The sequence below is a fragment of the Pinus tabuliformis genome, chromosome 4_2 (assembly GCF_031772625.1).
Source record: "Pinus tabuliformis cultivar Carrire ecotype Pingquan chromosome 4_2, CPIR1, whole genome shotgun sequence".
Lineage (NCBI taxonomy): Eukaryota > Viridiplantae > Streptophyta > Pinopsida > Pinales > Pinaceae > Pinus > Pinus tabuliformis.
This window is the reverse complement of record NC_142304.1, coordinates 482346438-482418526: the sequence shown is the minus strand read 5'-3', so window position 1 is coordinate 482418526 and position 72089 is coordinate 482346438. Positions and strand designations below refer to the sequence as shown.

At 38.9% G+C, this 72089-nt stretch overlaps 2 pseudogenes across 1 annotated transcript; one reads left to right on the top strand and one right to left on the bottom strand.

Annotated features, from left to right (window-relative positions):
• Positions 1–36717: 36717 nt before the first annotated feature.
• LOC149170048 (U-box domain-containing protein 17-like) lies at positions 36718–64984 on the top strand (annotated as a pseudogene). Its single transcript, XR_016259211.1, has 4 exons — positions 36718–37138; positions 38568–38958; positions 47278–47286; positions 64451–64984. The product of XR_016259211.1 is annotated as a U-box domain-containing protein 17-like (transcript).
• A 964-nt stretch (positions 64985–65948) lies between these two features.
• On the bottom strand, positions 65949–66942 carry LOC149170047 (ATP-dependent 6-phosphofructokinase 2 pseudogene; annotated as a pseudogene).
• Between the last annotated feature and the right edge of the window lie 5147 nt (positions 66943–72089).

Sequence of the window (72089 nt, the reverse complement as noted above, 5' to 3'; positions counted from 1 at the left end):
TTGATTTGTCTCTTCTCCTTGTTTTATTTCAATATTAATTACAGGTGGTGGTATATGTACAAGTGGTGTTTCAATCTCAATTGATGGCTGGTCCCTGTTTTCCTCAGGGGTGATGATACGTCCTGACCTCAATCTTAGCTGTTTACATTATTTTTGTTCAATCTCATAGTCTGAGCTTTCGACAATCTTCACCAGCTGAACCGGTCTGTTATTGGGATTTAGATTCGGTTGAGCTGGCAATTGAGGGCACAGAAGAGGTTGAGGATTTTGCTGTAATGGATAAGGAGCTAATAATGCAAGTTGAGGTTGAGGACCTGTCCCCATAGGAGTATTGGATATTCCCAAAGGTCATTGCCAATTTGTAGACCAGTTCAAATTTTGAGAAGTGGAGGCAGGCCACTGGGATGGATAGGGATTACCTTGCCAAATAGGAGTTAAAGGATAATTTTGTGAACCATTACTTGGAAAGGATTGAGTTGACCATGGTGTCATAGGGAATGGATGAGGTTGCTAATTTGAGTAAGGTGATTGGCCTTGCCATGCTGCCCCAGGGTTCTGTTGCTAATTAAACTGTGAAGAAGGAAAGAACTAGGATGCATCTTGTGACATACCTATACGTTTGGCATGCCACTGTCGATGTTGGTTCATTAGATATACTGGCTCTGTCTCTTCTTCTGCTTCCTTGAACACTGCTTTCAACCCTGGAAGTGATGGAAATTGTTCAGTGGCGTGATCCTTGGTACAAATAGCTCATGTTTGAACCATGTCTAATGGACACTCCTATTGGCTGTGCTTCTTTTGACAGCGGCGGAAAAACAGCCAAGTTTTGTTCTGCTAAGGCTTATTTATGTTTAGCCTGTAGGATGTCTAGCTGCGTCGTGAGGGTGCCCAAGATGTCTGTCCTGAAATCTTCTAGGAGGTTATCAATTTCCATTTGTGTTATGCCTCCACTGTGTGGTTTGTTTCCCTTGCTCATGGGATATCGGCTTCCTGCTCCTGTGCGTGTGCTTCCTCACGAACACCTAATACACAAGCAGACGATTTCATCATAATATTCTTGATAAATATCCCCTTTCCCCATTAATTTTATAGTTTCTATCCACTCTTCTTTCATTCCTTTAATTAAGATAGCTCTTAGGACTTCTTTTGGTAAGGTGGTGTGTGGAGATCTCTGCAAATTATAATGAAACCGTTCGACGTATTCTTCTAGAGTTTCATTATCCTTTGCAGCCATCTTAAAGCTTTCATATTTTAGCTCCCTAGTCTTTCCAAATTCATCATATTTTGTGAGGAAGGAAGTCTTCATATCATCCCAAGAATTAATAGTACGTCCACCCAGACCCATGAACCATCTTAAAGTTGCTCCTTTTAGAGTAGAAGGGAACAGTTTTAGCTTTTGATGGTTAGTGGTGTAGTTATACCCTCTGCAGAGAACATCAAATTGAACCAGGAAGGCATCAGGATTCTTTATGATCATCCCATGAAAATTTGGGATGCTCTGAAGAGGAATAGCCTTCATGGGGGCATTCACCACTTGGTCGACTATGGGGTATCCCAATGTCGAGGTTTGACCTTGAGGTGGTTGATTTTCCATTTGGTCAAAGATGTGCCAATATCCTTTAAGGATTTCAGGGGGTGCTTTTTGAGTAAGAGGAGGATTAGCAATTCGGGTTGGATTTGCAGCACTACCTAGATCCAAGATCATAGGAGATCCTTGATCCAATAGCTGAGGTCCTGCCTTAGTAGTTCCACTAGTTTCTCCCTCTCCTTCTCTTAAGTTACATGACTTTCCCTCTTGTAGAGGATCAGAATGTAAATTTGTTGTAAGCTAAAGACACTATTTAGATCCTCCAATTTGGCTTTGAATCTCAACGTAAGATGCAGATGGTGAGCCTGCTGCCTAAGGGATTACAATATGACTTTTTCCAGATACAAACCAGAATCCTACTGATGCTTGAGACTTTGTTTCCTTAAAATTTCGTCTATAAAGGTTGTTCTCCCAAGGTTCACCAATCCCTTTGATTTTGTGGATTTAGTTGGGGGGTTCTGATTTTTTTCTATCTTTCCATTCCTAGTCATTCATAAAAACCTATTCCTCTTTAACCTCTAAGATTTTGCTGAAAATCAGGCTGGTAAGCAAGAACTTTACTTGCTAGGTACGTAGGTTCTTACCTCTCATTTTTAAAATCCAATTCTTTTGCAGTGAGATAAGAAAACGAAATCACTTTGAAACACTCTCCCCGACAACGATGCCAAAATGTTGGTGCACTAAGATGTATTTTTACAAGCAATCTTAATTCCTACATTAATTTTCAACCCAAGGAAAGTTTGTTTATTTCAAAAGTGTTAGCACTATATATGCAATGAATTCATATGTTAACTAATAATAAATCATTGCAATTTCTAATTACTATCTCTTCAACCTCAATCCAAACAATTCTAAAAGTAGTAACTCTGAAAGAAATTCATAACATACTTTGAAATTCCACATAACCTATTATGAAAGCAAAGGAATCTGAATATAACTGTAAAGAATCACACTTGGTGGTCTTAAATGGAATTGAAACTAACTCACTCAATAATTAAAGAGAACTAAGACAATTGAATCAGCAAATGATAATTGAACAAAAATTGATAATAGAACAACAAATGATATCTAAACAACAAATAACTATATGAACATATTACAGAAAGCAATCAATTCTATCTTTGAAATCTATGATAACATTACTTGGAATGAATCAACGATCTAATGCTGGAACTAACATAACCAATTCAATCAAAAGCATTACTCATATATAACACATGGCTAAATCTGAATCTTGAATGAACAAAAAAAGCAAATCGGAATCGACAATCCTCATGGTAATCAAAATGATATTAACTTAACATTAACAAATAGTAAAGAATAAATAGAAAATATTATAGCACAGGCGAAGTAGTAGATCTTCTCTTGACTGGGCCCAGAGTCACCAGAAGTCTCCACTATGAGATACTCAGAATATAATTATGAATTAAACGCAGTCTTCTTCATTAAAACAAATAACAGAGTTACAACATCACCAAAGTAGCAGTATTATATGTCCAAAAGAATAATTATAAACTGTGAATTTATGAATTAGTCGTGCAATTTTCCTTTTGGCCTTATATATAACAATTAGAAAAGTAAATTGATAAAAGAAAATTGTCAGGGTCAGGGGATCCTAAGGATTTCACAATACTCGATCTGATTCCATCATAAAATAGCACCGGTCTGCTCGGTCTTCCGCTGTCCTGCCTTGATTCTGACAGAATCTTTTTCCTTTATGATATGTTGTTTTATGTCAATTGAACAACTATCGTCCAATTCGTATCTTTTGCACATAAAGATATTAAAAATCAGTTTTTCCTGCTTAGATTCGTCTAATTTGTTATTGATTACTTTTACCCAACTTTAGCTATTATTTCCTCTACTTTTATTCATAAACAAAGATAATCATGTGAGGATGAGTGCTCAATAAAGCTATTACCAAGGATACAACATACATTTTTCTTGACCCAACGGAATGCACTGAGAAAACTTGTATCCCTATCTGAAATAATGCTCCTTGGTATCTCAAAGTGTACCCAAACCTGTCCAAAGAACAAGTTTGCTGCTTCTTCTCCGCTGATGGTATTGGTACATGGCATCAAAACACATGTCTTGTTGAGCCTATCAACTACCACAAATAGGTAGTCATGTCCCTTCCTGGTTGTCGATAAACCTCCCACAAAGTCCATGGAACTGCTTTCCCAAGGACAAGTAAGTACAGGTAAGGGATGATATAGACCCTGTTTCCTATTGCTAGGCTTACTGGTACAACAAAACATGCATCCTCTTATGAACCTAGTTACTTGTTCTTACACCTTAGGCGAATACACATACCTTTGTAGGTTAGCCACGGTCTTCCCTACACCAAAGTGCCCTGCAACCTTGGAAGTGTGAGGCTATCTAATCAGCAACAATCACTCACCTTTAGGAACACATAGCTTATCCAGCATGTAGAGGAAGCAATCCTGGAGATGGTAGTCAACGGTGTTGTCATCATTGTGCACATGACTCTGAATCTGCAATTGTTGATACACTTCCTTGAATTCCTCATCTTTTTAATATGTCTCTCTATATTCATCATGGGTGAATGGCTCCATGTGCATAAGAGTCCCAAAAGTTGTAATGTTTGATGTAGGTGGCCTTGAAATCATAATGACCAACTTGTTTGTGCTACCGATCTTATACTTGATCACCAAATGAAACTGTTGTAAAAACCCCATCCACTTGTAATGTTTGGTCTGATGTAGCTTATTCTGGGCCTACAGGTAATGTAACGATTGGTGATCCATGTGGATTATTGTCTGCTTTCCAATAAGATAGTTCTTCCACTTCTTCACAGATTTCACCATGGCATAAATCTCCTTATTGTAAGTAGGGTAGTTAACAACTACCCAATGAAATACTTTAGAATGGTAGCAAACGAGCCTTCCTCCTTGCATCAAGACAAATCCCATAGGATACCCACTCGCATCTGTTTCCATGTCAAAGGTCTGTTGTAAGTTCGGTAATACCAGAATTGGTGCTTCATTGATCTTCTTCTTTAACTCATCGAAAGCATTTTTCTTCTCTTTTCCCCACTAGAAACTTTAGCCACTTGTTGTTATGGCGTGGAGCGGTGTTCTACCACTGAAAATTAGGCTATGAATTTCTTCAGGTACTGTGTTGATCCAATGAAACTCCTAACCTTATTAACATTAGTAGGAACCGTCCATTTCATGATGGCCTCCATCTTGGAAGGATCTATCTTGATTTCTCCTACACCAATCACATATCCTAAATACACCAAGGATTGTTGCGCAAACTCACACTTCTTCAGATTTGCTAGTAGCTAGTGCTTCTTCAATGTTTCATGCACTTGCGTCAAATGTGAAATATGCTCCTTCCAGGTAACACTATATACCAATATATGATCCAAATAGACAATAAAAAAGGAATCTATAAAATGGCGCAGTACATCATTCATTAATCTCATAAATGTAGCTGGTGCATTACATTGGCCTAATGGCATAACTAACCACTCATACAAACCTTGCCTGGTTTTGATGGCGGTGTTCCATGTATCTTCTTCTTTGACTCATTTCATCTTCGAAAGTACAATGTACTTAAGGGAAAGTTGAAGGATGAAATGCATGCATGAGAATGATGTGCATGAACATAGGGATGTTGATGATTTCCTTGTATTTGAACATGTATGTGTAATTAACTTGAAGGGTTGATTGCTTTGTTTTTAAGCATGCATGTAATGTTAATGATTAACTTCGAAAAAGTTGATTTGGTCTCCAAGATGGAGATAATGATGAAGTGTTTCATCTTTGAAAGAGAATCCTAAAGTTCTTTTTCTACATGCTTGACTTGAAGGGCGAATTGTTTTAAAGGCATGTTTTATTGGCTTGTTATCTAGTCAATCATTTGTATGCAGATGTAAGATATGGAGGTAATTCACAAGATGTGAAATCTGTTTCTTTTAATGAAGCAAGAATTTAGACCATCCAATTGTCATATGTAATCCTGTTGTTGTTAACAATTGTTGTTGAAAGTATGTCAAACAGGTACAAATGAAAATTTTGTGAAGCAGATATAACTTCACATTGGTTTGAGCCACCTTGGATCAATGATCAAGGTAGAGAAGTTCAAACTACCTTCTATGACCTTCTCAGCAGGAATTCTGCAGGAAGTCAAGGAGGAAGATAGTTCTTCCCAGGAGGACAAGCACATCCAGGAAGGGAGTGTTCAAAGGCTTTGGTTCAGAGGCACTATGCAAGGCAAGTGTATGGAGGCTAAAAGAAGAGGGTGAGGTACTCTCATTTACTATTCAGATTAGTATATTAGTCTTTTGGAGTCCAAAATATTTTTAGTGGGAAGGCGTGATCCAAAATGGATCTTGGATAAACCTCTAAGTCTAAAAGACTTCATATAGAGGTAAAAAGGTGCTAAATGGCCAAATCACTTGTAAATCTGAGTCGGATAAAGAAAAGGGTCAAAGGCAGAGTTTTATATAAATATCGCATCGGAAAGGTTCCAAAGGGAGGACTTAAACCGAAGGCTGAAGACTCCCCAATTTGCGATCTCTGACATATCGCATCGGTGGTAGACTACCATATGATATCAGAACCTGGGTGAGCTGATTTCCAATTGCAATGAAGCGGATCGGCGATCGGCGATAATTATTGCATCAGAGTAGTCCATGGAAAGTGGTATAGACCCCTGGCCATTGCGATTCAGATATGCAATGCATCGATAGCGTGATTAGTAATTGGTGATCGGCGATCGGGATCACACAATACAAAGGGGCCATGACATCGTGACTTGCGATATGCGCAGACTCGAAAGTTTATAGATGCTGGTTCATTTGTCTTTGAGATCCGTTAAGTTTGTTCAGTGGATTTTCATTGGATTTCTTTGTATTTCCATTGATTGGAGTTCTGTTTAGGTTTAGCCATACGCAATGTGATTTGCGATACGTCGATAAGCGATATAGCGATAATGCTGATAGCCGATGAGGCGCTGATTGGAGTGATCGGAGGTTAGTAAATTGGATCGTGATGATACAAAGGGGCCAATATGCCATGCGATGTGTGATTGCGATATGCAATCGAGCCACGGATCCGATAAGGATTATAAACATGATTTCATATTATTTGAAGTCTGGGCTTAAGGTCAATTATGTGTTTTGCATGTGTTTTCCTATGTATTTCCATTATTTGGATATTTCATCCAAAGGAAGGCAAAATGATCAGGTGTCCATGCCCACCAGTTCCTTTCCATTTGTAAACGGATTCTTGCAATGAAACAGTCGGTCTTCAATGATGGAGGTGACTGTAACTGATGTATTACAAAAAGCACAGGGAGCTCAATTGACAGGGCTGCTAAAGGTTGCTGAGATTCGCTTGGAGGTCTAGCGAACCACTGATAACATAGAGAGGCAGATTTATGCTCCAGAGAAGCACAGAGAAGCCAAAGAAGCTCAGAGATGCTTGAATGTTGAGTGTAAGCCCAGAGGAGGCAGTCTGCAGAGTCAGGGTGACTCAGAAGCAGAGGGTCGCTTGGAGGTTGAATGAAACCAGAAGCTCGTGAAAGTCGAGAAGCAACCAGAGGTTGGGGCGATGGCAAAGGGGTGATTTCCTAGAGAGCTGAGCGCAACAGAGTTGTAGAGAGAGAGCCGAGAGACAAGAGCCAAGAGGCAGAGTCGAGAGCTAAGAGCCGAGAGCCAGGAGCTGAGAGCCAAGAGCCAAGAGCCAGAGCCGAGAGCCAAAAGCTGAGAGCCAAGAGCCAGAGCCGAGAGCCGAGAGCCAAGAGCTGAGAGTTGAGAGCCGAGAGCCAGAGAGCCAAACAGCCAGGGATAAAGATGGCATTCTAAGCCCATTGGTTCAGTTGTAAACCTATGGAGTTGAGTGTGGAACTTGTAAAATAATTTAAGCCATAATCCCAAAGAGCCTAGTTGAGTTGACTAGAGCTCACAGAGACGTAGCCCGAGAGGTTTGGGTGAACTCCTAATTATATTGTTGTTATGCGTGTTGGTTAATATTTAAATTATTTTTTGTTATATGTTTCTATATTAGTTTAAGCAAATCAAATTAAATCACTTAACAGTTAAAGGAAAACAAAAAGCATACACCTATTTCGAGTTCTTTTAATTCCGTAAATTATCAGTCATAAGCATAGATCTTGGAAATTGTTTAAGCTTTGGAGTGAGAGAGGTTCTTGTAAGCTGACAAGAAGCCTTTAGGTCCCCATTTCAGATCAACAACCCAATATTTGGCAATGGGGAGTTTGGAAATAGTTGGATTTCGTGCTCCACTTCTCTCTTAGGGGGTAGCCCTTTAGGCTCTTGGAACATGTCCTTGTATGCCTGTAATAACTCCTCCAATTGTTGTTTTTGTCTCTTAGTACACCCCTGTAGACTCCTTTCCTCTTATTGACTCCTCTATAGATTGATTTTCTCTTAAAAATAATAAAACATACTTCTTTCTGGAAATGATCAATTTCTTGGCTTGGTTGGCAATTACGAGTGAATTTTCGACTTGCCTTTGTGCGCGTTGACGACGAATGATTTTCCATCCTTGATGAGCCGGTAATGGTTAAATATTCTCATGAATACCTCATCACACATGTACATGTATGGGGTCCCAAACACGAATCCAAAAACGTCAAGGGGAACCACATCCAGATCTAATTCATCAATAAAATCAGCACTAATAGGAAATCTAATTTACACTATTTTGTTACGTTCAACTCTGCATCCCTATGTACCCACCCCAATGGATATGGGTTTGGATAATCATGAACTTCCAACCCCAAATTCTTGACTAGATCTGTTGCAATGAGATTTTTCATTGATCCTCAGTCAAAAAAAGCATCAATCTTCATCTTCTTGACTTGTATATTTACATGGAAGAGTTTGGCCATTTCTTTCTCTTCCTATTGTTGAAGGCTACTCATATTCACCTCCTTCTCCACTAATGTACAGACGATCTTCTCATCCACATCTGAGTTGCTTTCAACTTGGTTGCTCGAATCAGTGGCCATGAGATTCTTCTTCTTATTATATTTCTTCTTGTTCTTTGGGTTTACCTTTGGATGCAACTTCCAACACTTATCCTCTGTATGGCCATCAATGTTGCAGTGGTTGCAGTAGTTGCTAAGATCTTTGCACTGGTGTGCTATGGCTGCTGTATTTTTATCTTTTCCCCATTTTTGCTTCTTCTTCACATCCTTAGAAGCGTCTTGTTGCTCCTTTTTCTTCAATCCACTTAATTGCACTCATTTCAGGCCTATGTTCTCCAGATACTCTTCCTATACACAAGCCTTGTCCACCATTTTGGGCTTGAGCAACATCACTTTCTCACGCATATGGCAGTGTAGACCCCCCAAATACTTGAGGAGTACATCTGGGTTCTTTGCATAGATACCCAACCTTATAACCATCTTTCTGAATTTTAATGTGTACTCCTGCATGATTTGGTCTGACTTTTGCCTGAAGTAATGCCACTAGATCCATTGGTCTTCCATGTAGCCAATGGGATAAAAATGTAGCTTAATGAGGGTTTTGAAATCCTCCCACTTAGTCACTGGAGGTTCTCCCTCCAACCTCAGGGTTTCTGTGTGGCTCTCCCACCAAGTCAGTGCATGGCCCTCTAATTTTAGCTGCGTGAATGAGATCTTCTGCCCTTCCTTGATTTGATGGACACTGAAATAAACTTTCAGTTGTTGCAACTAGTGGCTCAGCTTCAGAACATCGATATCACCATGGTATGGCTTTATATTGACATATTCTTCCACTTTAAACAGGGATTGGTTCACGAAACTTGAATTGGGTTAATCTTTTACGGGTTCTTTCTTCAGCTGGTTATATGCATCTTCTCGATCTCCTGATCCCCCTTCCGATTTATCCTCTACATTCGAATTGCCACCTTCTCCAAATATCACCATCTTATTTCTTAAGGCCACCATGAGGAGGTTGACATTATGATTTATATCTACAACTTGTTCTTCGAGCCATGAAAAACTCACTTCTATAGGATCACAAGGTTCATTTACAAATTTGTCGCCCATGATTAGGGTTTTATGATTTTCGGCCTCGCCGATCTAGATCCCTACAATCTCCATAAAATACCCAAAGAAACTCTCTCTGATACCAAATGATCCATAAAATCTCGTGGATATTCCATTGGACAGTTCGTCACAAAAGATCTGACAATATTATATTAAAAATATGATATTCTACATTATTACAGTTTTATTTAATTTCTAAATATGTAAAAATAACTATAATTAGTTCATGCATGTAAAAGTAAATCACGTCGAAAAGTAGAGAACAAAAAAATAAGCTCACACACACATAATACATAAGATATGCTCTCTAGGAAACCCTTTAGGAAGAAAAACCAGCTTGAAGGTGAGGCCGCTTCACTCTCTTTCTCACTCTTGAAATATGGTTTCCGATACAAAGAAGTGATGTTTGTGGCTCGTGGGCTACTACAGTGCACAGATCCTCTCTGTGTGCTCTACCTCCTATCTCTCCTGGTTATCTTTTCACAACTATGGAACAAAATTCTCTTGAAAGAATGGAATGCCTTTTCCTCCTAGTGGCTTGGTTATAACATAGCTCAATAACCTACTAGTGGTTAAGTTTGACTACATAAACTCTTAAATAGAGTTACAAAATAGACTATTGTAGAGTCTTTTACGTTAAAAAAACGTGGCTAGCCCCTTTTCCATGAATAATGGGGGCTGACACAACATCCTCCTGAACTATATGTGTGAAAATAGGAAGGTCAACTTCTGAGTGGCATAACTTTTGCATATGGACTCCAATTGACATGATTCTTGCGACATTGGAAAGTTCTCTGTGTGCAGAACAGCATGAAAAAGTGCAGAACGAAAGAGGTAAAGTTTTACCACCAAAAATCATCATTTGATGCCTCAAAATGCTCCCAGAAGGTTTCAGGCCCTCTTTCGCCAAACTAGGTCCTGTAAAAAAAATGGTCCCGTGAGCTGATTCGTCCACTTTTTCCACTCAATATGCATCGAGATGGATGATAAACAATATAATGATCCAATTTGGAAGTGCACCAGGAATAAGCATTCCAAGACGATCCAGAAAGTTTGGAGGAGGAAGAATCATTGTAGTTACCACAACGAGGATGGACACGAGAGAGCCATATGTCATAGACTCCATGCCCAGAAAGAACCTATGAAGAAACCAACTGGTGAAGATGTTCAACAAGCGAATCAACCACAGGGAGATGACCCATTCACTTTGTTGAGTGAGAGATGGTTTTATTAGATATAGTAGCTTATGGTATTATTGTAAATCATATGTTTCGAAATTATTGTAAAAGTGATGATGTGTATTCCATCACTTATGAAAGAAAAATAATGATTTTTTGACCTCTTTTTATTGATAGTTGAGGTATTTGTTTCTATTATGATGTACACTTGACCAAAGAATGTGTTGTATAAACTCTTGGAAAGTATACAGATGCTTGGGTCATGTAATTGAACATGTAGTTTGCAAAGATTGTATGACAGGTTTGTAGAGGATGCAGGTGTCGACTCATCACTTATAGCTCCGAAGAACAATGGTGAAAGAGAAAGAAGTGTGGTCTGTGAGAGAACTTGTTGTGCAGATAAGGGAACACAACAAATTAAGTACTATGTTCATGCTTTTGGAGGACCAAAATCTCCTGAGTAGGGAGGAATGATCCAGGTGGCTCTTGAAACACTCAGCGATCAAAAAGGGCTCACGAAAGGATAAAAAATCAAATTGTTTGGATTACCATGAAACCGGGATCAAATCAAAAATATCATCCCAATCTTTCCAATGACGCAAATGACACCTCAATTTCACATCATATGAAAAAGTTATCGCCATTCAATTTTTGGTAAATTCAGCCCCTTGGCTAAATTTAGTCGAGCGCCAACTAAATTGTGAAGCCTCACTAAATTTGGCTAAAATTAATGAGGCAACAATTTGGCACTTTGTGGGGACGATTTACGGTGGCTGGAACTAGCAAAATTTTCACCTACTTAATTTTTCTGGTGACCCCAAAATTTCGGCCAACTAATTTTGTCCATATTTAAAAAAAAAAAAAAAAAATTAACCAAAAATAAATAAAATTGGCCAACGACCCAACAAATTAACACTACCAACCATTCTGCCAAGAAGGCAGGCTTAAAAATTAATGCCACATTTTTTTTTAAACTCACATCTGGCACAAGGGAACAGGGGCATGGAACCCAATGCAGAGGTGGAACCCTGAGTGGGCATAAAAACTGAGGAGCGGAACTGTGACATAGGGGAATATGCAAAGAATCTAAAAGATTCCCTAATGTTCAAATTTTTACAGTTTCAGAACCAGACCGACTTTATACTCATTTTACTTAGTTTTCCATAAGGAGCACAATGATGAATTCATATTTTTCATATGAGTAGAAAATATTCAGTCAACTTGTAGATAAGAATCTTTGTGGAATCATGAGGAATCTAAAAGATTCCCTAAGGGTCAAATTTTGACAATTTCATAACCACGCCAACTTTATACTCATTTTACTTAGTTTTTCGCAAGGAGCGCAGTGGTGAAGTCATATTTGTAATCTGAGCAATAGATCTTCAGTCAACTTATAGAGAGAAATATTTGTGGAATCATGAGGAATCTAAAAGATTCTGTAAGGGCCAAATTTTGACAGTTTCAGAGCCAAACCAACTTTATACTCATTTTAATTAATCTTTCACAAAGAGTGTAGTGGTGAAGTCAGATTTGTCATATGAGCAGCAGATTTTGAGTCAACATGCAGAGAGGAATATTTGTGGAATCATGAGGAATCTAAAAGATTCTTGAATGGCCAAATTTTGATAGTTTTAGAACTAGGCCAAATTTTATACTCATTTTACTCTCTTTTTCGTAAGGAGCACAGTGGTGAAGACATATTTGTCATTTGAGTATAATAATTCTAGTCAACCATTGACAAGGAATCTTTGTGATTTCTAAAGGTCCAGATTTTGACCGAAGTAGAAAGGAGTCGAGTATACAATCATTTTCACGATTTTTCGCCAAGAATTCAATGGTGTAGTCCATTTATTCATTAGAGGTGTCTATTTTCAGGCCATACCCAGATGTGGAGGTATATTGTGCCTTTTGTACATGCATGTAATTTGATTTTTGCTGAAGATTAATGAAAGAGGCCTCCCCACATTGGCTAGAGCCCCGAGACGTACCCCACACTGGGTGAACTTCATTATCAACATGTTGTGTCTTTGCTTATCATGGTTGTTGTTTATTTCCACTACATTTATGTATGTGCATCTTATGGTTACATGCTCTTTAAAATGTGATTCTGTATGCTTCTTTGAAGTGAAAATATCTAGATCAAGTCAAGAATAAACTTGCTTCACATATGGAAATACAATAGCACCTTGACGAATCAAGATCAAAACAAATGGTAATATGATCTTCACGACCTAGGCGAGTCGCTCAACATAATCTCGAGTAATTTGTGTGTTTCCTTCTCTACTACATACCTAAATCTACAATGCGAGCCTTCCTTCTTCTTCAATCCTTTGAGTCTGAATCTAAATCTTGATCTTAAATTGTTTGATCCTCTACTAAAAGATCTGAAACTAGTTGAACTAGTAAATGTGCTAGTCAAATGGGTTGAAGTTGCCACTGGAGATAGAGAAAATAGTTAAGCATGCATTCCTTCCAAGGAAAGATAAAGAGAAAGAAATATTTAAATCACAATACACAAAGGTAGTTAGAAAAAGTAAGCATTCATAGATCTAGTTGCTTGAGTGAAAACATTATATCCAAATCCATCAGTGGCTGAGCGCATTTTAGTTAAAGTTCCAATTGTTTGAGTTCCCATTGTTTCGCCATCAACAACATAGGTCAAGGCAGTTTCCCCAATGATTGAAGTAGCATCTGAGTCAAATATACTAATTTCATATCTATTAACATCAATGACACACTGATATAGAATAACTCACCAAATATAACATAGCTAACTAGATGAGAGATTATTGATTGAGAGCTATGAATCATCTCCCTCCACTTAAGCTAGTTTCACAAGTTTTGTGAGAAATCTAGCATATCAAATCGGTCCCAAATGAATCAAAGGGGGTCAGCTGATGGAATGCCAATACAGGAAACACGCTACTTCCTTTTCGCGTTTTTCATCTCAATCATCTGTTAGTGGGCAGGTGAGACTTGGTAGACTAATTGATGCACACATGGAACCATAACTCATTTTGTTTCAGCTAGGACGTACATTTAAACCCATTCAACCATAGGCATTTCTTATTTTTCCATGGTGATCCAAGTTTTCTATCAGCCCAACCAAAATTCAAGAACTTGCTAGTAGATTTGACTCCTATTTTTTTATTATCTTTTTTCCTTTTATATGCATTTGTGTGCTTTTAACCATGCAAATATTTTATTGGACAAGGAAGATGCCATTTTAGATCTCCCGTAACAACAATATATACATACCACATATTGTTTCAACGTGATTACATTTAAAACTGTATTGAGATATACAATAATATTGTGGGGAATCGTATATTAATATTGTGCGGAATAATAGAGCTCTACACAATGAACTTAGTGCAAAGCTCCACACAATGAACTTCTTTTGCATAATGAAAATTTTTTCCCTTAATAAAAATCATAAATTGATAGTGCTTTCTTTGACCAAAGTTTTATACGAGCGTGAACATAGATTTTCTCTTCCAATATCGCAGTATATAAAGTGGGCATTAGCATAAGGGTTGACATTTTCTTGAAGTGAAAAATTTCTAATCCTAGATAGTAGCATGTCCACTTAAGATGTCAATAAGTGAAGGCACAACCATGGGATTCATGGGTTTTTATGGGAAAATGTCATAATGGTTTCCATGAAGCATTAAATGTCAGTATATGGTGTGGGGTAAAGATTGCTAGTTTGAGTACGGTGGAGCATAGGCATAATTCGAAATCCAAAATAGTGGGGAAACCTCCTTTTTACACAAGAATTGTAAATTTGTGTTTCCAATAATCATCCGATAAGTGTTATGAGCAAGGATATCCTTAGAAAATGCAGCTCTGAGTGACCTGAACTAAGGTTCTGATCGGCATTCAAATCACTGCCACAAACTCTGGCGGAGGGCAGTGCCCTGTTCGCAGAGCTCCGGAGGCGCGAGCTTGCCTTGGCCCAACAGATGAGGTGAGCGGGGTCCAATGGGGCCCCTTCATACAAGCAAGTAATGATGGATAAAGGAAAGGCCCCACTGGAAGGGGTGCAGATCTTTGGCTCTGAAAATGCAGGAAAGGATGAGCTAAGCAAGAAGAAAAAGGTGGGTGGGAAAACCAAGGAAACCCAAAGTAAAAAACGAATCAATGAAATCAAGATTCTGGAAGGAAAAGACAATGGGAACCCCAATCCCGAGCAGATACCACAAGAAGCAGAAGGAAGAAACAAAAAAACTGTGGAAACTGAGGCCCTGCCCCAGTACGACATAGATCTGGAGGGATCTGCCACAACGACCAGAAAACAGGAGGACCTGGGGCACTGCAAGCCCAAAACGACAGAGAGTCTGTGGGTTGTAATTACCGACCCTGAAATGCAAGCTTACAGAGACCATATGTCAATACATGCGGTGATCTATAAGTTCATGGGCTTCTGGCCTACGGAAAAAGCCCTCTGCTTCTGGATCAAACAACAGTGGAAGCCAAAAGGGGATGTCAGGTTACATGTGGGAGCAAAAGGATTCTTTACTGTAGTCCTTATGAACCTGGAAGATAGGGATCGCATTTTTGATGGAGGACCGTATTTTTATGCCTCAGCAAGCCTATATACGAGACCCTAGAAACCCAACTTTACACCAGAACAAGAGACTTTCACGCATGTACCTGTTTGGATTCGCCTATTCTCTCTCCCATTGATTACTGGAGACCTGCAGCACTGGAAAAAATAGGCAACAAACTGGGAACCTTCATCAAAGCCTCGAAGGCCACCCTGCAAAAAAGGTACACATCCTGTGCAAGAATATGTGTTGAAATGGATGTTTCAGGTGCACTACATGAAGGTCTATGGTTAGAATTTAGAGATGAAGTCTTCTTTCAAGCCATTGATTATGAACAAATCCCCTTTCAATGTCGGAAGTGCCATGAACATGGACACTTGTTTAGGGAATGCCCAATGAATAAGCTAAATGAGAAAGCCAAAGAAAACACAGGCAAGAATCAGGAAGGTTTCACCCGTCCAAATGGGAGAGAACGGGCCAATAGGAAACACCAACCCAAAACAAGCACCTCCGTCAAAGGCATAGTTAATGTCTTTGAAGTTCTTGGGTCCAAAAAGGTGGCAGCCGAAGCCCCCCAAGCACCAGACCTAATGCATGAAATCTAGAATGCTCCCACACAGGAAGCCCAAGATCCTAATCCAAATCCGACAAATGAAACCATACAATCTCAGGAGTTGACAAAAGACTTAGAAGGTGATGCAGAAATGATAGTCAATGAAATAGGAACAAAGGATATGGAACTCAGTGATATACTAGAGAGGGAGGGCATGGATCTCAACACCATGGTAGAGCAATGGCAAAAAAGAATGGAACATATCCCAGAGGAGGAAGTAGCCTGAGTAAATTTTCTCTTCCTAGCAAGGCAAGATGGAGAACTAAAAGTGCAGAAAGGAGGCTTTGGCACCACAAAGGGTCTGGGCATTAAGGCCCTAGGATTACATCAAACGAATACCAATGTCAAACACAAGAAGAAGAGAGTACGAAGAACAAACAATGAAGCCAACTCAGGTAAGATGAAAGCCCTTGAGGCTTTCACGCTTTCCTCTTAAAAACCCTGTTAATTATGAAGATTCTTTCATGGAATGCTAGAGGGCTAAACAGCCAAAGGAAACAAAGACTTCTGAGAAAGAAAGTCAAAAATGAAAATCCTGACATGATTTTTTTGCAAGAAACCAAGTGCTCCAGCCAGAAAATGAAAGGGATAAGCAGAAATTTAGGAAAAAGAATGGAATACATGGAAGTGGAAGGGAATGGAATGGAGGGAGGCCTGGCCACTCTCTGGAATCCCCACGCCCTCCATATTATAAATGCAGAGGCTTCCAGATCATACATCTCCCTGGAAATGCAAATCATAGGGGATTCCAATACATACTTGTGTACTAATATTTATAGCCCCCAAAGACTAGAGGATAAACTGATGATGCTAGATCGCCTCTCCAAAATGCAGCGCAGACATCCCACGGCTAAAGCTATCTATGGAGGAGATTTTAACATGATAACCTCGCTGACAGAAAAGAAAGGAGGGGTAAGAATGCTAAATCGAGATGCAGAGGCATTCAATAGCTTCATCAGAACAACAAATCTTGTGGATATCCTCCCCAAAAATGGGTTATATACCTGGAATAACAAAAGAGGAGGAGACAGGCAGATTGCCTCCAGACTTGACCATTTTCTTATAGCAGAAGCCACCCTCCTTGAGGGGGTCACTATAGAATCGGAAATCATATCTTGTGGAGGCTCTAATCATTGGCCCATCAACATGGACGCAGCCATCCTTGGCACTATGAAAAACAAACCTTTCAGGTTTGAAATATTTTGGTTAAGCCATCCGGAATTCATTTCTAAAATCAAACACTGGTGGCACGAGCCGCTGGACACCAGAGGCACCAAAATGTACGGTTCCAAGCTAGATTAAAGCACCTCAAAGCTCAGCTTAGGTCCTAGAACCAAGAGGTCTTCGGGAACATCTTCAAAGACAAACATGCCTTGGAGGAATAGATGGCACAAATCCACATAGAATGGTTCAAAGGGGACATCACCCAGGATTCCATTAGCACAGAGAAAATCCTTATGCAGAAATGGAATGAAAGATGCCAGCAGGAGGAAATACTTTGGAGACAAAAGTCTCGCATTCAATGGCTCAAAGAAGGGGGAAAACACCAAGTTCTTCCATCGTTCGGTTATAGATTACAGGTGCGCTAACAAAAGCACCTGACTGAAGGATGAAAAAGGCACTCCCCTCCACTCTCATCAAGATATTTCCTCCCTCCTCACTAATCACTTTAGCCACATAGCAACAGAACCAAACACTGATAGGGAAGAGGCTATCAGGGAAGTCATGACCTCCATACCAAGGTTAATAACTGAAGATCAGAATAAATCCTTAGACCACCCTATTACCATGGAGGAGGTGGAAGAAGCAGTGAAAGAGATGCCTAATGGAAAGGCACCAGGACCGAATGGTTTCACCATTGATTTTTATAAAGCTTGTTGGGAAATTGTGCGAATGGAAGTGTGGGAGGTGGTGGAAGATTCCCGAAAATCTTCATCCATCCTCAAATCCCTTAATTCTACCTTCATCGCCCTTATTCCCAAAGAGGAGGCAGCAAGTACCCCTTCAAAATTTCGGCCAATCGCTCTATGCAATGTTATTTATAAGATTATCTCCAAAGTAATGGCCAACAGACTGAAGCCAATTCTTCCTTTGATAATCTCAGAGGAGCAATCTGGCTATGTGGAGGGCAGACAGATCATGGATAATGTCCTGTTAGCACAGGAAATGGTTCACACTCTTCAATCCCAGAAAAAAGCAGGTATGATCATTCAGTTGGACCTCTCGAAAGCCTATGATAAGGTTAGTTGGAGGTATCTGGAAGCCATTCTGGAAGCCTTCGGAATTGCTCAACGATGGATCAACTGGATTCTAGCCCTAATCAAATCCCCCAACTTTTCTATCCTGATCAATGGAGATCCCACCTTCCCCTTTGCGCCCTTTAGAGGCATCTGTCAAGGGGATCCCATTTCCCCTTTTCTTTTTGTCATTTTGATGGAAGGCCTGAGTCGCATCATCAAAACTGCAAAGGAGAGAAACTTTATCCAGGGCCTCCAACCCCTGCCACCCTGCCCAGCCACTACTCATCAACAATTTATGGACGACACCATGCTCCATGGTACTCCAACGATTCAGGAAGCCCAAGGTTTCAAAGCTATTCTTAATCTCTTCAGTCAAGCAACAGGCATGGACCTTAATTTGGACAAATCCTCCATTTTCTTTTTCAATACTCACTTAGTGATCCAGAAAAATCTTACTTCTATCCTTGGGTTCAGAAGGCAAAGCCTTCCCTCTAAGTATCTAGGAATCCCTCTAATTGATAAACCCTGGCAAAAGATCCACTGGGAGAAACTTCTTTCTAACCTCGAGGATCGGAGTAAACACTGGACTAATAGGGTCCTTAACTTCGTTGTGCGGCTTGTCCTAACTAAGGTTGTCCTACAAGCCATCCCTCAGTATATGCTTTCCATCCTTCTGGCTCCTAGAGGAGTTCTCCAAAAGATTAGAAACATTCAAAGAACCTTCCTATGGTTTGGAAAATCTGATAAACAAAAATGCGCTCTAGTAGCGTGGGAAAAACTCTGTAAACTCAAGATCCTGGGTGGTTTGGGACTTCAAGACCCGGACACAATAAACAAAGCTTGTGGGACCAAACTCTGGTGGAGATGGGTTAAAGAACCACAGACACCCTGGGCCAGGCTATGGAAAGCCAGGTATGCTGAAAACTGGAGCCCTCAGGATCTCATTCGAATGACCGACCCTCCAGCCGGATCCCCCATTTGGAACTTGGCAAAGGCCAATCGAAACATCATACAACATCACTGCTTCTGGGAAATACGCAATGGTAACACAACTCTCTTTTGGGAAGATGCTTGGCAACAACTTCCCAAGCTTGAAAGTCCTCACTATTTTCCCCTACAGCACAGGTACCAGGAACAAGGAAAACTCACAGTGAACTAATACTGGAAAGACAGTATAGTGGACCAGCACTGGAGACATTGGGACCCTAACACTACACCATAGGTAGATGGAATGGATAACCTTCTCTTATCCTTGCACTCTTGTCTGGATAAAAGGAAGATCTGTTACTCTCAGGATGAAGATCAACTGAGTTGGGGTAAACTTGATGGAGGCACCTTCAACCCAAAAGAAGCCAGACTTTATTTAGAACATAGGGATTAGGAAGAGAAAGTGAATTGGCACAATAATGTCTAGGACACCACCATCTGGCCGAAGATAAAAACTTTCTTATGGCTCTTAATGCATCGTAAGATCCTCACTTGGGAGAACCTGTGCAAAAAAGGCTTCATTGGTCCCTCCCGTTGCCCCCCTGTGAAAAAGAAGAGGAATCGATGAATCATCTCCTCAACAATTGCGAATGGACCAATAAACTATGGGTTTGGATGGAGGAAGTATTTAAACAAACAGACAGGAACAGAGAATCCATACAAGATAGCATAGCCAACTGGTGAACCAAATATTCCAGCTGCAACACTATAAACATCCTATGGAAGATAGGCCCTTGTTTTATAGTCTGGTCCACATGGAAAGAGAGAAACGGAAGATTTTTTCAAAAGGATTCCAGGCAACTAGATACTATTAAGACAAATATCATGCAAAATATGCGTGAAACTACTCTTACTAGGTGTAAAGAAGAACAAGCAAATAAGCCATCCGCAAATGACAGACGAATTTTGCAGTTTTTTGGGATAATAGCTGCAGCTGACCCGAATTTTTCAGCGCACCAACCTCATCCCACTTCTTCTCTGCTCTTCTGGCAACCTCCTCAACCGGGATTTCACAAATTAAATTTTGATGGAGCCCCTCGGGGCAACCCTGGCCCTGCTAGCCTTGGAGGTGTAGTATGCAATACAAAGGAGAAATTCTTCACATGTATAGTAATTCTCTGGGGGAAGCCACCAACAACGAGGTAGAATTTGCAACTTTGGAGCAAGTTTTGCAAATCCTAATTTGTTTGGGGGAAAGGGGCAACAATTATGGAAGGAGACTCGCTCTTAGCCATCAATGCAACGAGGAAATTACAAACTGGTTCGCGGTCTGAGAAGGTAACAAAGCACTGACGCCTAGCCATGGTCACCAAGCTCATACCCAAACATCTCTCCGCTCTCAATGGGATCGTTCTACATGAAATTAGGCGCAGTGGCGGATAGCCTAGCAAACCACGCGGTCGACCATCGGAATGATAACATTGACACCTGTTGGCAGGACATCGCTTGTGCCAATCTTCGGGACAAATGCCTACAAATCTCAAGGCAAGACCTCACAGGCGTGTCAGGAGAGAAGGACGACATACATGGCACCATTCATCAATGAATTATGTGGTTAGCTATAAATGTTCACTCCCTAATCCATAATGCCTGGAAATGGCACCACGGGTGGGAGTCCTATGGCTCGCATCGAGAAAGGTGGAAGATCTACCACAGGGATAGAGGTCAGCTCACCTATCATGGATCAAAGGACACGTGGCCTCGTTTCTTTAGTGACAAGCATGGCATTCCCAATGTAATCAATTGTAATAATAAGAAGGTCGTCAGTCACCTGTTGGGGATTCAGACTGACGGAAACATGGAAAAGACAGAGGCATCGGTTATGATTGCGGACCCTCACACTGCATCCTTCACTATTAATACACAAACCACCGGGATAGATTTCACCTGCCTTTGTTATTTCTCATAGCTCAGCCCTGTGTATACTGTGTTGTGTATAAGAACCCGATTATCAATTGCCGGAACTTGCAAGAGTATTATGGTGAAGAGCAACACCCGAAGCGCGAGAGCAACCAGAGAATTAAAAAGAGCCCAAGAGAATTACGAGACCTTTGTCTCCAAGAAAGTTAAACAATATATTGAAGAACTCCAAGTCGAGGTGAACAAAGCCCATGAAGGGATGGACATTAACATTATCAGTGAGGAGGTTGATTGGCTCTCGTACCCGGGCACCCCAGCAACCAGAGCCACCCAGTTCCTGAGAACACAGAGTGAGGCTTGGCGAATGAAAACAATGCTAGCTAAAGCCCTGAGCATGCAAGGAGCAGCTCTAAAGGATGCCTACCAAGCGAACTCCCTCGCCTTGGCCAAGAATTTAGCGAGGTTGGACAAACTGGAAATTACCATAAACTCCCTCATGGAGGAATTGAGAATGCGAGCCTGGGAGCTTTCATTCGGCACTTCAAGATGTCTATTCGTCAAGGGCTTAATGTTTCAATTGATATCCCTAAGGACGACTCCATAACCACCACCATCAAATGCCACAAATCCTGCAGTGCTCCCAAGGGAGATAATGGAGCTGGTCCGAGTGTTGTTGTACCTCCTGAAGTAGCAAAAATCGACCAGTAGGTTTCCGAGGAGGCGGTTTTCTACTGCAGATTCCAGTTTGTCCTCTGCTGTTTGGTTTTGCTTTTCCTATGTTTGTTGAATGTATAAGGCGGCGAGCCATTCAGAGGCCTTCTTTGTTCGTGTTTGCTTTAGTTATGTTTGGGAGCTCTGTGTGGTTGGTCGTTATCTGTTTCGACCTATGTTTGACCAAGGTTCAATTATGGTAGTCTATACACAAAACGTTTCTTGTTCCTTACAGCCTTTGTAAGCAGTGTTTTGTTTTGACAGGCCTGCATTTCTCTACTCTCTCTGGAAATGATAGACCCCTTTTGTAACCATATGTAATATTTTTTGTGATATTTACACAAAAATAAATAAATAAATCATCCGATAAGGTTTCAAAACCTATAGCGTAAAACAAATTGACCCAACAAACCTTTAAAATGTTTGAGCGGATAGTGTGATCTTGGTCTCATGGTCGGTTAAAGTTGACTTTGAAGATCTTTTTCAACTGCAAAGGGGAAAAGTTCATAAATTAACAAGATGCGAAGTTGCATACTAAATCCATAATGGAATATATGAGGTGAATAGTTTGTTACGACTTAATACAAAGGGAGACGCCAATATAATGCAGATCAAATTTATATTTTGTATTTGTCACCTCCTTTCTCGCACGAAGAATTGTGTCATGTTATCGATCTATCTTCCTTGCACTAAGAAAAAATGCTACAATGAATTTTAAAATGAGATTTAACAAATTTATTAAAATACATTGAAAGGACGACATATTTGGAAGGGTGGGACGTGTGAAGGTCTTGTCCTAGGAAATCACGAGGCTTTGGCCCAGTTTATTTGCCCAAGCAAACATGGATAGCCCTTTGCAGACCACAATCCTCGTTGCTCGTCCTTGTTGGTATATATACAACTTTATGCTTTTGTGAGACCCACACTTTGCAGAATCGGTATTCTAAGGTGAAGAGCTTTAGATTTTTATCATTTTGTGGGAGGATGTTCTGAATATGTGTTTTTTATAAATATAATTCTAAATGCCAGGTATAGGGGTGGTGGGCTAATGAAGGAGGAGAATTAACGAGGTTAAATTTTTGCCAAGTCTATTTTCGAGTTGTCATGCTGCTATGAAATTTTTCCAAATCAGTGATCTTTACGAAATTTCAAGCTCCAATGTGGTCTAATTGTCGCATGTGATGCATAATGCAGTTAAATTTCCGCATGTTTACAAGAATTTGAAGCAAATTTTCTTAAAACAAACAAGCGTGGCTCTCTGTCCTCATCAAACATATGTAACGATTTTTCAAGATATCTGAATTCAAGAATTTGCTTGTAGATTTGGCTCCTATTTTTTTATCATCTTTTTTCCTTTTATATTCATTTGTGTGCTTGTAATCCATGCAAACATTTTATTGAACAAGGCAGATGTGATTTTAGATCTCCCACAACAATAATATATACATACAAAATATTGTTTCATTATGATTCCCTTTAAAACTCTATTGGGATATACATTAATATTGTGTAGAGTCGTACATTAATATTGTGCAGAAGTGTGGAGCTCCACACAATGAACTTAGTGCGCTCCACACAACGAAATTTTGAAATATCGTGGTTCATAACAAAATATAATTGCAGAAGCAAGGGGCCACGACTTAGTTAAAAGTTGCCTCCACGCAGGATTGAAGATCATAGATGTGGTTGTCTTGAAAGATAACCTTATATAGGTAGTCTTGTCACCTTACTGCCAGTAACTTTCGGAAGGAAACCCAATAATGGTTTTACAATGGGACGACAAAGTGAGACGAGCACTAATCGCGTTAAAGGCGAAGACACTAGAAGGCCATTGGAATGTTTTAGCAGAGTCCTTATCACCACCATCCTAATTATGGAGAGAGTGTATATTTCTGGTATGTCATACTACTTTCATCCGCTATAATTTAATTTTTGGAGCAACAGTCGAGTCTATCCGTCGCATGACTAACTATTATGGAAATTCACGAAGTCCTGATCGCCTGTAAAAACCAAGTAGGGGTTAGATTCTTGTCAAGACAAACATGAGTCCAAGGCACTGCAATATATTCTATGAATTTCCATGTGTTTTTTTTTTTTACCATGTGGTCATTCAATGTGCCACACTTTATATCGTTTGCGTACATGAATGCAAGCTAATACCTCAGCCTTGTTTTTCTTTCATTCAAGGAACAAAAACATGAATCATTGCCATAGAAGTTAAACCTGACATCATGTGTATTAGTTTGATGCCACACATCATGAAACCTTTACCTGTAATAGGAAACGGTGGATGGTAGATAGGATGCGGAGGCTATAACAACATAAGAAAGAAAAATAATAAACATGTAGGAAATAGTTGTAGTTTTAGCAGATCCATGAGCAATTAAAATAGAGGGTTTACCAAAAGGAAGAGTTGGACCCACTAGCCACTGCTACATTAATTATGTTGCTCACAATGCAACAATCATATCTAATTTTCCTCCCCGCTTAGAGCATAGGGGATGGTGGAAGGAGGTGAAAAATACACCTTTCAATACATCCACTGCATAAGGCATTATAAAAGTTGGCATAGACCGTAATGGAAATGGATTGGTAAGATAAAAAATCTCACATTATTGTCTCTTTCCCTACATGAATTCAGGGGAGAAATACCTCCTTCGTACTAAAAAATTCTGAACCTTACCTTTTGCTACATGGTTGGTGCTAGTTTGATTGGTGTAATATATGATTGGATTGTTAATCTGGTAAACCTGTAGCAAATCTATAGCATTTTCATCTCCAAAATAGAGAACAGTGAACGGAAAATAAAGTAGTATTTACCGGGTAGAAATTATTTATAACCTAGGAAATGAACAATGTTAATAGAGTAAGGTTCATTCTTAATTGTTTCCACTGGAACATGGCAATATGTTGAGCATAGAAACACAAAATTTACCTGTAAATCCAAAGAACCCTTGAGTTATTTTTTAATAATAAACCTGAAGAGACTGTAAGCAAGAAAACCTCTTTAAAGGAAACAATCAAATGTAACCAAAAGACTATTCTTACCAGAGATGTCATAGGGTCAAATCTGGGTGGTTGTGCTTCTAAATTATTGAAAAATGAAACCTTAACTTGTTAACAGAGAGCGGATGACACTATATCAAGAAAATATTGTTTAGAGGGTAATGAAATAGAACGTTTTTTAAGAAAACCTTGAGAAAAACTATGAAAACCCTGTTGATGCCCACTTTCTTCCCTTTGTTTAACAGTCGATCTGTGGTGGCTGCGGGTGGTATTAGTTTCACTTTATAAAACTGAAGAACATAGCATCTTTTTTTGGCCCTTTCCTTCACCTCATTCGCAGGGTGAGCGGGAAACAAATTGCGGTTCTCATTTCAGTACCGAACTCTTTCGTTGCACTCAGATCGCCACACATGACAGCACAGTGGTAGACTTAGCCCTTAGTAGCTGCATAGTCAATAACCTAAGTTGTGGGGACCTCACTTCCTCAGCCTCCTTGCCTCCCACTATCTCAACCACCTTCTCTCTTTTGCCTCTACCTCCCATTGGGGTTGAGTTCAATAATGAAGCCACATGATTGAGATGACAAAAATATATTTATTGTTTAGTTTTCCTTAATTAAGAGCAATTTATTTGTCCTTTTGTTTTAATTTAAAACAACTAAAAAATTAGCATATGTAGTTAAGATGAAATTAGCCCTTCTTATAGTAGTGGTTCTTTTCTTATAGTAGTGGTTTTTTTATTTTATTTTCTTGATGTTATACTTTTTACTCTATTTTTTAATTTTTACTATTTTATAATTTTTCATTTTTTCCCTCTCTTTCGAGTAATTTTTTTTTGACTCATTTCATTCTTGGTGATTTATATTGAGAAAATAATACAACATGATCCATATTTAGAAAAGAAAATAAGTCATTAACATCATCTGATTTATAATTAGCTTCTTTAGAATTTTAGACTCGGTGGTCTGTATGTATTCAGTGATGAAAGTGTTTCATTAAGTAGTAGTCTACCTAGGCGGTAGAATGGCTCGTTTCTCATCACCGGCCGGAAAATCGTCCAGCTCCAGCCACCGGGAATGTCTCCGCCCTCCGCCACCCTCCTTCTCCGCTTCTCCGCCACCCTCCCCTGGCAATCCTGACATTCCCTGTCAGGGCTTGACAAAAAATCGGATTCGGATCGCAGGGAATGGGGCCTGACATCCCCTGACAGACTACTCCGATCGGGGACGAGCTATTGCAGCCGCGGTGTATTGTTCCGGGGAGCTCCTTATTTCGGTTCCAATTCGAATTGTCACCTGCGCACTGCAATGCATAATCACAACCCTGTTGCAATTGTATGAAAGACCCTGACCAAGATTGGAATGCATAATCGCTGACCCGGAGAATCAGCGATATACCTTAATTGACTTTAGAATTGAACAACCGGACCTTAGCCGGTCAATTCTTCTGGTCATAAATTCTACAACAGCTAAAGTCTAGTTTCTAGAACAACTAATTCTGGTTTCTGAAACGAGTTTAACGAACAACAGGCGTGACTTTAGTTAGGAATACCATCTTCTCTGGTTTCTTTTCATTTATATAACATACATTGTTATTGTTATTGTCGTGCCTGAATGATATAGTGTGTTCATTCCTTACCATCTGTGAGTGATTTAATAGTTTTCATCGTTATCATCATCTTTGAATTTTATAAAATCTTCTGTTTCTGTCTTCATTGCATTCTTTCCTGATATCTGCAATGCAAAAGAAAAGTAAGGGAGCCATCAACAGCAGGGGCTGTCATCAAATGTCATGCGCAGAAGAGGATTTAGGGTACTCCCCACTTGAGAGAATATTTACAGGATGTACCCACTTTTGGAAATCCTCTTATGCATAACCAGTATTTTCGCCCCATTGAAGGGTTTTTTGTGACTGAGAACGATATGGTAATGGAGGACATTGTTGTGGATATCCAGGCAATGTCAAGGGAAACACAAGTACTATATCACAGAGCATCCATACCAACCAATACATTATGCATTCTGTCCATACTCTATAACCTTCAATGCTTACATAAATACAAGTTTGTAGTTTTATAAAGTACATAAATAAAAAATATGTCCATACCAACCAACACATTTGTCTCCTTTACATAAGAAATCATGGTGCTGTCCATGCTTTTGATGCATTCCTCCTGTCATTTGTGCTATAAATGATCCATCCTCTTGTCAATTAATGACTTGAACCACTAACTTGACACTGATTCATTGTGCACTATGACATTTTTATCTAACTTCTTCGGAAAATGAGGAACTGATGTATACAAGCACTGTATATGCAAGTACTGTATATGCAGAGTATACAAGCACTGTATACAAGCACTGCATATGCAGAGTTTAGGGCATTAGTGGCTTTATAACTTATGCTACAAACAAATGACAAAAAACAATTTTAGGGAAGAAAAATTTGGCTGTAAGTTCTAATAATCAAAAGCAAATAGTTTCTATTCTATTTTCTCAGTCACATCATATCATAGTCTTGGGGATAAATAAAAGGTATATATGATGCACTGTGATCCATGCTTTAATCATAATGTTACACTGATCTAGTAGATGTTTTAAGATGTCTGTAAATCTATCTCGAGTTTAAGAAACTATTCATGTTACTTGATAAGGGGTAAAAGGATGGAGCTATGGTCGAACATAACTGGGGTTTAATACACTCAGAAAATCGAATTGGAGTATATTTCAGTGATACCATGCGTGGCAATGAACTGATATAGAGTCTGTAGGAAAAATCACAATTCCAGCATGCATAACCAAAGCAAAATTCGAAGATACCGAGGTCTATGTATATACGGTTGCAGAAGTATCCTTGTGGGCAATCATTCAATGATCTGAAATCTGGTGACAACTTAACAAAAACCAATTTGTAAATAAAAGTAGTCTGCAGTGAGTATAAATCCTTGAAAGGTTAACGAGACATACCAAGCAACTAAGAAGAGCATTCAAAGCCAGATTAGGTTGTGGGGATTGGTTAAGCAAACAATTGACAGTGTATACAGTATGGAAGGGCAGGAATGGAAGTGAACAGATTCTTGAAATCTGCAAATGAATCTTCTAAATCAGCAGTCAAGGGTATCTATTTATGTGATTGACCGGGGCCTTGTCCTTGTGAGTGAGAAAAGAGGGTAGGAAAGAGAAAATCAATAAGGGAGTTGTGAATCGAATCTTGCTGATTTATGAATATTAAATCTGAAAGTTTCAGTTATAGAGAATATCCTACAAGGGAATTTTTAGCAATTAAACCACTTGAATAAACCCAACAACATGTCTTCAATTAATCAGAGTTGTTACAAACACGGTATGAACAAATATTGGATCTAACTATTGCTCAAAAGAACTTAATGGGACATGAGATAAATGTCAAAGGATTTGATAAAGTCTGCAGAGGAACAAACAGTGCTGTAGTGGGTAATAGACTGTCAAAGGATTTGATAAAGTCTGCGGATGAACCAACAGTGTTTTGGAATGTATTAAGTGAAAAGCAAAGCTATGTGAGCCAGAGGGGAGCAGTAGAAAGCTAGACACACAAACCAGTGGCGCCTCTATGTATTTTGAATCTGCTCCTTTGGGCACTCATTTTGTAGTTCATGTTTCAAAACCACCTGATGCTGAAGACAAGCAAAATGCTCGAGATTTAATTTGAGTTACTCTTCCTCAAGGGAGAATACTCCTCCTAGTAAAAGAAAAAGGTGTTGTGTGACAACAGATAGGTGGCAAAATTTGTGTTGTTTAAAGGATATCTGACAGATTTTCAGGGAACAGCTTCATGTCTCAGATTTTATGGAGAAGAATCAGCAACTGTGGAGTATATATCAGATTTCAAGGCATTGGGTCAACAATCAACTGTGGATATAATTCAGATTTGAAGCATTCCATTTCATCATTTCCAGATTTCCTATAACATGCGAGAGATTGTTTATTTTTAGTTTATTGTTAGGATTTCATTCCTTAAAGCTAGTAGCTTTATTTCTCTATAAAGTTGATCATTTTCAATGTAATAGGGGTTGGCTTTCAGGCCAAAAAAATTTATATTTTGTAAAAGCCTGATACTTCAAAGTTAATCAAAAGGTTCTGGTTTTAGCTTTTGACAGAACTTGTTTTCTGTGTGAGTATTTCCATGTGCTTTCATAATATTTTCTTCATACAATTTTAGGTTGTGAGGATCTATAGGAGAGGACAGGCTTAGAATCAGCCTCCCTTAAATCCCCCGGCAAATTATATTCATCGCCGAGCTGACTAAATAGACACTTTATTTATGTTAGTCCCTCTACACCTGAAGATTGTTGCCTTCTATATAATTGTGATTTGTACTGTTGAAGGTCCTTCACGCTTTCTAGTCTTGTTAGGTAATATCAATATTCAATATGACTATAAAGGTTGTATTCGAAATCAGCAGTCAAGGGTATCTATTTATGTGATTGACCAGGGCCTTGTCCTTGTGAGAAAAGAGGGTAGGAAAGAAGAAAAGCAATAAGGGAGTTGTGAATCGAATCTTGCTGATTTATGAATATTAAATCTGAAAGTTTCAGTTACAGAGAATATCCTACAAGGGAATTTTTAGCAATTAAACCACTTGAATAAACCCAACCACATGTCTTCAATTAATCAGAGTTGTTACAAACACGGTTTGAACAAATCTTGGATCTAACTATTGCTCAAAATAACCTAAGGGGACATGAGATAAATGTCACAAATTAATTCCTTTTAGTGACCTACAAGAGTAGCTTAACCGTAGCCATTAACTCAGAAATAAGATGAGGAGAAAGTTGTGATTTTTCTGAAGAATAGTGAAGGACATTGGGCATTGATTATTAAGCTACCATTCTTCTTTTTCTCTTATAGTTGAAGGTGATACCAAACTGTCCAAGCATAGAAGTTCTAACAATAGCACTTATCTTCCAAAACGATCGGTAATAGAGCAGTGCTCAACTGTATAACATTAGCTCTACATCTGCATGATAATTAGGGAATGTATGCTACTCTTCTTCTTTGTAGAACACGCTAAATATGAATTGAAGAATACAATAGAAATTTCAAGAATAGCTTTGGACATTAGGATTGTGCCATTCCTCTTAAGACTGAATCCAATTTTAGGTAGAGTTGATCCTCAAAATATCTATCTGAAAAGAAGCAACGATTTTTAATATGAAATCATGCAATTGTACGCATCATATCTTATCAGAGTTAGAGGAAGGTTGAGAAGACTTACATTTTTCATGAAATTATGATATTATGCCTTTTATCATGCATGCAAGTACTATTGATAGTGCTTCTATTGATTGAAGATAGTTAAATTTCAGTACATGGTAAACACTAACCAAACCTGCAACTAAGAACACTTAGAAAACTGAAAAGCTATAAGAAACTTTCAGTACTGCTTCTTTATGCAAGATCTGAAAACATTTAAGCTAACCAAAAAGTTTTGAACAACAAAAGAAAACAACAGAACTTAGAAAAACATCTTTGTTTTCTTTATTAACTCCGGAAAGAAAACCAAACAAAGTGGATCCGCTCTTTCGTAAATTGAATGAAAAACAAAAGTAGAGGGACACTACTACTATTGCACCATCTTAATTAACTTAATTCAACCCTAATTCACTTCTAGGAAAGTGCGCCCAAGGTGCTTTCAGAAGTTTCCTAGAATAGAGAGCCTCACTCCTAGACTAATGCACACTAGTCTAAAACTGGAAACCTCATCTACCATGCACTTTTCCTATAAATTGATAACAACAATTAAAGGATAGAAATAGTGCCTAAAACAAGGATGTCTATATTTTCACTATAAGAGATGAGACAAATTGAAGAGGGAACATGCATAAACCTCATTGACATACCATTCTAGATTTCCCACCCCAAGTAGACAATTATGCTATTATCTATTGGATGAGGAGGACACATAGGTAAAGAAACATTTCATCATTGATCAACAACCAACGAACAAATCACATAGCATATCAATATCTCTCAAGAAACAAAGATCTGAGAAGGTGTTTGGAAGGATCAAACAACATCATAATGTATTGATGATAATCACAAAATCATGAACCCGTTACTTTTCTCAAAATACATTTGTCCATGTACATGGAATATATTACATTTGTCCATAAATTTGTCTCCCATACAAAAAACCATAATCATTGCATGTTGGGGAAAAATAAAACATTAATAGGTTCTTCTTTAGTGAAAGAACCATGCTATGATAGACCCCAAAAAAATGATAACAACAACCCATTCACACAATGGGGATTTCTATTGATGGTGATCAATGATTTCTGTTGCAGTGGATGGTGATCCTATGTCATATTTGGCATCTACATATGTGCTTAAAAATGCTTTGGAAATTATATCAGTGGACATCTTTTCAGTATCTACAGAGTGATTGATGGTAAAATGTTGAAATTGACAACTCCAAATTATTGCTTCCTTATGAAGAGGTTTTAAATTGTCCTTCCGAACCCGATAGATGCCTTTCATCTGATTACATATCAACTCCGAGTTGGTGAAGACTTCAATATCATTGACATCATGTTGTTTTGCCTCTTTTAACCCTTCAACAAGGGCAATGTAATATGCCTCATTGTTTGTCATCATTCCAAGCACTTCTCTCTTTCCATGAAATAAATGATTTGTTGCCATATTGTAAAGGACGAATTTAATAACTGCTCGACCTGGATTTGGAAAGCAAGACACTTCAATGCATAAACGCCACTTTTGCACCATTTTTTACACTTCAAAAACCTGAAAAATAAATAACAATAAATTCATGTTAAACAAGTAGACAATTATCTATTTCCTAATAGTCAACATGTTTTTCAATCATATATAATTAAAAAAAGAATATAATTTGTGTTCATTTACACTACAACATTTTTAATACTGGAAACTATTATGCAAAAAACACATTTAGCAATCACCACTTTATATAGATGAAATGCTCATTATAGGACCCAAATTCATATTAAGCCACTTATGAAACACAAATCCACTCTGAGTATTTGCACTGGAATGATAGCTATGGGCTATCAGTTCAATAAGTTGAAACCTTAGGCTTCATTTTGGATTGTAGCCATTCTGGACAGCTCTGACTGACCAGGGAAGTCTACCAGGTATAATGGAGAATGGAATTATATCTCTTCAATTTGTTTTCATGACTGCTATAGGTATTGATGTAAAAGCAATGACATGAGCTTAGATGCATCCCTTCCTCTTTATAAAAAGGAGACTATGTGTGTACTTGGAAAGATACTCGTAACCTCAATGGAGTAGAAAGGGTACTTGGTGTTAGCCTCCTGTTGCAACAGGATGTCATCTTTCATGATTGACATTTTTACATGCCAAATATGTCATACTTTGCAGGCTGCAGTGTTCCATATTTCCACGAGGTTCCATGAAGTATGCTTGGTCCAAATGCCACTGCTGATTCCATTTTTGATGAGTTGTTCCAGTTTTGAAGAGTTTTCATTTAAGGGAGGTCCAAACTGTTTAATCTTGGTCTCCCTAGGTTTCAATTTCCTGTTTTAGAATATAGAGTGATATCTGTCCAAACAGTTTAATCTTGGCAGATCTGTAGATAGGTAGAGAATCATAGGGACCCAACTGTTTAATCTGGGCCCTAGCAGAAATAAGTGTAGATTTAGATAGGAAAAATTCAAAAGAAAAATTGTAAATCTGGGTCTGCAAGTCTAAGTGCACCCAAACCAAAAAGAAGAAAAAATGTTAGGTGAGTAGGCCGGGTAGGTAGTTGTGTGGTTTCAGAATGATAATTTATGATCAATTTTGTGTTACAAAGTGCTTTATCTTTACAGATCACAGTGCAGGCAGTTTTCAGGCAAAGGAGCTCAAAGGTGAACATCACTAACTCCCCCTTCTTCTAAATTCCCCAAGTCACTTACTAATTTCCCAAAGAGGTCAAGATCTGCTTGATTCCTCTCCATCTCATCATCATCCATATCAGTTGCCTTGGTGAAGATCTGCTTCACTCAAGGATTTTTATTTCTTTTCAAGGTCTTTTCCCCAAAATAGCCTAAGGTCCCTGACCTTAGCGCTTGCTGATCACCGTCATATTAACTACTAACAGTATTATATAATTCCCTATCAGTCTTCCCCCTTCCCCTACTAAAACTTTGTATATAAAATTCCCCTATGTGAATATCCCCTCCCTGGCAATATAGCCATATTTTTATGAGTCCGGGAAAAAACGGTCTATCCGGGGCTGTTTTTAGCCCATCTGTGTCTTAAAAGGGATTAATCTGACACCTGGCCAGATTAATAACCTCTCCCCTAGCCCTAAACCCTCAAAAAACCCCCTTTTTCGCCCCTAAACCAAAGTTTTGTGCACAAATACATTGACCCGCGCGCATTAAACCCATATAACCCCCATAACCCACATAAACCTAAGTTTTAAACCCACCGCGTGCTATATTTAAAAGGGAATATTCTGCACATATTCCCCGCCCTAACCAGCCGTCGCCTCGTCCTTCCCGCCAGCCGTCCGATCATCCGCCCCGCAGATCGATGGTGGGCGGGCCGTCCCATCTCCAAAACGCCCGAGCTTTAGCGTCCGGGAGATGGGCGGTATTACCGCCGTACCTCCCGCCATGCGTCAGCTCCTGGGCTGTGGCGGAGCCCCCTCTGACAAAATCGCTCCCCCCCCAAAGGTGGTGCGCCACAAAACCACTTACCGCCTCCTGCCCGGTGACGTCACCGCTTACGTCACCCCCCTGCACAGTCACCGCTTACGTCACCCCCCTCTGCCCAGTCACATGTCGAGTCATCTGCCTATGTGGCCCCTTGCTACGTGTCATGCCACGTCACCATCCGTACATGATGATGTTATGCTGATGCCATCCTGCCACGTCATCATGCTGACGTCATCGCTGACGTCACCCACCGTACAATGTCACGTCATGCTGACGTCATCAGCACTTTTTTGGCGCGAAGGGCAAAAATCGCACTTCGGAGCCCCGGAATCAGATTCTGAGGCAGTTTTTGATGAGCGATTTGTGCCTAGATTTTTTGGGCTAGAATGGGGAATCTTCAGGGAATCTTTTCGTTTTACAGCCCCCAGGAAGCCCAAAAGGCGCCGAAAGACCCATTTTTCTTCGCGAAGCTTGCCGAGAGGAGCATAAAACAGTTTTGAAGGAAGCAGAGGCCAAAAAACGGCCATTAAATGATGATTAAGACCCACAGCACGTCAGAACAACATCGGTTTATTGCCAAAGAGTATCAGCTGAAGATTTTTTAGGGGCTCGAAGCACCTGAACATTGATGAAGCCCCCCAGAAAGTCAAATCAAGAGGCGTAAGCCCATCCTTGCCCTCAAATCACAGTTAAGGCTTTAAATACAGACAGAAAGCAGAGATGCAGAAACCCATACACATTTATTTCAGAAAACATTGCAGCAAGCCACCAAGGACAACATCATTTACTCAGTTTTGATACGGCGACCCTGAGCGCAGCCCGAGATATTTTTTGCATTTATTTATGGATAGGATTAGGTTAAGTAATCGTCTTTCTTTTAGACCTGATTAGGTAAAGATGTAATAAAGGAACTCTGTAGATAGTTTTGCCCTATATATACCGCCCTCTACATTGTTTCAAGGGTTGGTTGATTGAGAATTTTCACTAGAGACTCGCATTGTATACCTGGTTTTTTCTATAATCAAAGATTGTTGAAAGCTTGGAGAGCAAACTATCTATTGTAAATGAATGTTTTTGGAGATATGAAGATGGAATTCTTGTGTTGCAGCCTGAAGCAATAAGTGCATCTTACCTCTGTTTTATTGTTTCCCACTATCTAAATAGCAGAAAGAAAGAATAGCCTAGAATTAGTTTAAATACTCTCTATGCTCAATTTCTGCTATTTCTTTATGTTTTCCTCTGAATGAATTGGTTATGAATATGAATTCCTCTTGGCTCATGTTTACCCCGATTCACCTGTGTTTGCCAATTATCTAGGGATTCTTTACTGCCCCTAGGTAGCGCTCTGTTACTTCCTCTGTTAAGCTGATTGAGAGATTCTTAACTGCCTCTCATTACTTAGCATTCTTCCCATCATTTAAACCTGAAATATTGTTTCATGCTCAACTATCTTGCTCCATTTTCCCTCTCTTGTGACCAAAGGAATGCACCAGCAGTTCTCCTCCTCGACTCCACGCCCAATGGTTTGAAAATTCCAGACTATGCCTTGCCTCTCTGTCTGAAAACATCAATTTTCCCACAAAAAACAAAACGAAACCCTTGAAATCAAGACCTAGCCTAAAATCCTTTCAACAAAGCTAAATCTAAAAGAGAGAGCCCTCTCTGATTGCAGGTTGGCTAGAACCTGCAGTCCAAAGTTGGTATGTGGTTACCTCGGCCGTATCCTTTTCCAGAGCTTAAGGACAACCTGAGTGATAACACTTGGTACGCTACACACAGGGGTTCCAGGTTACAAGTTGAGGATCATTTGGTATTTAGGTTGATTACATCTCTTTATGGTTTAAAACAAGTTCCAAGGACCTACTATAAAGTATTTGACAAATATCTTATACTATCAAGATCCAAATCTCTAAAGAGGCGATGTTTTTGCCCTGAAAATAATTCAAATTCCTTGGTTGCTTGAACTCTTGTTGCTTGAAATTCCTTGGTTGCTTGATAATATCCCTGCAAAAGTGAAGGGTTGTTTGACGAGTATAGAGACAGCATGCAATGACTTTCCAAATGGATTGCCACCAAAGAGGAAGACTGCACATGAGATGGACTTGATTCTAGGTGTGACATTGCCAAATCAAGCACTGCACAAGATGAGTACATTGAAAAGCATGGAATTATATCAGCAAATTGGTGAGTTGTTATCAAAGGGATTTAATGGAGAGATTGTGAGCCTGAGCATGTTATCAAGTCTGATGACATCGAAGAAAGATGGGCAATGTAAGATGTGTACAAACTCTAAAGCATTGGATAAAACAACAATCAAGTATAAGTTTCCAACTCTTGTTGCTTGAAATTCCTTGGTTTCTTGAGAATATCCCTGTAAAAGTGAAGGGTTGTTCGACGAGTATAGAGACAGAATCCAATGACTTTCCAAATGGATTGCCACCAAAGAGGAAGACTGCACATGAGATGGACTTGATTCTAGGTGTGACATTGCCAAATCAAGCACTGCACAAGATGAGTACATTGAAAAGCATGGAATTATATCAGCAAGTTGGTGAGTTGTTGTCAAAGGGCTTTAATGGAGAGATTGTGAGCCTGAGCACGTTATCAGGTCTGATGACATCGAAGAAAGATGGGTAGTGTAAGATGTGTACAAACTCTAAAGCATTGAATAAAACAACAATCAAGTATAAGTTTCCAACGAGAGTGGACAATCTAATGGATAATTTGAGTGGTATGAGATACTTTGCAAAGAGAATTGAAGAGTGAATATCACCAAATCAAGATCAACGAGGGCAACGAGTGGAACTATGCATTCTAGACCAAAGGCAATTTGTACGAGTGACTAGTTTTGTCGTTTGAATTGACCAACACCACACTGTCATGTGATTAGGCACTAGTAAGTTTGTGGAATGATAGCTATGGGCTATCAGTTCAATAAGTTGAAACCTCAGGCTTCATTTTGGACTATAGCCATTCTGGACAGCTCTGACTGACCAGGGCCATTCTACCGCCTAGGTAGACTACTCCTATTCACAAGGGCCGTGTATCGGGTCCTCATGTTTGATAATTCATTTGCTCCCTTCCCTTCCACTCACACCCATTGACGTGGTAGTCATTGTTAGGCCCTGTATCCACCACACATAGATATGCAGATTGATTGTGAACTAATGACCCTGTTGGTGAGCTTTCACTGTTGGTGATGACAGGTGGGGTCTCTGAGTATCGTTTTAAGGCCAAACATTAATCTAGGTCCTTGTGGTCGCAGGTGTTTTGCAGAAACAGGGCATAGGTGTTTTATATGGTGTTTCAGAGAGTCAAATGTGTGAATAGAGCTCTGACATTAGCATATTCGTTCATGTTTATGTGTAATATTTGGTAGAGATGGCAGACGAGGAAGAGCAGAAGGCTGAATATGGATCAGACAAGGATTGGGTTAATAATAGAAGAAGCAAGGAAAACATGCAGGAAGCTCTGTGGTCTCTTTTATATGGAGCTAATGGGGATGTTGATGTGAGGATTAGGGCTGCCAAGGAGATCAGAAGGCTAACCAAAACTTCTGCTAAAAGCAGAGCTTATTTGGCTGCAGCAAGTGTGATTGTTCCCCTTGTATCCATGCTCAAATCGACCAATTTGGAGGCCAAGGAAGCTGCTGTGTTGGCTCTTCTCAACCTTGCAGTTGGAAATGAAAGGTAATAACTTCCATTCATATATCAGGGCATATGTTGAGTGCACGGATGAACTTATTTGCTTATATTTGAAACTCTGAGAATTGGCTTGTAGTTAGAATTTGAATTGAATTAATGAAACTTTGTAGTGATATTTATGCTTTTATCTGCTTTTCACAATCATGAATTAGTATCATATCATTCGCCTCGTTTTTGTTTCCTTTTGGAGTATGCATTTGCACAAAAGTTTATACTCGCTCCAGTAATTAATGAGAATTTGTAGTGAGATATATGCTTTTATCTGCTCTTCACAATCATGAATTAATATCATATCATTCGCCTCGTTTCTATATACTTTTGGAGTATGAATCTGCACAAAAGTTTATACTCGCCCCAGTCTCTTCAGAGTCCATCTCTGCACCCAGGTTCATTTTTTCCCTTTACTTATGTTTGTGTCCACACATCATCGCTTGAGGTGTATAAAGCTATGCTACCATAAACTTGATATGGTGACCTGTTTTGAATTTCGTTCTTGATCCTGTTCGTGGCTTGACACTGCATTAGTATATTACTGAACAATTTTATATGCATAATATTTGCACTCCTACCCATTAGTGGGTAGGGAGTTCATTTTTCTTATCCACTGGAACCCTCTTGCCCTGCTTCTCATCCAGTTCCTGTTCTCCACACCATTTATTGTTTTTCTGTTTCTGGTAACAGATATAAGTCGTGTTGAAGCCCATGAGACTTGTTCTGAATTCCGTTCTTGATCCTGTTCCTGGCTTGACACTGCATTAGTATATTACTGAACAATTTTATATGCATAATATTTGCACCAGTGGGTAGGGGGTTCATTTTTCTAATCCCCTGGAACCCTCTTGCCCTGTTTCTCATCCAGTTCCTCTTCTCCACACCATTTATTGATTTCCTATTTCTGGTAACAGATATAAATCATGTTGAAGCCCATGAGACATGTCTTGAATTCCTTTCTTGATCTTGTTCCTGGTTTGACACTGCATTAGTATATTATTGGACAATTTTATATGCATAAAATTTGCAGCAGTGGGTAGGGGGTTCATTTTTCTAATCCCCTGGAACCCTCTTGCCCTGTTTCTCATCCAGTTCTTTTTCTCTGCACCATTTATTGTTTTCCTGTTTCTGGTAACAGATATAAATCGTGTTAAAGCCCATTATTTGCCCCACTAATGTCTTCTATAGGTTTCATGGCTTGGTTAAAGCAGAAGTAATTATGCTATTTCATGACTACAAGCCATGGTAGCTTATCTACAGTTTCATCCTTGTTTGCCCATTTAAAATTGAATGAAGGAACTTGCTGTCTCTGCAAATTGATATTTGATAGATACTAGGAGATGATCTGGTGTCTCTTTTCGTTTTGTGAACATATTTAATTTTCGTAGCAGATACTAATCTTCCATGATTACTGTTTTATTAGGAATAAGGTCAGAATTGTTAAAGCAAGTGCAATTCCAACCCTTGTGGAACTCCTGTAGTCAGAAAATGCCAACTTAAGGGAGTCTGTTGTTGCGGCTATATTAACACTTTCGGCATATGATATCAATAAGCCAATCATTGGTGTTTATGGGGCTATCCCTCTCTTAGTAGAGGTGTTAACATCTGGAAGCATTCAAGGGAAAGTTGATGCAGTGATGGCTCTCTACAACCTGTCAACACATACAGATAATTTGCTACCTATTCTTGCAGCTGGCGCCATGCCACCTTTAATCAGGTTGCTAAAAGATTGCAAGAAAAGTTCTAAATTTTCAGAGAAGTTGACTGCCTTGCTAGAGTCATTGTTGGCTTTAGAAGAGGGCAATACCACTGTAGTAAAGGAGGTGTTTGGTCAATTTAGTGTGTTCTAAATTGCTATTTAAAATGTCAATCCGGGATTCGTAAGCTGACGAAGTGAAGTGTACTATATGTACTAGATAACCATTTCCTTAATCTTTTGTCGTTTTTGAGTTTTTAGTTTGTTTTTGGATTTATCTTTCCCTAATGTGTGATGGTGAAAATGAAAATGAAGTATGGATGATAATGGTGATGGTGATTTCTACAATGATTTTTCTCAAACTTAAAAGTGCTCAAAAAGAAAGCTTTAAAACAACTGTAATGAAATCAATTCTTAAGAAAAACAGTGAACTAATGACAATGGCCCAGTATCCTTGCTGCTGAATGAAAAGAAAGTAAAAATTGAACTTAAAGCAACTAATTCACACTACTTTAACTCTTCTGATCCTTTACCCTTCAGCTCAATCTACCTTGTGGGAAGCAATCATGAACAAGTCAAGCAATATGATATCTAAATGGCAAGAAATTAAATTGCATAAAAGAAACTAGTCACACTACTTCAACTCTTCTGATCCTTTACCCTTCAGCTCAATCTACCTTGTGGGAAGCAATCATGAATAAGTTTAAGCAATATGATATCTAAATGGCAAGAAATTAAATTGCATAACAGAAACTAGTCACACTACTTCAGCTCTCCTGATCCTTTACCCTTCAGCTCAATCTACCTTGTGGGAAGCAATCATGAATAAGTTTAAGCAATATGATAACTAAATCACACTAAAATAAGTAATATTTTGATTTCTTACTAATAGAGTCACTTGACTATAGAAAGAAACCATAAAATGATGAGCAGTATGATATCTAAATAACAGAAAAAAAACAAATAAGCAAATCACAACTTGAAAAAGATAGTGCTGGAATTAAACTTCAGAAAATGAAAGTTAGCAGGAAGGACAAGATGATCTCATATGTCAATAGTTATCAAAAAGATGAAAATTTGCCCGGGCTGCCTAAGAAAACCTGCAAAAAAACATTGATCAGCTGACAGCTACAAGAAAGCAGAAGTGAAAGTATAAATAGTAGTGAATTAAGAAGCATCAAAACAACGTGTTATGTACAAGCTAAAGATTATGAAAGCAGAACATAATAAAACCAAATGAAAACTTTACAAGGCTTTAGCGCGCAGGGACCCTCTGCCACTTCAGCTAGTCAACGAGTAGTCACACGAATGAACTCAGAAAAGTCTTCTCAGGTATTAAAGCAGCAACATATATAAAACAGTGGGGTGATAACAACAACAGTTCGAAAAATTACATATCCAAAAGTTTTTTCACAGCGTTCATCAATGCGTTATTTATAATGAAAAAGTGCTGAACTAACTAACTGAATCCTACGCTATTAACTATGTTGCCAAAGACACGTAGATCCCTTCAGCCGAGATCTAGCATAACTGTCATCATGTCTATTAAATCTTTGGAGTGGTGGCTGTTGGATTCAGGTTACGGTGATGATCTCCAGGTGTGTCGGTGTCTTCGTGGGCTGAGGACTGTGCCACGTAAACGTTCACGTGCCCAAAACAGAGACGTGCCACCACTGAACTCCTTGGTTGGCTTTGCCTTTGACCCTCGTTGAGCATGACCTTCTATGGATGATTTGGCTGATTTGAAGGGACACGTTCCATGTATCCGTCACCTGTAGCTTGCCCATGTAGCTCGTTTCTTCATAGGACACCTGTAGCACAGCTTTTAACAAAATAGCTGCGGAAACCTGTGCTGGCTGCGGAAACTGAGAAGTTTCCGCAGCTGTATGAACAAAAACTAAACCAAACAACAGTCATAAGCATAGTCAGAAAACCATGTAAAAATCTCTTTTTAAACTACAATGCAATGATTTAACAGCTGGGTGGATGAAATAAGTGGAAAAAGAAAGCTGAGAGGGTGTATAGGAAGGTGCAGGTTTGAGGCTCAACATACCCCCACTGTGAAGGTGTTGCATGTCCTCATGCAACCAAAATTGAGTTATTTCCCTATAATCCACATGTTCTGAGGCTTCTGCAAGGACATCTAGCCCTCTTTTCTTCTTCTTTGATGCTAACATCATCATCCTTGGTTTCCTGACAAGACATTTGAACTTGAGGTTAATCAATGCTCTGCTTAACTTTTTGCACTTCTTCTTCAGTTTTCTGTTTTTCTTTTGCCACAGTCCTAAATGAAGCATAGTGTTATCATGGACAATCTTGTCTACCTTACTCTGCTCTTTGAGTGCTTCATTTTCCTGTTTGATATGCCTATTTAGGATTTCTAACTCAAATACTTCCTGTTTCAAAGACTGAACTTGTGCATCAAGTGGCAGAGAGGTACTTGGTCCTGCAGCTGATTTTTCTAAGGATTCCAGGTAATTGTACGTCTCTTGCTGATTAGGATCTACCTCAGGTGTCTTTCTCGGACTAGGCTCAAAATCTGGTGGAGGAGGAAGACTGCTCTCTCTTTCCGGCCGAAAAGGGCTTTCCTCACGTGGAGGATTTGATTCAGTGCTTGGCTGAGCTGGAGATTTCTCAAGTGTCTCTTCACCTAAATCAATAAAGTGAGACTGTTTTTCTTTGGTTTTATTCCCCTTCCCTTTTAGCCTAGTGCTCCTTCTTAAGTATGAACTAGTACTCTTCTCTTGTGCACTCTGTTTTCCTTTTTTCTTTTTCTTGGCTATGGCAGTAGCTTGAAGATCTATTAATCTTTCTGACAGAGGTTGATAATCCTCTTCTATGGATTGCTCAGGGGATGGATAAACTTCTTGGATGGTTCTTTTGCCTTTTTCTTTTCTCTGTTTCTTACTTTTAGCTCTATCTTCTTCTTCTTTTTGGACTGTTTCTTGAATTTCTATTGTAGGGGAGTCTTGGACTGTAATTTTCTTTTGTTTCCTCCTACTTTTCTTTGTAATCTTTGGTGGACTATTGGTGGACTACTTCCAGAGGCCTCAGACGACTCTTGGAAGTAGTTTCTTGTCAAAAATTGCTCCCAAGTATCTTTATTTTTCTTTAACTGGTCCTAAATAAGAATTTTTATGAGCCCATGATGGTAGAGATGAGGTTCAATATTGCCTACATGTTTTTGAACTGTAAAACTCATCTTTTTCAGACTTAATAGCAGAAAATGAGGCAAATTAAGAGTGTGACCGTCTATTAAATTCATCGTCAATCTAACATGATACATATACATAGAGCCAAAACGACCTTCACACGTGATAAACTTCTGGATGACTAACAGTAGACTAGACCATTCCTCTTTTAGTACATGAACATGGATGCCTCTTGTAAATACGGTGGTATCCATACCTTGGTTTTGTAGCATGGTTCTCCATATTTGATCGTCCACACTTCTATTTTTAAACCACTTTTCACCTTCTTGAGGTAGGCCCGTGGCAGCTGCTATAGTGGCCTCGGTCACTGTGAATTTCAAGTCTCCAATCTCCACTGTTTGTCCATTAAAGTACCTCGCAAAAGCTTTGGTCACCTCCTTGTTATGGCCTTTAAACTTCTGGATGAATCATAGACATCTGACTTTCTTCAGCAATTCCTTAGTTTGAGGATAACCCTCCAAGTATTTCGGTCCTTCCAGCTCAGCTCTCAGTAATTTTCCCATCCTCTGTTTTAGATTCCAACTGAGAGTTCTTCTGCGTGTGAGGGTTAAGGGAAAAAAAATAGCTCTGTTATAGGGTTTAGGATAGACTGTAGTGATTGCAGTCAGGGTTTAGGATGACTGTAGTGACTGCAATCGGGGTTTAGAGCAAACTGTAGTGACTGCAGTCGGAAATGGAGAACAGTGAATGGAAATACCCGAATTACCAGAGGAACAGTGGGTGAGTAGCAGTAAACGAGTTCATGAAATGAAATGCGGATGCATGCGAGGAGTATGGTATAAGTGGAGTGTAAGTGGAGTAACTGTTTAGTCAATTTAGTGTTATCTAAATTGCTAGTATTTATTGTCAACCCGGGGCTCGTAAGCTGATGAAGTGAAGGTGTACTATATGTACTTAAGTATCCTCTTAGAGTTTTTCTTATCGTTGGGGGTGTTGTTTCGGTTTAATTATGTTCCTAGATGGAATGAGAATTTATAAACAAGTGAGTGATGGTGTGTGTGTAGAGTGAATTCTAAATGAGTGGAAGTGTGTGTTGAGTGATCTCTAACTATTTGCTTGAAAGGAAATGCTTGGAATGAATAAATGAAATTGAAATGACTTGAAATAAACTTGAAAGCAAATGACCACTACCAATGGCACTAGACACCGTTCAAGTTGCTGCTAATAAAAAAAAAGAGAATCACTTTTAAAACCCAAGAATAAAGATTATCTCTCTCTATCTCGATGCCTCAAAGCACATGTACTGTGTAAAGCACGGAAAGAAAGTAGCTTAAGTGGAATTATAAAAGTGAGAAAAATATGCTTGAAAGACTAATGATAATAATTTGCTATTTCTAATTCTCTACTTCAGCCATATGTACTATGGAAAGCATGATTAGAAAGTAGTGAGGAAATAGTCTAGGAAGCACTTTAAAATCAAAAACTTCTACTTTAAAGACTAGTGGTAATGATTTACTCTTTCTAACTCAATACTTCAAAGCACATGTACTGTGTAAAGTACGGAAATAAAGTAGCTTAAGAACAGTCCAAAAAGCACCCAAACAAGCTGCAAGTTAGTGATATTTTGATCTTAAAAGATAGTAGTTTATGATGAAGATCATTCATGTATGTTAACAGCTCTTTGAGAAATAAGATTAAAAACTAACTATAAAGACAAAGGCAGCACTTGAATTGTCAACTTCAAATACCATTAGCTGTAAAGCAAACACAACACATATAAAAATAAATCCCGGGCTAAAAGAAACCTGCAAAGAAATAACACTGATCAGCTGAAAATAAAGGAAAACAAGTAAATAAAACTATACATGCTTAAGGAAACAAATGAGAAAATAATGGAATGCTGCACATGAAATACTTTACAAAGGCTGAGATGAGCAGGGGCCCTCTGTTCATTCAGCCACAAGAGAACTCAAAGATCTGGAAACTTCAAAACAGTGCTATATTGATTTCTCCATTTACAAAAAGTTTACAAAACAGAGTGCTGGAATAGCACTAGAAAACAGAGTTCACAAACGCTTCTAAATTCAACACGAGTGCAGCAAAAATACAACTAATCAAAAGTTCTTTGAGCGTACGCAGACGCATCAATTTATAGGAGCTTCTAAGTTATCCTACGCGTACAACTAGTTAACAGAAAAACAATAAAACAGTATGCGTATTAATGGTCCTTGGACACATCACGGTTGCGTGGACGAGTTCAGTGGTTCTTGTCGACATGGATAATAAATCCCCTGTTGGATTGCGTCCTCTGCCACCCGTAGATCATAGACAGATCACCATTTACGGTGCCGTGACCAAACAGCTCTCAAACACCGTTTAAACCACCTTGAGTTGACCGTGGCTAAACCAGCTTTGACCATGGGTGAAAGTGACGTGGATGGCTGAAACAAAGGGACAGGAACCTCGAGCACACTGATACCTGAGTGCCCATGTGGCCCATCTAGCAAACCGACACGTGGATCATAGTATTTAACAAAAAGGCTGCAGGATCTTCAGATAGCTGCGGGATCATCAGATAGCTGCGGGATTCCTGCAAGTAAGTCAAAAACTAAACAAATAGTCATCCATTAGCAAAACTTGCTTGATCATGCTTATTGACACTGAATGTAATGATCTGAGAGGTTTTATGGTGAAAATGAGGCAAAAGTGAAGGAAAGATAAGGAAAAGTGGAGGAAAATGGTAGACAAATAGGTGTAAAATAGAGGTTCTACATACCCCCACTCCGAGGGTATTGCATGTCCTCATGCAATGAAAACACAATTCAGTCCATCTGCTGGGATGCCTCAGCTAGGACATCCAACCTCCTTCTCTTCCTTTGTGTAGAAACATTAACCTTTGGCCTCTTGAACATGCATCTGAATTTCAAATTAATTAAGGCTCTGTTCAGCCTTTTGCATCTCTTCTTGAGTCTGCTATGTTTCTTCTGCCACATGCTCATGTGAAGATAGGTATTATCTTGGATTGCCTTGGCAATATCAGCTTGCTGCTTCATTTCTTCATTTCTCTGTTTAATGTGACGGTTCAGCACTTCCAGTTCATAGATTTCTTGTCTAAGTAAATCTATTTGCTGCTCATGAGGTATGACATTACTTGGGCCAGCAGTGTTTTGCTCTAATGTCTCATAATAGTTGTACACCTCTTGTTGAATTGGGTCAACAATTGGTGACTTCCTTGGACTATATTCATGTTCAATTTCAGTTTCAAACTCCGGCTGAAATGGACTGTCTTCTCTTGGAGGAGTAGCTGCCTCACGTGATGATGGACTATCCTCAAGGTCTGCTTGTGTAGCACCCTTCTCAGGTGTGCTAAGATCAACGAAGAGTGTCCTCGTGGCTTTCCTTTTATTCTGCAATCTACTACTCCTTCTTACAGTGGCAGCACTATGTGTTTCTTTTTGTGCCTTTTCCTTTGGTTTTTGAGCTTTTACTTTCTCAGAGAGGGCAGTTTTCTCATGGAGTTTAGTTATCCTCTGTGCTAAAGGCTGGTTATCTCTTTCTTCACCACTAGAATGCTCTGGGGTCTGGTTAGTTTCTCGGATTATGGATTTCCCCTTATCTTGTTTTTGTTTCTTTTTGTCCTCTCTTTTCTTTTTGGCAGCTTCCTTAGCAAGTTCAGCGAGGGTTTCCGAGATGACCTCTTGAGCACTGTCTTCAGTGGGTTCAATCTCAGGTTCAGGATGATGGACTTCTATTTCTTCTACAGCTTGTCCTTCTAAGACATCAGTCTCAGAGATACTTTCCCTTCTCTTCCTTCTGCTCTTTCTAGGTATAGAAGACTCTCCAGGTTCTGCAAAATGATTCCTTACAAGGAATTTTTCCCATGTGTCTTGTTTTTCTTTTAACTGTTCTTCTATCAATAACTTTACAAGACCATGGTGACAGAGGTAAGCTTCTACATTTCGTGGATTTCGTTGAGCCATGGAACACATTTTCCTAAGGCTTTGAAATAGGAAATAAGGAAGGTTTATATCATGTTCTCCTTGAAACTGCAGCATAATTTTACCATGATAGACATACAACACTCCAAATCTCCCTTCACAGGTGAAAAACTTTTGTACTAATAACAATAGAATTTTCCATTCTTCTTTAACATGGGAAATTGGGATGCCTTTGGTGAAAACACTTGTGTTCATACCTGGGTTTTTAAAAATCCGCTTCCATTGTTGATCCTGGACTGCCCGGTTTTTGAACCAACGTTCACCGGTTTGTGGAAGAGAGGTAGCCCTTGCTATGCTTCCTTCGCTGACTGTAACTGTTAAATCTCCCACCTTTGCCTGGCTGTCCTTATCCGTAAACGATCTTGCAAAGGCTTTGGTTACTTCCTTATGGTAGCCCTTAAACTTTCTGATACATTGTAACCAATTGGCTTTTTGTAGTGCCTCCTCAACCTGTGGATATGCCTCCAAGAATTTCGAACCTTCCGGTTCAGCCCTCAGAAGCTTTCCCATCGACTCTTCAGCTTTGTTTAAACACAAATTTGATGGTGACCTTACACAGTAACTCCGTAACTTCACACAGTAACTTCTCGGTCTCTGTTCAGACTCTGTGGAACAGAGGGTATACGGTGCATAAACAGTCTCAGACACCGGGAATTCACGGCTTGAATTTAGAGTTAAGCGGTGGAATTAGCGTGGACACGATAAAAACAGTGACTAACAGTCGTAATACGACTGTATTACAGGTTTACGGCTATACGGCAGAGGTAAAACAGAGGATGGTTTATGGAGGTAATCGTAGTGAGTGAAAACGAAACAAGGGAGATAATGGCGAGGAATAGGGTGTTATGAACATAGAGGGTTTTGAAATGACGAACGGAACGGCTACATTCTCCAATTTCGGATGTGGAGTGACACATGGCTGCGGGACGAGAGCTGAGAGACGTAATGCGGTAGGTTACGTCATTAGGGTATAGGACCTTAATGACCGAAACAGCCATATGTAATTTCAAAAATCGTGGTTATTATGAGCTGGTAGACGTGGAGGATTCAGAGATTTGTAGTCGCATGGGAAAAAGAAAATGGGTAATCATTACGTTTAGTGGCCAACAAAACATAACCCAGAAAGTTCGCATAATGAAACAACCATAGGTTTAGAGTTTTGAACATACCTCGGATCACATTTGATTTGGCTTCTGATGATTTACTAACCTTTTGTTAACTTTATTGCTAGCACATGATCTTTTCTCCTTGTCTTTGATGATTTTGAACTGTAAATATTTTCTTCAGACAAACTGTGTTTCTTGTGCAGGTACAGAAGGCTGCAGGAAAGCTAATCGGCTGCAGGATTGTCAAATGGCTGCAGAAACTGTAATGAAGTCTTCTAGCTGCATAAAATACTTTAGTTGCCTAAAAAAAACTTTATTAATGAAGTGAAATGGAATGAATGAATGAATGAATGAATGAATGAGTGAAAAGCAGTGAGGTGAAGTGAAGATGGTAAGATGAAAGAAAATGGTGAGATGAAATAAATGAAAATGGAAATGAAAGAAAGAGAGAGATTTTTTTTTGGAAAACATGAGGTGTCAGGTGACCCTGATTTTCACCTTATGTTTTCTGCATGAGACTGCCAATCAGAGATTGGTTTTCAGGTTCATACATTTATTCATTTTTTTTTTTTTCTTTTTTTTTTCTTTTTTTTTTTTATTGAAATTGAAATTGAAAGAAACAGAGATTAGGCTGATGGAGGAGAAGAATTCTTCTCCACCAGCCTCATTTCAGAATCGCCTTGGAATAACTTAACAAACTCCTCTCTTGAGAGTGGCTTGTGATAGACTTTTAACCGGTGGCCATTCACAATAAAGGGAGTTTGAAGTTCATCAATAGTCTTCACTCTAACTGCTCCATTGTTAAAGACTTCATCAATCTCATATGGCCCAAGCCAATGAGTTTGAAATTTTCCTTTGAAGTCTTTAAATTTTGAATCAAACAAGAGTGCCCAATCACCCTTTTGAAACTTCTTTTCTTTGATATGTCGATCATGCCATTTGCTTCTTTGGTGCTGAACTAGATCGGTTCTTAGAATTGCATCTTGTCTCATTTCATCTAGTTCATTTAACTGGTCCATTCTGTGCTTCTGGGCTTCTGTTAAGCTCATCCCCAATTGAACTGCTGTCTTGAAGGTCTTGATTTGGAACTCAATGGGGAACAGGACTTCCTTCCCATAAACAAGTTCATAGGGAGAATGTCCTGTAGTGTTCCTCCATGTAGTTCTATAGGCCCATAAGGCTTCAGGAAGCCTTTCTGCCCAATCTCTTCTATGAAGATGAACAGTCTTTGTGATGATGCTTTCAAGAACTTTATTTGTAGATTCTACTTGACCATTCGCTTGCGGATGGTATGGAGTAGATGTTCTATGCTTAATCTTATATTCCTCCATCAGCTTTTCCACCATCCTTGATGTAAACTGGCTTCCCTGATCTGTTACAATTTCTCTTGGGACACCAAAACGAGTGAAAATATCCTTGAAAAGAAATTGAACAACTGAATTTTCAGTAGCAGAAGTTAATGCTATAGCTTCTACCCACTTGGTAACATAATCAGTACAAACCAGTATATATCTATTTTGCTTGGATGGCGGATTAATTGGTCCAACAAAATCTAGAGCCCATTTCTCGAAAGGTTCGATGCATACCTGTGGCTGTAGTGGCATTTCATTTGAAAGAGTTGGTCTCCCAGTTCTCTGACAACTGTCACACCTTTTAACATATTGCTTTGCATCCTTAAAGAGAGAAGGCCAATAATATCCTGATGAAAGGATTTTATAGGCAGTCCTCTTATCAGAAAAATGTCCGCCACAAGGTTCGTCATGACATGCTTTAAGGATGTCAGGCATCTCATCCTCTCGTACACATCTTCTGATCATCAAATCTGGCCCTGTTCTGAACAATTCATTAGAAATCCAAGAATAAAGTGAACTATCCTGAATGATTTTCCTTTTCTCATTAGGAAATAAATGTAAAGGTAATTTTCCAGTAACTAAATAATTAGCAATATCAGCATACCAAGGAGTCTTGGTAGTTACTGCAAACAAATACTCATCTGGAAATTTGTCCTCTACCGGAGAGTCCTCATTAGTGTTTTGGATTCTGGACAAGAAGTCAGCTACTGTGTTCTGCTTACCTGGTCGATCTAACATAGTTATGTTGAATTCTTGTAAAAGCAAAAGCCATCTTGTAACTCTACCATTAGTGACTGGTTTGTTCATGAGGTATCTAATGGCAGAGTGATCAGTGTGGACAAAGGTTTCATAGCCGGTTATATAGTGTCTAAACTTGTTTATAGCATGAACAACGGCTAGAAACTCCTTTTCAGTAACAGTATAATTTAACTCAGTAGGAGTCAAATTCTTACTCATGTAATAAATGGCATAAGGGATCAAATCCTTTTGTCCCAAAACAGCTCCTAAAGCTGTATCTGAAGCATCAGTAGAAATGTGGAAAGGGAGTTTCCAATTTGGACCCCTTAAAATGGGTGCTTCAGATATTCTAGACTTTAAAGCTTCAAAGGCAGATTGACATTCAGGATCCCACTTAAATTCACAATCTTTGGTAAGTAATTTGAAAAGAGGGGATGCTATCTTTGTGAAGTTTTCAATAAATCTTCTGTAATAACCAGTAAACCCAAGAAAACTTCTAACATCTCTTTGGCAATTTGGAACAGGTAACTTAGAGATGACTTCTACTTTAGATCTATCAACTTTGATTCCATCTCCTGAAATATGATGTCCTAAAACAATCCCTTTAGTAAACATCATAAAACACTTTTCATGACTTAAAGAAAGATTTGTTTCCTTACATCTTACCAGTACTTTTTCCAAATTTGCCAAAGCTTCTTCAAATGTATTACCATAGACTGTGAAATCGTCCATGTAAACCTCTACACAATCATGAATCAGATCTGAGAAAATTCCTAGTACAGCCCTTTGAAATGTGGCTGGTGCATTGCATAAACCAAAAGGGAGTACTCGATAGGCAAAAGTCCCCCAAGGACAAGTAAAGGTGGTTTTGTCTTGATCTTCAGGTTCTACCTGAATCTGATTGTAACCACTAAAACCATCCAAGAATGAGAAATACTTTTTACCTGCTAAAGTGTCTAATACCTGATCAATAGAAGGTAGAGGAAAATGATCCTTTAAGGTTGCCTTGTTCAATTCTCGATAGTCAATGCAAACTCTCCATTTACCATTCTTTTTGGGTACTATAACCAAGGGAGAAACCCATTGGCTATCTGAAATGGGGTAAATGAAGTTTACCTTGAGCAATTTCTGAAGTTCTTCTTTCACAATTTCCCTAAGATTTGGATTCATCCGTCTTTGTGGCTGCCTAATAGGTCTGCTGTTTTCTTCAATGTAAATATGATGAATACAAGTCTTAGGGTCGATTCCTTTCATGTCGGTATATTCCCATGCAAAGGCAGTGGAATGTTTTTGCAACAGTTTAGTTAATTCTTCTTGTTGTAGTCTTTCCAAGTTTTTGTTAATGTTTAATGTTTTTCCTGGAAAGATTTCAACTGTAGAACTACCAAACTCTTCCATTGAGAAGAGAGACATTTGTCTAGAGGAGAGATATTCAATATCTGCATCTAACTGGAATTGTGAAGAGTCATATTCTAAAGGTGCCTCAAAATTTTCTAATGTATTTAGAATTTGACTGTCCTCACTGATTTCAGAGATGGTTAGAACAGGTTGAAGAGTTTCCTCATCATTAATCCACTCATCTTCTCCTATTTCTGTTATTTCCTTTGCGGGAGGATACAAGTTGAATTTCTTGGTAGAATTACCATCTGATATATACATGTCTCCCGACCTACAACTTATGAAAGCATCAGCTGTGGCCAGCCAAGGTCTTCCTAAAATAAGAGGATGTCCTCCTAGATTGTTCTTGGGAGTTAAAATCATAAAATCAACTGGATACTCCCAAGAGTCTAGTGAGACTGGAATGTCTTCCAATACACCATCAGGTTTAATGATTGATCTGTCTGCAAGTTGCAGCAAAGTAGGTGTAAAGAGAAGATTAGGAAGTTTTAACTGATCCATGGTCTGTCTACTCATAATGTTGATAGCGGCTCCTAAGTCAATCAAAGTATTTGGGATTTCAACCCCATTAATATGAGTTTTAACAATAGGGCTACCGGGATCTACATATTTTTGCATGGTAATTTTACCCATCATAATGTCTGCAATTTTTCCAACTAGATGTATCCTTTTTGTGTCTCTGGTTCTTTTTATTGTTTTTTTCAAACTCATCTCCTTTATTGTCTTTGCTAGAATGGGAATCTCCTTAATGGCTGTTAACAAGGGGATCTTGATACAGACATTTTTTAATTCATCTAGAAAGCTATAGTCAGGCAACCAAATCTGCTTCTCCACTCCTTTATCAATTTGCAATCTTTCAGGAAAAGGAGGAATAGCTGAAGATGTAGGTTGCTCTACTAAGGGAGTTGATTCTTTTTCTTTTTCTTTAATGCTTGGGTTTTGAAGGGATACTTCAGAACCTTTATTGGCTTTGAGAGATTCTTCCTCAGAAATGCTTGGTTGTTGAGTACTTGTAGAAGGTTGGTCTAAGATTCTACCTGATCTGAGTTGGACCTCATTGAGAGGGACAACCATATAGGTAGGGAATGGTTGACCTTCCATAAGTGGTTGACCTTCCATCACATAAGCATTTTGAGGATTCCTATTATTGGGGTTTGGTTGAGGTTGAGAGGGAAGTTGATTTGGCCTCTGCTGAGATTGTAACAAGAGTTGAGAATTTTGATTTTGTGGAGGAGGTTGTTGTTGAGGGAATGGTAATGACAATTGTTGACCTTGATTTGGAAGTTGGGGAGCTTGCTGATTCTGAAAGGATTGAGGATATTGATAGAATTGGGCAAATCTCCCATAAGGATTTTGCATTTGCATGCTTTGCAACCATGCTTGGAAAGGATTTTGTGGTTGTGACCAAGGTTGTTGCCAAGGATTCCAATTTGGTGGGGGCTGGAAATTCATAGAGTTGTTAAACCCTTGATTTTGCTGCCCCTGCCAAGGTTTCCTTGCAACAAAACAAAGAGATTCAAGCGTACTTGGATCTTCTTGAAAGACTGCTTTGAGGCCAGGGATTGAAGGACATTCCTTGGTCTCATGGGTTTCTGAGCAAATTACACAGGTTTCCACAACTTGTGCTTCCAAGGGACATTCCCTTAAAGCATGCTTCTTTCTACACTTCGGGCAAAAAATGGTCATAGCCTCGGCTTCTGCCTTTTGTTTATTCTGAATCTTAAGGGTATCAATTTGTTCACTAAGACTCCCTAAGATGTCAGTTTTAAATTCATCTAGCATATTACCGATTTCAGCCCTACTCACTGACCCTGTTGCAGATTTATTTGCCCTAAGGAGAGAAGGATCTCTAGGCCCTTTTTGAGTTTTTGATTTACCTCTTGAGAGATGGGTACATAGTTCTGCTATATCATTGAGAGGAAGTTGAGAAATATCCCCTTTCCCCATCATGTTTAAGATATCTATCCACTCATCCCTAATGGCTTTTAATAAGAGGGCTTTTAAGGTCTCTTCATCCAAGGTGCTCATTTTTGCTCTTTTTAAATTATATTGAAATCTCTCAAGTAAATCTTCTAAGCTCTCATCTTCTTTTTGCATCATTTTAAAAACCTCATCCTTATGATTAGTAGGCATACAATAGTCCAAATACCTATCCAAAAAGGTTTGTTTCATTTCATCCCAGGTCCTAATGGACTGAGTAAGTAACCCCATGAACCATTTCAAAGCTTGATCCTTTAACGTTGATGGGAACAGTTTGAGTTTCTGAGTATCATCCAGATAGTCATAAGTTCGACACACAACTTCAAATTCAAACAAGAATGTTTCAGGGTCCTCAGTTCTTAATCCATGAAAATTTGGGAGAACAGATGGTGATATGTTTTTCATGGTGGCTCGGGAGTCCTCATCAACAATGGGAAACCCAAATGTGTTATCCCCATCTCTATTTCCTCCAATGGGACCTCTACCTCCTCCATTGTTATTGTTATTTCCTCCTCCTCCTCTACCTCTACCTCCTCCTTCTTCTTCTGCCATGATGATTCTCCTAGGGATTTCAAAATCTTCTGGTTCTTCTACAAAGGGTGAATGAGAAGAGATTTCTCCTTCCTCTTCAGGTGAGTCTATTTCCTCAATTACAATTGGTTGTCTGGTAGGAGAAAGAGAAGAGTCTCTTCCTAGTTCAAACTCAATAGAAGGTATAGGAGAGTCAACTCTTGGTTCTTGAATTTCAGGACTAGGAGTTTCGGTTGGAGATAAGGGAGGTATCTCTTGTCTATCTCTTGAAGCAGATGGACTTGTAAAAATTGAACTTCGAGCTCTAGCTAAAAACCTCCCCCTAGAATCTCTAGCTCTATGCATGTCATTTTTATTTTATCCTCAAGTCAAGTTAAATAGTTCTTTTTCTGATCTTCCAGTTCACTCTAGGTGCAAGAAGAGAGCATACTCAAGAAACTATTAGATTAATAACTTTCTCCTTTCTGATCCTCCAGATCACTTCAAAGTGCAAGAGGAGAGCATACTTAGATAGGTTATTAACTTCTTTTCTTGAAGTTGTTGTTTTTTTTTTTATATTTTTTTTTCTTCTAAGAATATGGCTACTTAATTTCACTTCCCCGGCAACGGCGCCAAAATGTTTAGTCAATTTAGTGTTATCTAAATTGCTAGTATTTATTGTCAACCCGGGGCTCGTAAGCTGATGAAGTGAAGGTGTACTATATGTACTTAAGTATCCTCTTAGAGTTTTTCTTATCGTTGGGGGTGTTGTTGCGGTTTAATTATGTTCCTAGATGGAATGAGAATTTATAAACAAGTGAGTGATGGTGTGTGTGTAGAGTGAATTCTAAATGAGTGGAAGTGTGTGTTGAGTGATCTCTAACTATTTGCTTGAAAGGAAATGCTTGGAATGAATAAATGAAATTGAAATGACTTGAAATAAACTTGAAAGCAAATGACCACTACCAATGGCACTAGACATCGTTCAAGTTGCTGCTAATAAAAAAAAAGAGAATCACTTTTAAAACCCAAGAATAAAGATTATCTCTCTCTATCTCGATGCCTCAAAGCACATGTACTGTGTAAAGCACGGAAAGAAAGTAGCTTAAGTGGAATTATAAAAGTGAGAAAAATATGCTTGAAAGACTAATGATAATAATTTGCTATTTCTAATTCTCTACTTCAGCCATATGTACTATGGAAAGCATGATTAGAAAGTAGTGAGGAAATAGTCTAGGAAGCACTTTAAAATCAAAAACTTCTACTTTAAAGACTAGTGGTAATGATTTACTCTTTCTAACTCAATACTTCAAAGCACATGTACTGTGTAAAGTACGGAAAGAAAGTAGCTTAAGAACAGTCCAAAAAGCACCCAAACAAGCTGCAAGTTAGTGATATTTTGATCTTAAAAGATAGTAGTTTATGATGAAGATCATTCATGTATGTTAACAGCTCTTTGAGAAATAAGATTAAAAACTAACTATAAAGACAAAGGCAGCACTTGAATTGTCAACTTCAAATACCATTAGCTGTAAAGCAAACACAACACATATAAAAATAAATCCCGGGCTAAAAGAAACCTGCAAAGAAATAACACTGATCAGCTGAAAATAAAGGAAAACAAGTAAATAAAACTATACATGCTTAAGGAAACAAATGAGAAAATAATGGAATGCTGCACATGAAATACTTTACAAAGGCTGAGATGAGCAGGGGCCCTCTGTTCATTCAGCCACAAGAGAACTCAAAGATCTGGAAACTTCAAAACAGTGCTATATTGATTTCTCCATTTGCAAAAAGTTTACAAAACAGAGTGCTGGAATAGCACTAGAAAACAGAGTTCACAAACGCTTCTAAATTCAACACGAGTGCAGCAAAAATACAACTAATCAAAAGTTCTTTGAGCGTACGCAGACGCATCAATTTATAGGAGCTTCTAAGTTATCCTACGCGTACAACTAGTTAACAGAAAAACAATAAAACAGTATGCGTATTAATGGTCCTTGGACACATCACGGTTGCGTGGACGAGTTCAGTGGTTCTTGTCGACATGGATAATAAATCCCCTGTTGGATTGCATCCTCTGCCACCCGTAGATCATAGACAGATCACCATTTACGGTGCCGTGACCAAACAGCTCTCAAACACCGTTTAAACCACCTTGAGTTGACCGTGGCTAAACCAGCTTTGACCATGGGTGAAAGTGACGTGGATGGCTGAAACAAAGGGACAGGAACCTCGAGCACACTGATACCTGAGTGCCCATGTGGCCCATCTAGCAAACCGACACGTGGATCATAGTATTTAACAAAACGGCTGCAGGATCTTCAGATAGCTGCGGGATCATCAGATAGCTGCGGGATTCCTGCAAGTAAGTCAAAAACTAAACAAATAGTCATCCATTAGCAAAACTTGCTTGATCATGCTTATTGACACTGAATGTAATGATCTGAGAGGTTTTATGGTGAAAATGAGGCAAAAGTGAAGGAAAGATAAGGAAAAGTGGAGGAAAATGGTAGACAAATAGGTGTAAAATAGAGGTTCTACAGTAACGGCGGGACTCTTTCGAATCAGATGACTGCGTATGAAATTTTACACGTCTCAACAGACGGCTGCGGAAATTACGACTAAGAAGAGCCGTAACACAATAGGTCACGTCTCAAGAGTACGGGTAATAAATGGAAGTGCAGTCAGTCTTGAGTTTAAACTCGGGATAATCATGAGACCGTTAGGGCAATTAATGCGAGGTGTGTGGAGTGATATCGTGGAATAGGAGTGGTAGTGGAGCTATTGTATCAAATCATCGCTCATAGTAGAACTTGTTATGGTTTAATGACTATGCGTAATTATGACTTGAATTGTTATTTGATAAAGATTTTTGATCATACCTTTGTAACTTTGTCATTTCTTGCTCAAGGCTTCTAACCAATTGCTCTTCTTTGTTATCTTGGAGATGCCCCATGTCTTTAGCTCAATTACACCTGCATTTCATGATTATGGCACTAACAGTTGACTGTAAATTTTGAAAACAGAGTGATGCTGGCTGCGGAAACTGTTTCTGGCTGCGGAAACGGTCTCCAGCTGCGGAAACTGAGACAGCACCCCCTTAACTGCACAAAGATAGTTAGAGGAAAACCAACTGAATGAAAATAGTCCTGAAGGGGACTTTTATTGATGGAGTGAAATGGAATGAGTGGAGTGAAATGAAAGTGAGGTGGAGTGAAGTGAAATGGAAATGGGAATGAGATGGAGGTGAAGTGAAATGGTAAGTGAGATGAAGTGAAGATGGAAAGAGAAGGGGAGGAGATTTTTTTTTTGGAAAATATAGAGTGTCAGGTGTCCCTGATTTTCACTCTACATTTTCTGTATAAGACTGCCAATCTATGATTGGTTTTCAGGCTTATACACAATTTTTTTTATTTTATTTTTTATTTTTTTTTATTTTTTTTCAAAAACTGAAAGAAACAAAGATTAGGCTGGTGGGGAAGGAGAAGGATTCTTCTCCACCAGCCTGATTGCAGAATTCTCTTGGAACATTTTGACAAACTCCTCTTTTGAAAGTGGCTTATGATAAATTTTCAATCGGTGGCCATTCACAATAAGAGGAGTCTGAAATTCATCAATGGTCTTGATTCTTACCGCTCCATTGTTAAAGACTTTATCAATCTCATATGGCCCAAGCCAATGAGTCTGAAACTTCCCTTTGATTTAAACTTGGAATCAAACAGTAAAGCCCAATCTCCCTCTTGAAACTTTCTCCCTTTGATGTATCTGTCATGCCACTTAGCTCTTTGATGTTGAACTAGATCAGTCCTTAAAATTGCATCTTGTCTGATCTCATCTAGCTCATTCAGCTGCTCTATTCTGTGCTTTTGGGCTTCTGATAGATTCATCCCCAATTGAACTGCCATCTTGAAAGTCTTGACTTGAAACTTAATGGGGATTAGGACTTCTTTCCCATAAACAAGTTCATAGGGAGAATGTCATGTTGTGTTCCTCCATGTAGTTCTGTAGGCCCATAAGGCTTCAGGAAGCCTTTCTGCCCAATCTCTCCTGTGTAGATGAACAGTTTTGGTGATGATACTCTCAAGAACTTTATTTGTAGATTCCACTTGGCCATTTTCTTGCGGATGGTAAGGAGTAGATTTTCTATGCTTGATTTTGTATTCTTCCATCAGCTTCTCCATCAAATTAGATGTAAATTGACTTCCCTGATCTGTCACAATTTCTCTTGGGACACCAAAACGAGTAAAAATATCCTCAAAAAGAAATTGAACAACTGAATTTTCAGTGGCTGAAGGCAATGCCTTGGCTTTTACCCATTTAGTGACATAATCAGTGCAAACCAATATATACTTCTTTTGTTTAGATGGTGGATTAATTGGTCCAATGAAATCTAAAGCCCATTTTTCAAAGGGTTCGATGAGTACCTGTGGCTGTAATGACATTTCATTTGAAAGAGTCGGTCTCCCAACTCTCTGGCAGCTGTCACACCTTCTGACATATTGTTTTGCATCTTTGAAGAGAGAAGGCCAGTAATATCCTAAAGAAAGGATTTTATAGGCCGTCCTCTTGTCAGCAAAGTTTCCACCGCATGGTTCATCATGACATGCCTTGAGGATGTCAGGCATTTCATCTTCCCGAACACATCTTTTGATCACACAATCTAGCCCTATTTTAAACAATTCATTAGAAATCCATGAATAACTTGAACTCTCCTGAATGATTCTTCTTTTCTCATTAGGAAATAAATGTGGAGGTAGTTTCCCTGTAACCAAATAGTTAGCAATATCTGCATACCAAAGAGTCTTAGTTGTTACGGAAAACAAATATTCATCTGGAAACTTATCCTCTACAGGAGAATCTTCGTTAGTATTTTAGATTCTAGACAAGAAATCAGCTACTGTATTTTGCTTCCCTGGTCTATCCAACACAGTAATATTGAATTCTTGTAAAAGTAAAAGCCATCTTGTAACTCTGCCATTAGTAACAGGTTTGTTCATGAGATATCTAATTACAGAATGATCAGTATGGACAAAAGTTTCATAGTCGGTTATATAATGTCTAAACTTGTTGATTGCATGAACAACAGCTAAGAACTCTTTCTCAGTCACAGTATAGTTTAACTCAGTGGGAGTCAAATTTTTACTGGTGTAGTAAATGGCATAAGGAACTAAATCCTTTTGACCCAACACAGCTCCTAGAGCTGTATCTGAAGCATCTGTAGAAATATGGAAAGGAAGTTTCCAATTTGGCCATCTCAAAATGGGTGCTTCAGATATTCTTGTTTTCAAAGTTTCAAATGCAGATTGACAATCAGGATCCCATTTGAATTCACAGTATTTTGTAAGTAATTTGAAGAGTGGAGATGCTATTTTGGTGAAGTTTTCAATAAATCTTCTATAATATCCAGTAAATCCAAGAAAACTTCTAACATCTTTTTGACAATTTGGAATAGGCAACTTGGAGATGACCTCAACTTTTGATCTATCAACTTTAATCCCATCTCCTGAAATATGATGTCCTAAAACAATCCCTTCAGTAAACATCATAAAGAATTTCTCATGACTTAATGAAAGGTTTGTTTCCTTACATCTTATAAGGACCTTTTCCAAATTCTCTAATGCCTCTTCAAATGTATTACCATTAACTGTAAAATCATCCATATAAACCTGTACACAATCATGGATTAGATCAGAAAAGATTCCTAGTACTGCCCTTTGAAATGTTGCGGGTGCATTACATAATCCAAAAGGAAGTACTCGGTAAGCAAAAGTTCCCCATGGACAGGTAAATGTGGTCGTGTCCTGATCTTCAGGTGCTACCTGAATCTGATTGTAACCACTAAAACCATCCAAAAATGAGAAATACTTTTTGCCTGCTAAAGTATATAATACCTGATCAATAAAGGGTAAAGGAAAGTGATCCTTCAAGGTTGCTTTGTTCAATTCCCTGTAATCAATGCAAACCCTCCATTTACCATTCTTTTTAGGTACTATAACCAAAGGAGAAACCCATCGGCTATCTGAAATTGGATAAATGAAGTTTACATTAAGTAAATTTTGGAGCTCTTCTTTCACTATCTCCCTAAGGTTTGGATTCATCCTTCTCTGAGGTTGTCTGATTGGTCTACTGTTTTCCTCAATGTAGATGTGGTGAATGCAAGTTTTAGGGTCAATACCTTTCATATTGGTATACTCCCATGCAAATGCAGTAGAATGTTTTTGCAAGATTTTGGTTAGCTCTTCCTGTTGTGATCTTTCCAAGTTTTTGTTGGTATTCAATGTTTTACCTGGAAAGATCTCAATGGCGGAACTACCAAACTCTTCCATAGAGAAAAGAGACATTTGTCTAGATGATAGATACTCAATGTCAGAATCTAACTGAAATTGTGTGGTCATATTCTGAAGATGTTTCAAAGTTTTCTAATGTGTTCAGAATTTGACTATCTTCACTAACTTCGGAAATGGTAAAGACAGGTTGTATAGTATCTTCATCATCAATCCACTCATTATCTTCTATTTCTGTAATTTCTTTTACTGGAGGATACAAATTGAATTTCTTTGTCGAATTACCATCAGAAATATACATATCCCCAGACCTACAACTGATAAAAGCATCAGCTGTGGCTAGCTAAGGTCTTCCTAAGATGAGAGGATGTTCTCCTAAATTACTCTTGGGAGTTAAAATCATGAAATCTACTGGATATTCCCAAGAGTCTAAGGAGACTGAAATGTCTTCTAATACACCATCTGGTTTAATAATTGATCGATCTGCAAGTTGCAGTAAAGTAGGTGTAAAGAGAAGGTTAGGAAGTTTCAGCTGTTGCATAGTCTGTCTACTCATAATGTTGATAGCAGCCCCAAAATCAATCAAAGTATTTGGAATTTCAACCCCATTGATATGTGTTTTGAAAATTGGACTACTGGTATCTACATACTTCAGCATAGTAATTTTTCCCATCATGATATCTGCAATTTTTCCTACCAGGTGGATTTTTCTTGTATCTCTTGGTTTCCTTCCTGGTCTTTTAAGACTCAACTCCTTTATTGTTTTTGCTAGAATAGGAATCTCCTTAATGGCTTGTAACAAGGGAATCTTGATAAATACATTCTTCAATTCATCTAGAAAATCATAGTCAGGCAACAAGATTTGTTTTTCCACCCATTTGTCAATTTGTAATCTTTCAGGAAAAGGAGGTGTGGATGAAGATGCAGGTTGCTCAACTATAGGAGTTGTGGGGGTTAGTTCTTTTTCTTTTCCTTTCTGAGTGTTTGGGTTTTGAAGAGATGCTTCAGAACCCTTATTGGCTTCAAGAGATTCTTCCTCAGAAATGCTTTGATTTTGAGCATCTATAGAAGGCCTATCTAAGACTCTACCTGATCTGAGTTGTACATCATTGAGAGGGACAATCATATAAGTAGGAAATTGTTTACCTTCCATCATGTAAGCATTTTGAGGGTTTTTATTATTGGGGTTTGGCAATGGCTGAGAAGGAAGTTGATTTGACTTCTGTTGGAATGGGAGCAAGAGTTGAGAATTTGGATTCTGTTGAGAAGGTTGTTGTTGTTGTGGAAATGGCAATGATAGTTGTGGGTTTTGATTTGGAAGTTGTGGAGCTTGTTGATTTTGAAAAGATGGAGGATATTGATAAAATTGAGCAAATCTCCCATAAGGATTTTGCATACCTTGTACCCATGATTGAAAAGGATTTTGAGGTTGGGACCAAGGTTGTTGCCAAGGATTCCAATTTGGTGGGGGTTGAAAATTCATAGAGTTGTTAAACCCTTGATTTTGTTGCCCCTGCCAAGGTCTCCTTGCAACAAAACAGAGAGACTCAATTGTATTTGGATCTTCTTGAAAGACAGCTTTGAGCCCAGGAATTGAAGGACAATCCTTGGTCTCATGATTCTCTGAACAAATTACACATGTTTCTACAAATTTTGCATCCAAGGGACATTCCCTTAGAGCATGTTTCTTTCTACATTTTGGGCAAAAGATGGCCAAAGCTTCAGCTTCTGCTTTCTGCTTGTTGTGTATCTTAAGAGTGTCTAGTTGCTCACTAAGACTCCCTAAGATATCAGTTTTGAACTCATCAAGCATGTTGCCAATCTCAGCCCTACTTACTGATCCAGTTGCAGATTTGTTTGCTCTGATGAGAGAAGGATCTCTAGGCCCTTTTTGAGTTTTAGATTTCCCCCTTGAGAGATGGACACATAGCTCTACTATATCATGAAGTGGAAGTTGAGATATGTCTCCTTTCCCCATCATGTTCAAAATATCTATCCATTCATCTCTAATGGCTTTTAATAGAAGGGCTTTCAAGGTCTCCTCATCTAAGTTACTCATCTTTGCTCTTTTCAGATTATATTGGAATCTTTCAAGTAAATCTTCCAAGTTTTCATCTTCTTTTTGTACCATTTTGAATACCTCATCCTTGTGATTGGTGGGCATACAATAGTCCAGGTACCTATCCAAAAACGTTTGTTTCATATCATTCCAAGTCCTAATGGATTGAGTGAGTAATCCCATGAACCATTTCAAAGCTGCTCCTTTCAATGTTGAAGGAAACAATTTGAGTTTTTGAGAGTCTTCCAGATAATCATAAGTTCGACACACGACCTCAAACTCAAATAGAAATGTTTCAGGATCCTCATTTCTTAACCCATGAAAGTTTGGGAGGACAGATGGTGAGATGTTCTTCATTGTGGCTCGAGAGTCCTCATCGACTATAGGAAATCCGAATGAGTTATCTCCATCCCTATTTCCCCCAATGTTACCTCTACCTCCTCCTCCTCCTCTACCTCTACCTCTACCAAATCCATTTTCTCCTTCTTCTGTCATGGTAGTTTCCCTGGAGAATTCAGAGTCCTCTGGTTCCTCTACTAAGGGTGAACTAGGAGGAATTTCTCCCTCTTCTTCCTCAGATGATTCTACTTCTTCAATTACAATTTGTCTCCCTGTAGAAGGAAGGAAAGGATCTCTTCCTAATTCAGATTCGATGGATGGTGTGGGAGAGTCAAATACTGCCTCTTGAATTCCAGGAATCCTAGGGTTAGGAGTGTAGGTTGGAGATGATGGAGGTGTCTCTTGTCTATTCTTTGAAGTAGATGGAGTTGTAAAAATCAAACTCTTGGCTCTAGCTAAAAACCTTCCCTAGAATCTCTTGCTCTATGCATGCCATTTTTTTTTATTTTTCTTCAAGTCAGGCTAATAATTCTCTTTCTGATCTTCCAGGTCACTCTAGGTGCAAGAAGAGAGCATACTCAAGAAACTATTAAACCAATAACTTTCTCTTTTCTGATCCTCCAGATCACACTAAGTGCAAGAGGAGAGCATACTTTGAGAGGTTACCAATTTTCCTTCCTTGAATTTTTTTTTCTTTTTTTAAGAAATTGGCTAGCTAGTTTCACTTCCCCGGCAACAGCGCCAAAATGTTTGGTCAATTTAGTGTGTTCTAAATTGCTATTTAAAATGTCAATCCGGGATTCATAAGCTGATGAAGTGAAGTGTACTATATGTACTAGATAACCATTTCCTTAATCTTTTGTCGTTTTTGAGTTTTTAGTTTGTTTTTGGATTTATCTTTCCCTAATGTGTGAGGGTGAAAATGAAAATGAAGTATGGATGATAATGGTGATGGTGATTTCTACAGTGATTTTTTTCAAACTTAAAAGTGCTCAAAAAGAAAGCTTTAAAACAACTGTAATGAAATCAATTCTTAAGAAAAACAGTGAACTAATGACAATGGCCCAGTATCCTTGCTGCTGAATGAAAAGAAAGTAAAAATTGAACTTAAAGCAACTCAAAGCAAAGCAACTAATTCACACTACTTTAACTCTTCTGATCCTTTACCCTTCAGCTCAATCTACCTTGTGGGAAGCAATCATGAACAAGTCAAGCAATATGATATCTAAATGGCAAGAAATTAAATTGCATAAAAGAAACTAGTCACACTACTTCAACTCTTCTGATCCTTTACCCTTCAGCTCAATCTACCTTGTGGGAAGCAATCATGAATAAGTTTAAGCAATATGATATCTAAATGGCAAGAAATTAAATTGCATAAAAGAAACTAGTCACACTACTTCAACTCTCCTCATCCTTTACCCTTCAGCTCAATCTACCTTGTGGGAAGCAATCATGAATAAGTTTAAGCAATATGATAACTAAATCACACTACAATAAGTAATATTTTGATTTCTTACTAATAGAGTCACTTGACTATAGAAAGAAACCATAAATTGATGAGCAGTATGATATCTAAATAACAGAAAAAAAACAAATAAGCAAATCACAACTTGAAAAAGACAGTGCTGGAATTAAACTTCAAAAAATGAAAGTTAGCAGGAAGGACAAGATGATCTCATATGTCAATAGTTATCAAAAAGATGAAAATTTTCCCGGGCTGCCTAAGAAAACCTGCAGAAAAACATTGATCAGCTGACAGCTACAAGAAAGCAGAAGTGAAAGTATAAATAGTAGTGAATTAAGAAGCATCAAAACAACGTGTTATGTACAAGCTAAAGATTATGAAAGCAAAACATAATAAAACCAAATGAAAACTTTACAAGGCTTCAGCGCGCAGGGGCCCTCTGCCACTTCAGCCAGTCAACGAGTAGTCACACGAATGAACTCAGAAAAGTCTTCTCATGTATTAAAGCAGCAACATATATAAAACAGTGGGGTGATAACAACAACAATTCGGAAATTTACATATCCAAAAGCTTTTTCACAGCGTTCATCAACGCGTTATTTATAATGAAAAAGTGTTGAACTAACTAACTGAATCCTATGCTATTAACTGTGTTGCCAAAGACACGTAGATCCCTTCAGCCGAGATCTAGTGTAACTATCATCATGTCTATTAAATCTTCGGAGTGGTGGCTGTTGGATTCAGGTTACGGTGATGATCTCCAGGTGTGCCGGTGTCTTCGTGGGCTGAGGACTGTGCCACGTAAACATTCACGTGCCCAAAACAGAGATGTGCCACCGCTGAACTCCTTGGTTGGCTTTGCCTTTGACTCTCGTTGAGCGTGACCTTCCATGGATGATTTGGCTGATTTGAAGGGACACGTTCCATGTATCCGTCACCTGTAGCTTGCCCATGTAGCTCGCTTCTTCATAGGACACCTGTAGCACAGCTTTTAACAAAATAGCTGCGGAATCCTGTGCTAGCTGCGGAAACTGAGAAGTTTCCGCAGCGGTATGAACAAAAACTAAACCAAACAACAGTCATAAGCATAGTCAGAAAACCATGTAAAAAGCTCTTTTTAAACTACAATGCAATGATTTAACAGCTGGGTGGATGAAATAAGTGGAAAAAGAAAGCTGAGAGGGTGTATAGGAAGGTGCAGGTTTGAGGCTCAACAGGAGGAAGGGGGAATTCTTGCGCTGGTGGAAGCAGTGGAAGATGGTTCTCCTCAGAGCCGTGAGCATGCTGTTGGTGCTCTTCTGAATTTATGTCAAGCAAATATAGGTGAATATAGGCAAGCCATCCTTAAAGAAGGAGTCATTCCAGGACTCCTTGAGCTCACAGTTCATGGAACATCTAAAGCCCAACAGAAGGCTCGGACTCTTTTGCAGTTACTGAGAGACTCATCAACACGAACAAATTCATCATCTGATGTACTTGAAAGCGTAGTGCAAAATATTGCTTCCCATATTGATGGCATGGAATTATATCAGCAAGTTGGTGAGTTGTTGTCAAAGGGCTTTAATGGAGAGATTGTGAGCCTCAACACGTTATCAGGTCTGATGACATCGAAGAAAGATGGGCAGTGTAATATGTGTACAAACTCTAAAGCTTTGAATAAAACAACAATCAAGTATAAGTTTCCAATGAGAGTGGAAAATCTAATGGATAATTTGAGTGGTATGAGATACTTTTCAAAGAGACTTGAAGAGTGAATATCACCAAATCAAGATTAACGAGGGCAACGAGTGGAACTATGCATTCTAGACCAAAGGAAATTTATAAGAGTGACTAGTTTTGTCGTTTGAATTGACCAACACCACACTGTCATGTGATTAGGCACTAGTAAATTTGTGGAATGATAGCTATGGGCTATCAGTTCAATAAGTTGAAACCTCAGGCTTCATTTTGGACTATAGCCATTCTGGACAGCTCTGACTGACCATGGAAGTCTACCAGGTATAATGGAGAATGGAATTATATCTCTTCAATTTTTTTTCATGACTGCTATAGGTATTGATGTAAAAGCAATGACATGAGCTTAGATGCATCCCTTACTCTTTATAAAAAGGAGACTATGTGTGTACTTGGAAAGATACTCGTAACCTCAATGGAGTAGAAAGGGTACTTGGTACGCTACACACAGGGGTTCCAGGTTACAAGTTAAGGAGCATTTGGTATTTAGGTTGATTACATCTCTTTATGGTTTAAAACAAGTTCCAAGGACCTACTATAAAATATTTGACAAATATCTTATACTATCAAGATCCAAATCTCTAAAGAGGCGATGTTTTTGCCCTGAAAATAATGGAAATTCCTTGGTTGCTTGAACTCTTGTTGCTTGAAATTCTTTGGTTGCTTGAGAATATCCTGCAAAAGTGAAGGGTTGTTCGACGAGTATAGAGACAGCATGCAATGACTTTCCAAATGGATTGCCACCAAAGAGGAAGACTGCACATGAGATGGACTTGATTCTAGGTGTGACATTGCCAAATCAGGCACTGCACAAGATGAGTACATTGAAAAGCATGGAATTATATCAGCAAGTTGGTGAGTTGTTGTCAAAGGGCTTTAATGGAGAGATTGTGAGCTTGAGCATGTTATCAGGTCATATGACATCGAAGAAAGATGGGCAGTGTAAGATGTGTACAAACTCTAAAGCATTGAATAAAAAAACAATCAAGTATAAGTTTCCAACGAGAATGGACTTTCAGGTATAATACCCCCTTCTCCCTCCAGATAAAATGGGCTTTCAGGTATAATACCCCCTTCTCCCTCCAGATAAAATGGGCTTTCAGGTATAAGACAACAATCCACATCCCTGCTACCCAAAGTTGAATGCAGTGCAATATGTCCAGTATTCCTACCCATCAACTTAACCAGCCCTACTCCATTAGGGGCACTCTCGGCCTCAACATGGGCTGCATTGATGGCACTCTGGGCTGCCTCTACTGCTGTATGAAACCCAAAGGACACATCAATAATCCCCACATCATTATCCACAGAATTTGGGATCCCGGCAATGGAAACCTTTAGTCTCCTCCTCTTAATTTCTTCAAATATCTTCACTGCACCCTTCATGGTCCCATCCCCACCAATGATATAAACCTGGTTAAAACCATGGGCTTCAATGCCATCCACTATCTTCTGCAAATCAAATCCCCCCCTCGAGGTCTCCAGCATTGTCCCCCCTATCTTGTGCCAATCATCCACCAACTTTGGATACAAAACCACAGGCTCTGATGAATAAAACCCACGATAGCCTGACCTAATCCCTCTTATATCCCTTACTCCATACCGAAACCAGAGACCAATTACAAGCTCTCTGATGACTGCGTTAACGCCAGGTGATAACCTCCCACATGTAACAATGGCAGCATGGACTTCATCAGGGCTAAAACGTATCTCAGACCGAGGCCCTGCTCTGTGATATAGTACTTGTGTTTCCCTTGACATTGTCTGGATATCCACAACAATGTCCTCCATTACCATATCGTTCTCAGTCACAAAAAACCCTTCAATGGGGCAAAAATACTGGTTATGCATAAGAGGATTTCCAAAAGTGGGTACATCCTGTAAATATTCTCTCAAGTGGGGAGTACCCTGAATCCTCTTCTGCGCATGACATTTGATGACAGCCCCTGCTGTTGATGGCTCCCTTACTTTTCTTTTGCATTGCAGATATCAGGGAAGAATGCAATGAAGACAGAAACAGAAGATTTTATAAAATTCAAAGATGATGATAACGATGAAAACTATTAAATCACTCACAGATGGTAAGGAATGAACACACTATATCATTTAGGCATGATAATAACAATAACAATGTATGTTATATAAATGAAAAGAAACCAGAGAAGATGGTATTCCTAACTGAAGTCACGCCTGTTGTTCGTTAAACTCGTTTCAGAAACCAGAATTAGCTGTTCCAGAAACTAGAATTTAGCTGTTGTAGAATTTATGACCAGAAGAATTGACCGGCTAAGGTCAAGTTGTTCAATTCTAAAGTCAGTTAAGGTATATCGCTGATTCTCTGGGTCAGCGATTATGCATTGCAATCTTGGTCAGGGTCTTTCATACAATTGCAACAGGGTTATGATTATGCATTGCAGCGCGCGGGTGAGAATTAGCTGTTCCAGAAACCGATCGGAGTAGATTGCAATCTTGGTCAGGGTCTTTCATACAATTGCAACAGGGTTATGATTATGCATTGCAGCGCGCGGGTGACAATTCGAATTGGAACCGGAATAAGGAGCTCCCCGGAACAATACACCGTGGCTGCAATAGCTCGTCCCCGATCGGAGTAGTCTGTCAGGGGATGTCAGGCCCCATTCCCTGCGATCCGAATCCGATTTTTTGTCAGGCCCTGGCAGGGAATGTCAGGATTGCCAGGGGAGGGTGGCGGAGAAGCGGAGAAGGAGGGTGGCAGAGCTAGGGGAGGGTGGCGGAGGGTGGAGACATTCCCGGTGGCCGGAGCCGGACGATTTTCCGGCCGGTGACGGAAAACGGGCCATTCTACCGCCTAGGTAGACTACTCCCTTCATTAATATAATCCGAACGCTATTTACTAAATATAAAATATAATATGTATGGTGTATGATGTGCATGCATGATGGGATTTGCAGTTCACTTATCAAATGTATTTTTAAAACGCTAAGCTTAACTTAAGGAAATTGTCCTTTTTCAACACTTCTTGCCTTCCATGTTATATAAAAACGCCATGTTTAAGAATTATAAATTTAATATTTTTAAATTTGGTAGACATTGTTAAGAATTATAAATTTAGTATTTTAAATTTAATATTTTCAAATTTGGTATATATTTTTAAGAATTATAAATTTAGTATTTTTAAAAAAATAGTTTTATATAGCGCAAATGGTATTTTTCAATAAAATTTTGAATTTTTGAATGTTGTGTAAAATTTGTAAATATTTTTAAAAATTATAAGTTTAATTTATAAAATTTCAATATGTTTAAATTTTTTTAAGTCATTCTTATATTTTTAATAATTATTTATTTATATGGTTATTTAATTTTTGTTTTTGTTAACATTACCGAAAACTATTTTTATATTTTTTTGAGGATAATGACATACTTACATGTCCTTCATACTGGTTTGTAGAATGAGGCTCTTGATGATTTTAAATTATTTATATTTAATTTCATTTTTTTTTGTTTTTTTTGTTGAGATTAGCTAAAATTATTTTTATTTTTATTTTTTGAGGACGTGATATACTTACACATTTCCATCCTAATCGATTGTAGAATGAGCCTCTCAGCTCAATTACTTTTTCCTTTCAAGCATTGAAACATTTTACTAAGATTCATAGTGAAATAGATAAAAAAAAATATAATTACTTCACCAATACCTTGTTACACTAAAAAATGTCACCATGACCACTTACAGTTAGTATGGCTCAAATCAACAGTCATGCTACCCTCTTAGGCAAGTCTTATGCCTCTGCTATCCATCTCAAACTCAAAGAAGAGAGAAAGTCTTGTCAAAAATATGTTTATCTCTGGGGTCGCAGGTTCTCTCTAGCCTTACCTGCGGGGACGCTCACAATGTTCACAAAAGTTGCGTCCTTGGACGCTCTGTATGTTAAGGGACAGGTGCGTCCTTCTGTAAAAGGAAAAATGCGCGAGTTTCATCTTAAAAAAGTTACTTGTGGTTACTTCTAGAACTTTCTAGAGGTCGGTTTGATGAATTGGATGCGCCTCCAGTTGGTTCATGTATCTCTATTAAGGAGGAACTTATCCCATCAATAAGGGAGCTATCCCACCCAAAGGGGGGGATTATCCCATTGATGATGGACCTGAATAACCTCTTTACAGCACTATAAATAAAGACATTGAGCCAGAGGGAGGAGAGGTTGGAGCTATACATTTTCTTTGGGTAAATGCTGCAGGAATTAGGACTCCCATTTAGAACCTTGTGAGGAGAGATTGTCTTTGCTTGATTCTACTTGGAAGTGGGTGAGCTTTGTCAAAGTAGAGGAAAACCCTTGATGGACCCTGGGAGGAACTTGCACAACACCAAGGACAGGTTGTAAGAGTTTCTTTGTTTCGTTATTAATACAAACTGGTTTATTTTTCTCAATAGCTTGTGTTAATGAGTTATTTCATGTGTTCCTTGGTCTGCATGTTGAATATATGTTTTATTATATGAAATGCAAGTGCTTGGTAATTGTTTGATTGTTTGTGGTTGCAGGAATTGACTTGAAGGAGGAGCTCATCCGGATCGGCAAGGACGGACTACAACAACAGCGTTTTGGAATAAGGTAAGCCTAAACACTTGTAGTTTTCATGTTTTAAAAGGTATATTTAGAGAAAGATCATTCCATTTTGTCTTGTTTGTCGCTAGAGAGTTTAGACTCCTAGGGAGGTCAGTTGTGTCCGCACAAACGACTTTTTCCGCCATGACAAATTGGCGACTCCACTGGGGAATCCATTAATGAGAGAGTCTTTTCCTTTGTGTGAACTTTGCTCTGTGAAAATCACTTTTATTTTCTGGTTTTTGACTGTGAGAATTAGTATTTGGGTGGCTTAGCTTTAGATTTAGTTAGATTTGGTTTTTCTCAACTTTTCCAGAAGGACGCACCCTCTGAGTACTGCACAGTGCGTCTTTGGACGCGCTGTTGCCGTTTGCACAGAGCGGGCCCGCACCTGTTATAACGGGTTGCCTGCGTCTTCCTGTAAAATTTAGGAAAATTCCATTTTTTTCTTTAATTGCTTTTAGATTTTGATTTTTCTTAGTGTTTTCTACCCAGATCCTTTAGTACCCTGTCAAGAATTTTCACCTGAACTTGTTTTGTGAGCTTTGAGTGTTTTAGTGGATTTCAACGAAGTTTAGGCCTAGGGTTTGATTTTTCAATAGGTCCTGTAGTGACTTTGACGGTAGAAAAGTTGTCCAGCCTTAGATCTCTCTGGTTAGTCAGCCTTCTTAGAAGTCGGGCCTGTCGTAAAGTCTTCTTGTGTGAGCAGCTTGCCATTTAAGTTGTTTTGGGTCAAATTTCGAATTACTTGTTTATAAAGTGTTGATTTCCATTTTACAAAAGAACAAAAAGATTAGAGTTTTGTTTTGGCTAGTTTTTGGTTCTGCAATAAGCTAGTCCTTGATTTGATTGTGATCAAGTAAAACACCTTAGAATAATCATTGTTGGTTTTGGCCTCGTTAAGATTGCTTAGAGTAAATTTACCTTTTAGTTTGCTTATGAGTGAATTTTCATAGATTTTAATAGTTGTTAAGATTGATTTTTGGTTATATTAGATTTATTTGCTTTATTAAAAGAAAAATACAAAAACATCTTCTTTAAAAGTCTTGTTTCAAGTAGCTTTTTGTTTTTGAAAGAGAAAAAGAGTTTTTTCGTGCATGTAAAGAGCGGTCATGTTTTTTATGCTTGGAAAAGACAAACGAATTGTTTCTTTGATTGTCTTCAATTAAGAAGTTGCTTTTATAAAGATTGCATTCTCTCAACTTTTTAGTTAAGCAATTCATCGAAAAAGTAAAGTAGTGGGTAAATCATCCTAGGTGCATTTTGTAGTGGTTTCGAGTCGAGTCAACACACCACTGGTTTCACTTCCATCACCTTTTGACTTAAGAAACAACCTTAAAAGTAACGCTTAAATTAAAATCAATCTAGTAATTTTTATTTTTCTAGGGCTCTGAAACACCAACATAGCTTAGGCTAGGGTCTTGGAGTAGGTGAGTACTTAACTCTCCAAGACTACAAAACCAAACAGATAGTTTATCTTGAGTAGATTAAATCCAATTGTTTCAGTTATACTCTGGGAAAGCTCCTCTTAAAGGAGAAGCACGAGCTCGTGTCCGAACCAGTGAGGGGATCATTCCTCCCTCGTTGGGAACGACGCCAGACAGTACGTATTACAAACGGTAAACCTCGGATTAACCATTGTCGAGGAGCCAGGGGTCACTTATCGGTAAACCTTGGATTATTGTCAAGGAGCGGGTAAGGGGATTGAGCTTGTTACTCTGCCCTTGCGTGCTGTCGGAGTTTAGACTGTTCCCCCAGGTGTAATTGTTGTGATTGGTAACTTTAGTGACCATAATCTTTAGGGTTCTACCGAGGTGACGGTGGAGGGAAGGTCCCACTGTACCTGGAGCAGACGTCGGTTATACTCACTTGGATTTTCCGGGGGGTTCACTTCACTTCGAGACGGTTAAAGTGGAGGAACTTGTGCCGGTCTATTCATTAAGCAGGTTGCCGGGGTAACTGTTCCACCCGCCATTTCTGTACTGAATCCTGCGAAGTTGGGCCTAATCACCAACTAGCGCTTTTGGTCCGGAAGACTACTGTTTGTGTGTGGTTTGACGCTCTAGATTATTTAGGCGTGTGCTTCAAATTTGTTTGCTTCTTTAGAAGACTTTAGGTGGTTTGATTTGAAATTTTTACTTTGTTTTCGTGTGTTGTAGTTAAAAATCTTTAATTGTGGCGGAATTACCGAGACAGTCCCGTAGACTTCGGGGCCAGTCTCCTGAAGTTGTTTCTGTGGCCGAATTGTTGAGAAGATCCCGTAGACTTAGGGGATCCCCTCCTCGAGACGACCCGGGTAATTTAGAAGGGTTAAAGGTCCTTGTAACTCCTCCTAGTGGCAGTAGAGTAGGTTCACCTGAAGAAGGAGAATCTTCCTTGGTAGTCCATCCAGATTACCAAAGTTTAGAAACAGGTTACAATCCCGAAACTGTTACAGTTTCCGAGCTTGCTGGTAGTTTTTCATCTGCCAGTGAAACAGGCGAAGAACCTGAAATTTCTGAACCTGTTACTCCAACTTCTAGTGTCCCTGATTCACCGAGAATAG